General features: G+C 44.4%; 4 protein-coding genes and 1 long non-coding RNA gene across 6 annotated transcripts; all 5 read left to right on the forward strand.

Moving 5' to 3' along the window:
- The first annotated feature begins 1,365 nt into the window (after positions 1–1,365).
- On the forward strand, positions 1,366–2,985 carry LOC123429505. The gene is made up of 2 exons (XM_045113533.1): positions 1,366–1,834; positions 1,932–2,985. The coding sequence occupies exon 2, from the start codon at positions 1,967–1,969 to the stop codon at positions 2,867–2,869; it is 903 nt and encodes a 300-aa protein (XP_044969468.1). The 5' UTR covers positions 1,366–1,834; positions 1,932–1,966; the 3' UTR covers positions 2,870–2,985.
- Positions 2,986–11,540: 8,555 nt separating this feature from the next.
- LOC123424806 lies at positions 11,541–12,821 on the forward strand. Its single transcript, XM_045108501.1, has one exon. It carries the CDS (start codon positions 11,964–11,966, stop codon positions 12,726–12,728), a length of 765 nt encoding a protein of 254 aa, XP_044964436.1. The 5' UTR covers positions 11,541–11,963; the 3' UTR covers positions 12,729–12,821.
- Positions 12,822–13,488: 667 nt separating this feature from the next.
- LOC123424807 lies at positions 13,489–15,001 on the forward strand. Its single transcript, XR_006621738.1, has 3 exons — positions 13,489–13,606; positions 13,878–14,157; positions 14,252–15,001. It is a non-coding gene; the product is annotated as an uncharacterized LOC123424807 (long non-coding RNA).
- A 13,617-nt stretch (positions 15,002–28,618) lies between these two features.
- Positions 28,619–35,492, forward strand: LOC123424808. Its single transcript, XM_045108502.1, has 3 exons — positions 28,619–29,041; positions 29,296–29,602; positions 35,233–35,492. The coding sequence occupies exons 1-2, from the start codon at positions 28,682–28,684 to the stop codon at positions 29,599–29,601; spliced, it is 666 nt and encodes a 221-aa protein (XP_044964437.1). The 5' UTR covers positions 28,619–28,681; the 3' UTR covers position 29,602; positions 35,233–35,492.
- Positions 35,493–38,879: 3,387 nt separating this feature from the next.
- LOC123429506 lies at positions 38,880–41,593 on the forward strand. Of its 2 annotated transcripts, none has more exons than XM_045113535.1 (3): positions 38,880–39,360; positions 39,640–39,946; positions 41,218–41,593. In XM_045113535.1, exons 1-2 carry the CDS (start codon positions 38,977–38,979, stop codon positions 39,943–39,945), a joined length of 690 nt encoding a protein of 229 aa, XP_044969470.1. In that variant the 5' UTR covers positions 38,880–38,976; the 3' UTR covers position 39,946; positions 41,218–41,593. The 2 variants fall into 2 exon arrangements, with proteins under 2 accessions (XP_044969470.1, XP_044969469.1); XM_045113534.1 differs by having other exon boundaries at positions 41,250–41,593.
- The last annotated feature ends 30,496 nt before the right edge of the window (positions 41,594–72,089 follow it).

Below are 72,089 nucleotides of genomic sequence, written 5' to 3' on the forward strand. Positions count from 1 at the left end.
ATATATATGTCGTAACTATATTGTTGTGTCCGCTATTATACATGCAGAATGAAGATTAAGGAATGCAGAGTAAGGAACATCCATGATGTTGGGTTCATTGACCCACACATCGTTAATGGATATGTGTTGGAGCATCACCCCGCCGACATGGAGGCAGACCTGTGGCAGTTTCTTACAAAGCAGAAACTCAAAAGTGATATTCTATTTCCTTACCATTTTGGGTGAGTGTTTCTGTCTTGAGCACATTCTCTTTTGTTTACTCCATGCATGGTATGTGGCCGGCTAATCGATGAGTTATGCATGACGTACTGTGCATGTATCGTGTCCGCAGGTTCCACTGGATTCTGCTAGTAATTAAAGTTGACACCTCAGAATGTCTCGTCCACGACTCTTTGAATATGGATCCAAAGCTTTGGGGCGGCATGAGAAGAATGCTGCAGAAGTAATTATTTTCATTCATTTGCGCTCTATATCGATCGGCCTATTTCGTTCATTTCCTAATATCAAGTAACTAATAACTCTCTTGTTCACTTAATTTTCTTTGCCTCGTAGGGTTTGGAGACGGTTCGTAGATACAAAGGTCGGTGAATTCAAAAAAGAGCTAGAATTCAAAAGGTCAAAGGCTAAGAATGGTGGGGATATTCAGCCAGCGGGGACCAATCTATGTGGATACTATGTCTGTGAGATGATCCGAAGATACACCTCTGAGCGGGTTCCGAGTGATACCAATGCTCAGCGGAATAACCTCCAGGTGATGCTTAGTCCAGAAGCTCGCTTCCGACCACTTCAAGAGGAACTAGCTGGATGGTTCAGGAGGGAAGTCCTCCATCGTAAAGGAGAACACCATTACGAGGACGTAGAACTTTATATGCATTAAATTATGTATGGAAACTTGTTCAAAATTGTATATGGTCATCCGATGATATTGAATATATATTGTATATTCCTCTTGAATTCTTTTTGGTTCTAATTTCAAATTTGTTTGAAATTGTACATTCATATGCATGTATGTAGTACCGTAGAATATGTGAAACTCCTTCAAAATTAAAATAAAGCACAAAAGAAATAAAACAATACAAATTAAACAGAAAACAGGTTTAGGGGGGGGGGGGCTAAACCCTGTGGCGGCCTTTAGTCGCGGTTGGCCAGAAGAACCGCGACTAAAGGTCCTCCGCCCCGACGGCCGCCTGGCGCCCACGTGGACGGGCCTTTAGTTGCGGTTCTTAAGCAACCGCGACTAAAGGGGGGGGCCTTTAGTCGCGCCTATTTGGTCGCGGTTGCGCAACCGCGACTAATGGCAGTTGCGAACCGCGACCAAAGGCCCTTTTTCCACCAGTGGGTAGACCTAAATTTTTGAAGGGCTGGGTTGTGGGGTATCTCTTATTTAATTGCACTATCTTGTTATTTATCTGCCTGTTTATCTGTTACATATAAATTTGTTGTCTTATTTTATCTGCCTGTTTATCTGTTTCATATAAATTTATTGTCTTATTTTAGTCAGTCAAGATAGCAAATAGAAATTTAATTGGGTTATTCCAGTAAACTATGATGGTATTATTATAGAACAGATCTTCATTTAGTTCACTGCTAATATATACTTGCATGTGGTGTTGTGCCATCGCAATTTTATCGAAGTGCATAGACACATGTTGGAGTAAAAGGCGCTGGCGGTCTGAGAACTTGTGTTGCGGGTGCACTTAAGTCCCACTACTTGCAAACCGAAAAAATTCGTCACAGAACTTGCGTTTCGGGCTTATCTAGGTCACAACCGCCAGTTGGACCGGTCTTCTTCCCGGTTTTCTTCGTTCGCGGTCACGCGAGGCTCACGTGTGAGGTGATTTTTGCACAGAAGACCCTGGTGATTAACGATGAGGGGCGTATTGCACATTTTTCATATGATAAATTGTTTTTCCCCTTCCTCTGTTTGCTAGCTCCTCCTTCCAGATCCGAACTCGTGGTCGGCGAAATGGGAGGCGGCGTGGGTGGCAGTGATGTGGCCTTTGTTGGAGGTGCAGGCGGCGCGGCAACTGTAGGGAGTTCGTCCACGTCTCGCATCCCGGACTCGCGGATCTTCCCACAAGAGGTGTGGCAGCGCGGTGAGCCGGAGATGTGGCCCGAACGCGGCCGCGTTCTCATCGCTCGCCCTTCTGGCATGGCGGCGCTCGAGCGGGCGTTCCTGGGGCATACATTGTATGCCGTCATCATCGGGCAGCCACGAAGGAAGGTGACGCCGGAGGCACTCGCCGCGGCGGTAAAGTTTGAGTGTGGCATCCTGCCGTCGGAGATGACAGTGGAGGTAACCGGCCCACCATTCCACTTCTTTTTGCGGTTCCATTCAGTGGAGGATTGCACTCGTGTGGTGTACGCATCGGAACAGCTGCGCTGCGGCGGAAGCAGAATTGGTTTTCAGAGGTTGTCAAGCTGGTCGCGTGGCAAGCCGTCACAGCTGCCGTACAAGACGACGCTTAGTTTGGAGGGGCTACCGGAAGAGGCGTGGGATGAAGACACTATAAACCTGGTGCTCGCACGTGTCGACGGCGAGCTCATCGACATGCTCCCTTCTACAGACAAGTGGTTGCTGCATTGCACGGCGTTGCCTGCACCTCCTCTGCAACCTTGGAAGCCAGACTCTGATGACGAGAATGCTCATTCACCGCCGCGTCCGCTCTCTCCAACTGATCGTCGATGCATCGATTTTACTGTGATCATGCATGTGAAGGAGGTCATTAACCGTGGGCCATTGCTAACAGAAGGTTTGGCTGATGAATTCCTCCCTCACGAAGGTGTTGATCTAACACGCAAGCACACATTTGCAACCTGGCGAGGCAAGATAGATGGCATTGGCCCTGGAACAAATGGCAAAGCTTAAGAGCACTATAATAGTTATCTTATTTGAGGTTGTGATTGTAATAGCACTGTAATAGCTATCTTATTTGTTTCCTGGCAGACCTTGTTAAATTATGCTAAGAAATGTCTATTTGGACTGGAATTCTATTTGTTCATGATCTACTTGAGATGACAGTTGGACTGGTTTCAGTAAACAACAAACAAATGATCCGCTGCAACAAACAAATGATAGAGAGTACTCAATGACAGATAACTTAGTTCCTTCACCAAAAGTCATAATAGTTCCAGTACTGAATCTACATTTTTATCATACAAATCATCATCTTCATCCACTGCATAATCACTATCATACCATGTTGGATCATGCTCTGAATCACATTCCCATTCCTCTTCTGCATCTGATGATTTGTCTGAACTATCTGCATCTTCAGCACTCTCTGTAGTAGCTGTGTTGCTTTCTTTTTTCATATGCCTCCTTTTCTCTTGCCTCATAGGGCTAAGTATTACTTCAGGCAATTCAGGCCCAACCCTATAAGCAATGTCATCTTCCTCCTCCTCCAATTTTTTAATCTCAGTTGTTTTCACATGCTTCACAAACAAAACAAGCACCTTTGAATTAACAGTAGCTTTTGCCATCTTCAAACAGTCCACTTCAAAATCAATTGCCACCATTTCTGAAATTGTCTTACCAGGTGGGCACCAGAAAATATTGTCCAACTCACCATGTAGATATCTCAGCTGACCCAACATATAGTCAATCATATCATTGCAGAAAGTGTTCCTATCAAGGTTATAAAAGAATGCTACTTTTTCATCCAAATAAGCCAAATTAATTCCTTTTCCCATGAAAAAGCCACCATGATGCATCTCAATACTGAACTTTACTGAATCCGAACCTACATTGCGAAAATCATGGAAAATTAACCCTAGATCGGCCGGTGAGGGGGAGGAGAACTAAACCTACGGGAGGGGAGGGGAAAGAGACAGAGAACTAATCGTAGATCGGCTGGCCAACCTCTTCTGTCCTCAACTTCGGCAGCCTCTCCATCACCTCCATCAGCTCAATACTTGCCGCCGACGAGCTCAACGCACCAGCACCGCGGCCGCCTGTCGCCTCCCTCATCTGTCCTAAGGCAGGGACGTCCCCAAGTGATTAGCAAACCGACCAGGGTCTTCTGTGCAAATATCACCTCACACGTGAGCCTCGCGTGACCGCGAACGAAGAAAACCGGGCAGCGGACCGGTCCAACTGGCGGTTGTGACCTAGATAAGCCCGAAATGCAAGTTCTCTGACGGGTTTTTTCGGTTTGCAAGTAGTGGGACTTAAGTGCACCCGCAACACAAGTTCTCAGACCGCCAGAGCCTTTTACTCCACATGTTGATGTTCTAGTAAGATTTTTGTCTCTCTCTTTTTCCTCAAACTAACTTGTTTCGCAAGTGCAGTCTGTAGCAAATATTTTTGATAGTTTATATGATTATTTGTGAATTACATTGGTGCTTCTTGTGCAATAAAATTGAAGAATACCACTCTCTGGGAGTTGATTCCATAATGATAAATGCCACTAGTTCCATTGTTTATACCATTCTTTTGTCCCCAGTGGAGTGTGGATTATCATGCTTTGTTCTGTCCACCAGTCTTCATAGTCGAATGCATGTGAATATATGGGGTTGGCGATCTCAAGATTGTCTCCATATATGGGATAATTACTGATTAGGCCATCTTTTACCATCGATTGTGTTGAAATTCAGAGTCATTTTGAGCTAGCTACCATGTACATTGTATTTGCACCTTTGAGGTCCACAGCCTTTCCAAATTAGGCTGTTATTCGGAGCAAGAAGAAGTACACTCTATATGTTGAGTTTCAATCGTTGTATTCTCCATCAGGTCTGAGGTTCCACACAGCCCTTCCCAGTCCTCATCTTCAAAATCCCTCTCGCTGGTCTAGTAGTTGCAGTGGCATGGTAGTGACCCTTGACATATTGGCATAATACTACTCTCTACATATATCAATACATACGTGTTCATAATATTGGTTGCTTAACATATTGAGAAACATCTCCATATCCTCATTCAAGTACTTGTATATGCTGCTAATCTCATTGATTTTTTTTTTAATTGACAGACAGAACCCTGAATGGATGGTGTTAAGATGGACAAGACAAATACAAGAGCCGACTCTTTGCAGAAGTTTATGGCCACGGATAAGTACTGGATTTTATTTAGTTAGTTGCATGTATTCATGACTGTAGATTGATCCACTGCTGGTATCGAGTACTCCATGTGCTAGGAGCTCTCGTAATTTGACATTGTGGCGTTGAAGTGTTTACTTGCTGCTGGGAAGCCTGGAATACATGACCAGACTGAGGGGTATACCACCCTCCAAGAGGATAATGCTTTTGTAGGCATGTAGAATTTTCCATGCTGGTAGTGTTATGTTCGATGACTACCATTTCTTCGCAGGCGCCATGTGGCAGTTACTGTAGAATGTTATGTTTGTAGCTATCGCAGATGTTACCGATCTACAGATTTGTGGAGGATAATGCTTTTGTAGGCATGTAGAATTTGCCATGTTGGTAGTGTTATGTTCGATGACTACCATTTCTTCGCAAGCGCCATGTGGCAGTTACTGTAGAACGTTATGTTTGTAGCGATCACAGATGTTGCCGATCTACAGATTTGTGGAGTTTGAGGTTGTTCATCTCTGGCCTAGTGTGGGTAGTGCTCAAACATGGCCTATATGCATTGTTATGTGGTTCTTCCAGGGTTTCTTTTTTCCATACGATGGTAACACGTGAATGTAATTGTCCAATATATGCATGATTGATTGTTTATAACACTTTTTTTTGTATAAATTACGTTGAACTGTAACACTAATGTGAATTTATTCTTGAAATTGCGTTATCCCACCAAGAGGGTAGGTAGATAAGACCCAGAAAAATTTGTAGGGCGCCCTCCAAATGTTCTAAGGAACTCCTAACATAATCTAGTTTTCCAACTAATAACAATAAAATCAACCATAGTTGTCATTTTTCCGCACAACAGTTTCTGCGGCATCATAATAATTCCACCCATCTAAGAAAAATTGATGTCGTTAACTTGAAAACCCTTTTCTCTAATTCTCAACACTATAGACCGATATGCAACAAATACAATCATTTCACCATTGCTTGACTGTGAGCGGTAAGCCTTAAAGTGGTTAGGATAAATTCCAACCGAAATCATTTCTAAGTCCATTTTAATAGCGTGTTGTAAGATATTTCTGACATCTAAACACAATATGATCCAAACCCGAATCCGATTGATAGGATACATTATAGGAAACAATATATTACTAAAAGAAGAAAATTTAGGATAACCCGTTTTCTCTAGCCGGATAATCCGAGTATATGGATGCATAATTCATATGTAAATTTTGAAGTAGTACTAACTAGCTAAATGTGGGTGCTATCTTTGCTTATGAGACAGAGCTTAAGCTTGTTACAAATCTATCCCGCTTATTTTAGTACTTTCTAGTGCTTTTATGTGTGTTTAATGTGTACAAGTATTAATACTTGCCTATTTTTAATGTGCTATAATTTTCTCAGTTTTTTTTGGACACAGCATAATTTTTATTAGAATGAATCCTCATCCCCTTTCATTAGATGAATATGGATATATATACAAGGAGAAGAGATGCAATGAAGAGGCATCTATTCGGGAGAGATGGCAGTTACAAAGGGAGATTATCCCATAATTAACACATGTTAATTAAACTCTAACACTCCCCCTAATCTATCCTTGTCCATCCAGAATCATCATCTTGATTAGAGGCTCCTCCAAAAACCCTGTGGGAAAAATATGAGGAGTATAGTGTTTGATATGTTGCCAAAACTCCTTCAAAACCCAGTGGGAAAAATAAGGAGAAAATGTCGCAACATATATGGTTATTGTCTCCTTTAACTCAATACGAGAAAACTCATAGAATCAAGAGAACAATAAATATGTCGTATATACTTTCCTAAAACCCCGGTGGGGAAAAATGAAAGTATGATATATGAACTTGTGTTTGATATTACCTCGTTAAAAACCTTCATGAGAACCTATATAGTAAACTCATGGAGGGAAAAAGAGTATAATATGATGCATTGAACAGGAATAATTCAGGAAGATACTCCCCCTGATTCTTGCAAATTTCGAAGCCGGTCGTCACATACCAATTCCATGAACATGTTTCTGGAATTTAAAAGTTGGTAGAGATTCTGTGACCAAATCAGTCACATGATTTGATTTGCAAGAAATGCAATATAGCGATATTGCTTATTACGTAACCTGTTTGCATCCGGGCAACACAAGCAACATTATCTTTGAGATAATGGTTAGTGGATGTAGCCATGAGGTCTGTTTTTAAGACTCTTCATGAGAGAGCTACCACACCTAGTATGAACACTAAGCTTGTCTACGATCTGACATAGTGGGGATCTGATCGATGTATCCAATAATATCGGTGCTCACATTTTTGTGAAACTGAAAACCCAGGACAGGATGTTTGATGCCTTGGAGATATCGAAAGATATTCTTGAGTACCAACCAATTGTGTTTGGTGGATCCAATGGCATTATGGAACGTTGAGTCCCAATATCTCATTTCCATCATCTCTTGGTCTATGTCTAGAGAATGAACTACCATGAGAGCTATGGATGGATAATATTTGTCCATAATGAATTTCCCTAATATATTATGGATATAGACAACATAGTATACCAAATGTATGAATGAAGGTGCTCAAGTTGTAGTAACGAGCAGTATTTTGGTTTACCCAAATCCTTCATTTTAAACTCCGTCATTTAGATGATTACATGTGTTGTCATTGTAGACACACAAGCATGGGTAATCATCATTGTAGGAGTAATCCTTGTGTATAAGGAACTCACTACGTCGGTTGTACCATATGTACCGACAACAATAAGTGTATGGTGACTTACTGATTTTTACACAATGTATGTTGCATTTTGCATTTCGACTCAGAAGTGAGATTCCATCGGGAATCAATCATATATGTCTGAATCTAGTGATCGACATGGATATGTGCTCACTACACCTATTAACTGCAGAGATAGATGATTTTGTACTGCCAATGATATAAGTTATCGGAGAGAGATTCCACCTCTGGAGAACAGTCGGGTATCTGCGTGAACCCTTGTGCTACAATACTTGCTCTTTGTTTCACCACCACATTGTTCTCAATTCTATTTCCAGAAGAAAACTGGTGTAGGTATTGCTTATGAATACCTTTCCATTGTTGAGCAAGATTATTTCTACCTAGATTATACCCTTTGCTTGAGTTCAATCCGAGTGTTGTTCACACTTTTCCATGGCCATGGTCTTTGGATCCGAATCATGTGAAAGGTTTTGCAATCTAGTTGAGAAATGTATGTCGACAATTGTAGACTTCTGGTTATATGATTCTCCGGAATCTATATATCAATATATCGTTGATGGAAATATTGTTACCCATGGTGACTACTCGCGATTTCCCAATTGGATTGAGTCAGGTATTCCGATGTCCCGGTCATTGTGTGCACTATGACCTGGGTTTGTGGAGGTTTCCCATCCACTGGGTATATACTACCCATTAGGTGTCTGTCAACGTGAAGTTGACTTGCATTTACTGATTCACAAGCCTTAAGATATCCTTGCTTGCGAGAAGCTGAATCCTGATAATACCATCATCGTACTTCTCCCCCTGTTGCTTTGAACGGGGAGTTGAGTGGTTTTAGTTGGTACCTCCACTCTTTCCAATGTATTTTTGCAGGATTGTAGGATTGCGTGACACCTTTATAGTCAGTAAATGAATCTGGCAGGTTATTTGCAATGTGTTGCAAACCTTCTGAACGCATGGTTCAGTTCTTTGAATACGTGGATTTGAGGCAGAAATGTGTTGAACATTCCACTAATTTCCTGGCATTCTTTATGGTACTTGAATTCTCCCCCTAATGCCTGGAAATATTCCTCATTGAATCAACATACTGGCCTTGAATAACTCCCCATGTGAGGGGCTTGAGGTATTGACGGAAATACAATTATTCCTCACATAGATCCCAACTATATGTTGAGCGGCCAATGATGTATGCCGGATGGTGATAGCGGTATGCAACCGAATTACCGCAGATGGGAAATACTTGGTAGATTTCCACATATTAAAGATACAAGGGATCGAATAATATTATGCAGTTCTGTCATGAGCGTGTAAAACTGCATGACTCCAACGTAAAGTTGGTAAGTTGTAATTCCAAAGTAAAGATGATGCAATGAGCTTAATTCTTTAGATAAAGGATTCTACCAAACCATTTTGAGTCTAGCCATTAGGATAAATTGCTAAACTTCAATCCAAGGGCCATAGAAAAGGCACTCAAGGAGAATTTCACAATGTTATCCATCCGATTTGCTTGAAACCGATGTCAGGATAATGAGCCAATGGTTTCATGTGGATAAATCACACTTGAGACAATCGTATAGATATTGCTTTTAGAACCATGGAATACCTGAATGGTCTAGTCAATGGATGGGAAGAGCCACTTACCTCGACTTGATGCATTCAAGGAGTCTGAGTGGTTCAGCGTAGATTTTAAGGTGCGTGGGCCTTAAAATTAGCTTCCCTGTGTCACTTGTAGTACACATAAAATCCAATATTGTTAGAATTTAGCATCATAATAATCATAAACTATTGAAATTGCCGATAGTTCCGGTTTCAACCCAATATCTTGATGACCAAGGCGAGTATGCCAAGTTTGTCATTTACAAGACATTTTGGGGAACTGTCTTGGGCGCAACATGTGCTACGGGCTGTGTAGTATGTGTAGTACAATCCAGATGATACATAGAGAATGTGCTTGCCATATCCGTTGCATATGGTAAAGAGAAGTCATTTCTCTTTATTGTCATCATAAGTTTCTCTATGGAAACTGTTTTGACGGATATCTCTATAGTTTAGTAGAGTACGAGTTAAACCAAGAAGCAATAAAGCATCCTGACATTACTCGAGTACCCAGAGGGATAGTAAATATGGCTCGAGTTGAGCCAACAAATACCTCATCGCGTCTAGCGATTTTAAAGTATCTCCTTTCTCTCAACGAGAGCGAAAAACATTGGACTTCCCTGAGTATAGAGTTTGTGGTGCATATGTCCACAAGGCACATATCATTTTTCATTGGATTAACGCCCGTAGAAATCTATATATAGACATGAAGATTCTCAATATGAAAATCACAGTCAGATATATATAATACATATAAATGTATTTGTACCAAAGTGCTGATACAATATATTGTGATATACAATATATGATGACAACAATACTTATGTTGTTGATACAACATCATAAATGGACATAAATAAATATTGAGCACTCAAGATATTGAAAGACTACTCATAGTCTCCAAACATGTCAGTTGAGGCATAATCAACCACACGTTCTCCATGCCCATAGGGTCCCGTCATCATTAGTGATGTCAGGTTGAAGGTTGAAGTGAGCTTCAAGCCTTTTTCCTTGAGTTCATTGTATCCTAGGAACTGCTAATACATAATACCCAGATGCTAAGATCTGAATCTAATGCCTTATGATATATAAGACACCATTTTTCTGTTAGCGGTGTGATCCTTACCAGAGGCCTGGATTGCACACTTTATCCTACGAGAGACAAGAGCGATCATGATGTCTATGGCCAGATAGGGCAATGGTGGCCATTGAGGGCGAGTGGCTCAAATTCTATAGCCATATTTTACCGCTATGGGTAAACCAGAGATAATCAATTTACGGTTAGTAAATTAAAGACCATCATGGTTGATGTTGTAATGAATTTAACAAAATCAATGGATATTCCAAGAAATTATCTTGACACCATTAGTGTGAATCTCAAATTGCTAAATATGACACCTTGAAGATAATCTCCAAAGTGGAGTAGATCTCGCAGCAGTGAGAGTATAATCTGATGAAATCATTAGATACTTACTCGTAATGCCTTATGTCATGAATTAGTAAAATGTGTGGGAGATCACTTTGTAAAGCAAACATAATATCGAAACGACAAAATGTAGGCTTTATCAGTAGTGGTGATAATCTGCAAAGTAGTAGATCTACACACTACCTTATGGTCCCATAAAACATCAATTTGAAAAACAACACTTGGGATTTTGCACATCAATTCTTGCTTGTATCAAGCCAAAGGCTCAATGAAGATGAATTGATTCTATTTGCAAGAAATTGAAAATCTCAATTGCAAAAAGACGTATTAATCTCAACATGTGTTTAACATGAAATTAGATACATCATAGAAATATTTCGGAATATCTCGTATTCAACGAAATAATAGTACTGCATAGGTACTCATATTATCTTTGCGAGAGATTAAAATTTCAATTGCAAATGGACATAATTAATCTCGACACGTGATAAACGTGGACATATATTACGTCAACTTGAGATCTGGAATACATTTCAGACAGATATATACTACTATTGCAATGAATAGTAATGATGTTGCAAACTTGATGCTCAAGTGAAAAACTTGAATTGTATAGACCTCAAATTAAATGAGATGATCTTGTAGCAAGTTGCAAGATAATTCAGCGAGGTGAATTAATATTCGCGAGGGAAAATTAATCTCGATCGCAATGAGATTGTTTTGCCAAAGAATAAAATTCTCAATCGCAAATCAGTACTCTAGACGTACTGAATTTATCTTTGCAAGAGATTAAAAATCTCAAACTGCAAATGAACGTAATTAATCTCAACACGTGATAAACGTGGAAATATATCACACCAACTTAAGATCTGGAATACATCGGTATTTAACAGAAAAAATGGTACTGTAATATATGTACCAGATTTAACGGTATATAACAGGAATAAAATCACTGCTAGAATTAACTGCAAAACAAGTTTTGGCCTATTCAATAATAGGTAAAACCACAAGGGTTAGAGTGCAAAACTTGCAAAGAGATAAGATTTTCTATCTCTTTCTCACGAGCAGTTCGTGTGGGGATTTCTCCCGTATTGCACCGCCACGCATTGGCTTGGCTTGCCGGCCTGGGCTGTGCCTGGGGCGCCGTTGCGCGGGGGATCCGGCGGCTATCGCGGATGGGCGGCCACAGGCATGGCGCCGCTGGTGGTCGGCAGGGAGAGGTCGGAAGGCCACGGTCGTCGCGCCGTCAGACGACGGCCGAGCGAGGTCGGGCGAGCGCAGCCGCGGGCAGGCGCGGGCGGGCTCGGGCGAGGGCGGTCGCGGCCAGAAGCGGGCGGGCTCAGGCGAGCGCTGTCGCGGCCAGGCGCGGGCGGGTACGGCCACGGCCCGGCACGGCTGGGCGCGGGGCCGCGGGCACGACCACGGCCTTGCGCAGGGCGTGGCGCGGGTGGCATGTGCGCCTCGCGTTGGGAGTCGACGAAGACGACGCCATAGGCGGACGATACGGGAAGGAGACCGAGGCCGCGTTGGGAAGCCATCGAGGCTGGGGCCGTGCGCCGCCGCTGCAACGGGACGAGCCTCGTGGCGCAGCGCAAGCGGCCTGGCGGACGGGCGCTGGGCACGGGCGGGCGCGGCGCGGTGGACGCGATCTGCAGCGCCGTGGCCAGATCCTGGCGCTGCCGACCACAGCGTCGGCGGGCAAGTGCGAGCGCCGCCATGGCCAGATGCGGGCACGAGCGGGCGGGTCCGGCCACGGCTTGACGGTGTCATCCCCGTGCTCGGCGCTGATGATGCCGGGGGGCAGGAATGGTTGCCACGCCCTGGTCGAAAGAGGTCACGCCGGCAGGAGCGACGTCAATGCAAGGGGCGTCAACCGTGCCAAAGAGCATCGCGGCCTTGTTGTCGTCGTCTCCTATGTGTTGCCGGTTAGAGCGTGCTAATAACGAATTAGAATGAATCCTCATCCCCTTTTATTAGATGAATATGGATATATATACAAGGAGAAAAGATGCAATGAAGAGGCATTTATTCGGGAGAGATGACAGTTACAAGGGAAGATTACCCCATAATTAACACATGTTAATTAAACTCTACTTCCTCCTTAAACTAATATAAGAGCATTTAAAACACTATTTTAGTAATCTAAACGCTCTTATATTAGTTTGTAGAGGGAGTAACAATTTTCTCAGTTGGAGAGAGAGAAAGAAAGAGAGAGAGCGCTAATTATGAGCTGGGGCAGGATAGAATCGGGCACTCACTATTTCCGCATACCCGTTTGGAACCCGAATCCGCTAGCGGAAATGGGTTAGAACAGGACCCGCAAGCGGGACAGCTGGCCGCAAAACCCCCTCCCCTGTTCATCGCCAATCCCCATTTCCCACGACACAAACCCCCCGTCCCCTCGCTCGCTGCGCCAACCCAACCACTCCGGCATTCCGCCCCCGCCGGAGCTTCGAGGAGCTAGGGCCTGCCATCCCGATGGCCGCCGTGAAGCCGTCGCCGCCGCCGGTGCCGGCGCGGATCGTCGTGGTGGTGCTCGCGCTCGTGCGCGTCGTCCTCGCCCCGACGCTCCCGCTCGGCCGCGCCTTCCTCGCCGCGGCCGAAGCGCTCCCCTACCTGGGCTTCGCGGCTCTGTGGGTCATCTCCGCGGCCGCGGCTACCAGGGTCGTGGGGAGCCGCGCCTGGGACGAGGGCTCCGCCCCCGCCGTGTTCCTCCAGGCGCTCGCGGGCGGGGCCCTCAAGGCCAGTTTCCTTGTCCTGCAAGCGCTTGGCGCCGTGCTGCTGTGCGGCCAGTTCCTGCTGTACGTGGTTCCAGAAGGTATGGTCGAAACAAGCACCTGTAACATTTCCTTGGATCGAACCAATTACCGCACTAGATAGGCAACAAGCTAGTGACTGAGCTCTAGATCAATATATACATGAACAAAATTCACATGTCCGCCATTCGAATCAAGTTGTCCTGATGGGAATAGGATGGAACGCTGTGTAGTGTTTCATGTGATGTGAGTTCATCCGCATCGTTCAATTTCCGACCCATTCCATACTCATGTCCCTCGTTGTGGTTTTGCTGAAATTGCTGTCCTCATCAGAGAACCCATGGATCGTTCAACCAGGAGTTGGTTAGGGGGGTTCTTCCCCGAACTGCAGTCCTTGGAGCGTTCGCGACTACGCCCTTCATCCTGCTAATTTTAGCCGGTTCTCTGGTGCAATGCACGATGCCGAAAAAGATTGGTGCTGCGATGGTGGATGTGGGGATATTTGGCTCCAGTGCGATACCTTGCTTTGTGGTCATTCCAGCTGTAGTACTGAGTAACTGGAGGGAGGACCAGATGTCAAAGAAAAACATGATTCACGTCGCAGAATGTTGAGGTATATACCTTTCCCCATATCTAGTAGCCATGTTATTTTCAGCTAATTTGTAGATTTTGTGTACATTATTAGTATACTAATGGCATGAATGCAGTTCCCCATTGTTGTCAATTTGCAATCTTCATTTGTCCTGTGTGGCCAACTGCCGCAATTCGGCATGAATGCAGTTCCCCATTGTTGTCAATTTGCAATCTTCATTTGTCCTGAGTGGCCAACTGCCGCAATTCGGCATGAATGCAGTTCCCCATTGTTGTCAATTTGCAATCTTCATTTGTCCTGAGTGGCCAACTGCCGCAATTCTACTGTATGCCTTTATTGCAAACTGATCATCAAAATGATTAGAGAGGGGCAAAAATAATTGTACGTTGCATTGTTTCTATGATTCTATCTGTGCAGATAGTGAGATTAAAGCAGAAGACGTTTGCTTCTTCTGAACTATTTGCACACACCTTTCTTATAAGCACGAGGTTTCCAGTTTCATGAATCCTGATAAGCCTATTCATTTATGTGTTTCAATCATTTAAAATGTAACTGAGTAAACTCTTAAGGTGTTTATAACTTTATATCAAATCATTATGCCATTGATCCCAGTTAGTCCTACAAGAGAGTTTTCTTTCTCGGTTGTTGATAGATGTTAGATATCTACATTCAATACTAGATCAGATGCCTACTGATCTTCCTTGGTTCAAGTCGTCAGTTGACCAATCAGATGCCTACTGATAGATCACCAGTGAAAACCTAGTATGCGTTGTTCATGTTCACTCATTCCCTTTATATTGTGATCAGGAAGCAACCAATTCATCAAAATCCACCGTAAGTGGTAGGCCTCAGATTTCAAAGGGTTGAGTTGATGGCACTGACCCTGTACGACACGTACGTCTCTCGTAGATGATTACTTTCCGTCGAGAGCACACAAGCAGTCGTCGAGCCAGCCGAGTGCTTTCCGACCGTAGCGTATGTAGACGTACAAAGCTAACCTGCTAAGCAGGCAGGCAGGCAGGCACCTGGATGGATTCTCACGTAGCAGATGTGAGCTAGCTTGCACAACCTCAAGGCTGATCGAACCAGCACCGGTTATGGCAACGGAACACGCACACGAAAACACTGAAGACGCCGAGATGATTGCCAGAGGCTCGTATCGAGCCTTTGATTGTATTGCTTTGATCTTGGTGGTTCAAAATACTACAGGGGTATACGAGTATATAAAGGAGCTAGCCTATGAAGCTAACCTAGCCTAATACGACTCGGATGCGATTGTTCCAGTCCGAGCCGGACATGGACTTACATCGTGGTTAATTCCAACAATCACCCCCTAAACACGATGTCCTCATTTTACAGCTTGGACGCCGATCCTTCTCCGCATCTCTGTAAACTTCTGTCGTCCCAAAGACTTGGTCAGGATATCTGCAAGCTGATCGTCGGTGCAAACGTAGTTGACTTCAATCTTGCCTTCTTCCACGCACTGTCGTATGTAGTGATACCTTATATCTATGTGCTTACTCCTGTCATGATGCACTGGATTCTTACACAGGGCAATCGCAGAGTTGTTGTCAACATTGAGCACCACTCTTTCAGGTTCTTTATCTGTGAGGTCACCGAGTAGCCTTTCTAGCCACACACCTTGACCCGCTGCGGTTGCAGCTGCTATATACTCTGCTTCGCAGGACGATAATGCGACCACCTTCTGCTTTTGTGATAGCCAAGTTACTATGCTCCTGCCCAAGAAATATGCCAGACCCGAAGTACTTTTACGGTCATCCACATCTCCTGCCAGGTCGCTATCACTGTAGCCAAGTAGCTCCACCATCTCCTTCTTTTTCTCTCTCAAATAGACACAACCGAAGTTTGTTGTCCCTTTGATGTACCTGAGTATATGTTTGACAGCTGCCCAATGTTCAGTCGTGGGTGCTTCCATGAAGCGACTCACTATGCCAACGGAATAGGCCAAGTCCGGTCGTGTATTCACAAGATACCTTAGGCTTCCGACCACACTTCTATAATCCGTTGCATCAACCGCAGGGGCTTCACTCCTTTTGCTAAGTTTAAGCCGAGGCTCCATTGGAGCATAAGTTGGTTTGCAATCCTCCATGCTACAACTTTCAAGTATCTTCTTTGCATATGCCTCTTGACATATTGTGATCCCGTTCGGCTTTTGTTGTACCTCGATCCCGAGGTAGTATGTCAAGAGCCCTAGATCACTCATCTTGAATAGCTCCTTCATTTGTAGCTTGAATCTTGCAATCTCCTCTTCGTCTGCTCCAGTTATCAAGAGATCATCAACATAGATGCCCACTAAGAGACGATCCTGGCCTTTACCTCGCTTGTACATAGCATGCTCGAGTGGACTTTTCTCAAAACCAAGAGAAATCAATGTACGGTCAAGCTTGATGTTCCATGCCCGAGGAGCTTGATGTAGCCCGTACAATGCCTTGTGTAGCTTCAACACCTTGTGTTCTTCTCCTTCTTTGATGTACCCCGGTGGTTGCTTCACGTATACTTCTTCTTCCAACTCCCCGTTCAAAAATGCGGATTTTACATCCATGTGATGTAGCCTCCAAGATTCTTGAGCTGCGAGAGCTATAACTAGCCTCACCGATTCCATCCTTATGACTGGAGCGAACACTTCCTCGAAGTCCACACCTTGCTCTTGCACGAATCCTTTAGCTACGAGCCGAGCTTTATGCTTGACCAAGTTTCCTTCAGCATCCTTCTTGACTTTGTACACCCACTTGAGCCCTATGGATTTGTGACCGTTGGGAAGATCAGCGAGCTCCCATACTTTGTTGTCTCGTATTGATCCCAACTCTTCATCCATAGCACGACGCCAACACTCCTCAGTATTTGCTTCTTCAAATTTCGTCGGTTCCTCGACGCTAAGCAAACATTGTCGTCCTCTTCTTATAACTTTGACAGGATTAATAGTACGAAGTGCTTCCTCCGGATATAAATCCATCACTGGTCGAAGACGAACTGGTGTCGGCGGACGTTCCCTTGTCTCCTGTTCTGTCGAAGACGAGGAATTTTCATCTTGTGGAGTTGCCAAACTCCTGTTTTCTGGCGATTCAGGTTCTCTTCCAGGCGCAGCTCCCAGGCTGCTCCCCTGTGGTACGCAGTCACTTGGTCGAGCGCTTCGAGCATTGCTTGGTGTGTTGCACGAGCCATCGCATGCCTTGTCTGCCGCGTCCTGCTGCGTGCCTTCACGCGCCTCTATCCCTGCTTTATCTGGCGCATTCGGCTGCGCTCCGTTGGCCAGAGAATCACTCGGCGTCGTTGTAGTCTCCGGTTGATTATCGGCATGCTCGTATTCGTTGTAAACAACGTGAAAGATTTCATCAGAGATCGGGTATACCGGCTCGGTAGAGTTCCAATTCCATGACCTTGCTTCTTCAAAGACCACGTCACGAGTCACAACCACCTTATTGGTAGAGGGGTTGCACGCACGGTACGCCTTCGAGCCTGCTTCATAGCCAACCAATATCATTGGAGTACTCCGATCCGCCAACTTACTTGTATGCCCGGCCACCGTCTTCACATGCGCCACACACCCGAAAGTACGAAGATGATCAACCGCGGGCTTATGTCCGTACCATGCTTCGTACGGCGTCATCCCAACCACACTCTTGGTTGGAGCCCGGTTCAGCAAATAAACGGCAGTATTGACCGCCTCACCCCAAAACTTGCCCGGGACCCCTTTGCTCTTCATCATGCTTCGTGCCATCGCCACCACGGTTTGATTCCTCCGTTCCACAACACCGTTTTGCTGCGGTGAATATGGCGTCGTAAGATACCGCTTGATCCCATGTTCTTCGCAAAATTCTGTGAATTCACGAGACTTGAACTCACCCCCCCGATCGGTACGGAGGGCCTTCAGCTTGGCTTCGGATTCTACCTCGGCCGCCATCTTTACTTTCCTGAAGGCTTGCAAAGCTTGGTCCTTCGTCTTCAACAACACAATCCACATGTATCTGCTGAAGTCGTCGACGATGAGTAAGAAGTATTTGTTCCCAGCTGGGGTAGCCGGTGTAATGGGTCCGCACAAGTCTCCATGGACCAACTCAAGAGCTTTACTTGCTCTAAAGTTTCCCTCTCTCGGGAACGAGGCCCGCCTTTGTTTCCCAACAAGGCAACCGTCGCACACTTGCTCAACATGATCAATGCACGGTAGGCCACGTACCATCTCCTTTTGTCCAAGTTGCCGAAGAGCTTGGAAATTTAGATGACCGTAGCGCGCGTGCCACTTCCATGCCGAGTCCTCCATGCTTGACAAGAGACATACTGGATCCACACGATCCAAGTTGAGGACGTAGAGTCTGTTTGGCGACCTCTGCACCTTCATGATCAGCATCCTCTGACGGTCATACCCCCATAGATAGCCATCTTCGAGCACAATCTTGCAACCACGCTCCTCGAGCTGGCCAAGACTTATGATGTTGCTCTTTAGCTTGGGAATATAGTATACATCTGTGAGTACCTTGTGACCGCCATTCTTCAACTCAAACAGGACAGTACCTCGCCCTGTGATGTCAACGGTCCGCCCGTCACCGAACCGAACCGTGCCTCCAACCGAGAGATTTAGCTCAGAAAACTGGTCCTTGTCACCGGTCATGTGGTTGCTTGCTCCCGTGTCGAGGTACCACACGTGCCCCGCCGTGTTCACCCTCTTCTTGTCATGAAGGTAAACCTTCTCTTCGTCGAGCGTGACAACCTCGGTAGCCGGTGCCTTCGGAGCTGGACCATCCTCGTCCATAAGCTCGCATACTTCGACCATGAGCATCATGTCGCTATCATCGCCTCCCTTGGCCATGAGAGCTTTTTCCTTCGGTGGACTCTTGCACCTTCATGATCAGCATCCTCTGACGGTCATACCCCCATAGATAGCCATCTTCGAGCACAATCTTGCAACCACGCTCCTCGAGCTGGCCAAGACTTATGATGTTGCTCTTTAGCTTGGGAATATAGTATACATCTGTGAGTACCTTGTGACCGCCATTCTTCAACTCAAACAGGACAGTACCTCGCCCTGTGATGTCAACGGTCCGCCCGTCACCGAACCGAACCGTGCCTCCAACCGAGAGATTTAGCTCAGAAAACTGGTCCTTGTCACCGGTCATGTGGTTGCTTGCTCCCGTGTCGAGGTACCACACGTGCCCCGCCGTGTTCACCCTCTTCTTGTCATGAAGGTAAACCTTCTCTTCGTCGAGCGTGACAACCTCGGTAGCCGGTGCCTTCGGAGCTGGACCATCCTCGTCCATAAGCTCGCATACTTCGACCATGAGCATCATGTCGCTATCATCGCCTCCCTTGGCCATGAGAGCTTTTTCCTTCGGTGGACTCTTGCAATCAGACTTGAAGTGACCGAGGATTCCACAATTGTGACACCTTACTTTTTTTATGTCAAATTTTCTCCTTGGTTTTCTAGCCTTTTCTTCCTGTCCAGCGAGGTCCTTTTTCGCCGGGCTTGGCTTCTCCTTTGCTTTACTACCGCTTGTGGATCCACCTTGCTTTCCTTTCGACAGGGCCATCCATTGCGCCATTGTAAGCATGAGATGCTCACTCTCCTTCGAATCGCCGAAGCTGAGACGAATTCTCTCGTCGTGGGCCTTGAACCTTCCGACGAGATCCTCGACCGTGAGAGTGTTCAGGTCAAGACATTGCTCGATCGATGTGACGATTTGGATGTAGCGTGCCGGCGCGGCGCGCAAAAATCGTCGGACGATCGCAACTTCTTCTAGAGTTGAACCATAGCCGCGTATGCCGTTGACGAGGGTCTTGAGACGGGAGGCAAACTGATCAACCGTCTCGCTTTCCTCCATCTTCAGGCACTCGTAGCTTCTCATGAGGGACTGAAGGTGTGCTTCCTTGACACGGTCATGACCCTGGTGCAGGATCTTGATGGTCTCCCATGCCTCCTTCGCCGTTTTCTTTCCGACGAGGTGTTGCAGCACATCCTTCGGCATGGCGGAGTAGATCGCTGTTAACGCCTGACGATCCGTCCGGTACTTTGCCGCGCCCTTCGCGTACTCGGCGCCGCCGGGATCGACAGCTTCCCAGAATTCCGCTCCCTCCATCGCGACCTCCATGTTCATCGCCCATAGTGCGTAGTCCTCTCGATCCAGCCGGGGGAATTGCGACCCCCCAACCATCGGCATCGGTGCTCTAGCTCCCGCCACAACGATCTCCTTGCCCGGGTTTGACATGATCCTTCGATTGCTTTCCGAAGATCACGTCAATAAACCAAGCTCTGATACCAATTGATGGCACTGACCCTGTACGACACGTACGTCTCTCGTAGATGATTACTTTCCGTCGAGAGCACACAAGCAGTCGTCGAGCCAGCCGAGTGCTTTCCGACCGTAGCGTATGTAGACGTACAAAGCTAACCTGCTAAGCAGGCAGGCAGGCACCTGGATGGATTCTCACGTAGCAGATGTGAGCTAGCTTGCACAACCTCAAGGCTGATCGAACCAGCACCGGTTATGGCAACGGAACACGCACACGAAAACACTGAAGACGCCGAGATGATTGCCAGAGGCTCGTATCGAGCCTTTGATTGTATTGCTTTGATCTTGGTGGTTCAAAATACTACAGGGGTATACGAGTATATAAAGGAGCTAGCCTATGAAGCTAACCTAGCCTAATACGACTCGGATGCGATTGTTCCAGTCCGAGCCGGACATGGACTTACATCGTGGTTAATTCCAACATGAGTTGCCGGGCATCTTCTACTTAATTGAATCATCTTGTTATTTACCCGCCTTGTTTTATCTGTTATGGATCAACTTAGTGCTTTGTTTTAGTGAAAAGATAGCCAACCGAATCATAATTAAATTATTCATGTCAGTAAAACTATGACTGTAGCATGATTGTGATATGTAGAGTAGTCGACTCTCACCTTAACCTGTAGCCACTATCTACTTGCATGTGGTATTGCTCCATGTCATTTATGTAGAAGTGCCTTCGGTGGACACATGTTGATGTTGTAGTGAGATGTAATCCCTTTCATGGGGTTTGGGTGCCCATTTAGATATTCTTCATAAAAAGTGATTCATTTGGCAAAATCAACAAGAAATATTGTCGATAGTTTCATATCTTTAATTCTAATTATATTGGTGCTTCTTGTGCAAAAAATTTGAACAATACTACTGTTGATGAATGCATAATGACAAATATCTCTCATTCAGACAAGCTATAGCCGTCCGAAGCAAGAATCGCGTAGGCACGCCTGTACGGCTGCATACGCACGTTCAAAAGCCAACAGCCATTAGTTCATTGAAATTCTCTTATTCTGCTATTTATCCCTGAAAAGTAGTACTGGTAACTAGTTTCGCTCGCGTACGATTCTTTTATGCCCCGTGGAGTGTGGATTGCCATGCTTTGTTCTATCTAGTGGTCCTCACAGTGTAATTCATGAGAATATATAGGGCTTGTGAGCTCACTATGGTTTCCATATGTGAAATAACTACTGATTAGGCCATCTTTTACCATCGGTGTTCTACAATTCAGTGGCTACTTATGAGCTAGCTACCATTTACATTGAATTTGCACCTTTGAAGCACTCACCCTTTCCAAATTAGGCTGTCATGCGGACCAAGAAGTATTATGTTTTATTTGCTGAGTTGCAATTGTTGTCCGTTCCCACTTTTGATCTAAAAAATACTTCTCCCTGGTCTAGTTGCAGTGGCATTGTAGTGAACCTTGCCATGTCGGTATACTACTACTACTACTGTACATAGATCACTACATACAAGTTTATATTTAGCTAGGGTGCTTAATATCTGTAGACATCTACACAACCCCATTCTAGTTGTAGATTCTGCTGCTAATCTGAACGCTGGTCTTTATTACAGGCTAACCCTGAGTGGAAGGTGAGAAGATGGGCAAGGCAGATTACAAGAGCTGACTCTTTGCTGAAGTTTATGGCCGCTGATGTGATCCGGGTTATAGTTTACCCGTAGTCGTGACTGTAGGTTGTTCCACTGTTAGTATTGTAAGCTCTCGTAATTCGACATTGTAGTGTTCTAGTGTTTACCTGTTGCTGGGAAGCCTGAAAGAGTAACCAGATAGCGAGGGGTATAACACCCTCCCAGATGAGAATGCTTTTCTAGGCGTATAGAATTTGCCATGTTTGCGCTTATGCTGGATGTTAAGTTTGCGGCGATCTCAGATGTGGATGTCAGGGCTTTACTGTTTTGTGGAGTACCTTGTTTGTGTCTTGTGGGTGTGGCTTGGGCCGAGCCCAAATATTAGGTAGCTTAAACTTAAAAGGTAGGCGATGGTGGTATTAAGTCGATGGATTATCTGTGAGAAATGTTTTGATCTTGCCTGTGATTCATGTGGAGTAAAATTTCCCATATTGTTCTTCAGATTGTTGAAACTTGAAGGAGAACATAAATAGGAGGAACTATTCATTGGAAAGAAAGACACTCAAATCTGAGCTATTAACTTGTTCGACGTTTCTGGTTTGTCTATTCTAGAAATTCTGACTACGAGCATCATACGATTGATTGATTGATAATATGCCCTACAATGGATGTCGTGTGGGATGCACGTTTTCAAGTGTGATCTAATGGAGAATGAACTATAGAGGTGATAGCGACTACGGAGATGGAAATTGCGGCGGCTCGGGTTGATGGAGATGGATCAGGATGACTCTGTTTTGGCTTCGTTTGTGGATGTTTTGTTAACATTTTAGAACGCTTTTATAGAACTTGTTCAGGTGGACACTTTAGTTTCCGTGCCAAGCGACCATGCCTTTATAGAACTTGTTCAGGTGGACACTTTGGTTTCTGTGCCAAGCGACCATGCCTTTATGGAACTTGTTCAGGTGGACACTTTGGTTTCTGTGCCAAGCGACCATGCCTTTATGGAACTTGTTCAGGTGGACACTTTGGTTTCCATGTGTCACATGAAAAGTCATCTTTCATGCTGTTTTTTCGGGTACGCTTTTACTTGATTTCTTCTATCTCCTCTTTTACTTCTTTTCATATTCACACTTGATTTCGTTCATATTTAGCCCATTTTCTACAGAAACACAATAAAGAGAGGATTTGTGGAAGGAATCCTTTGCATCCATTATTTATTAATGTCAATATTGAAGCGAATATCTCGGTTTAAATAAAATGTAATGAGTGTAAAAATATCAAATATCACTTATCACTCACGTAACACAAGTGCCTCCATGGACGCTGCTTTGCAACTATGCCGCTCGCATTGAAACTGCCACCGCGCCATAGGAGGCTCTCTTCTGCCGAGCATGCGAACGAGATGAAAGAGGTTGTTTTAAGAGTTTTCTAGAATCTCCACGGGGTGCCTTTTCTTTTGAGTAAAAGGGGTTTCCCCCCGCTCCATTTTTATTATGAAGTAGTCAGCCAGGTCTGGCCCTTATTACAGTCATCCATTGCCTAAGGCAAATGCTACCTAGAAGTTCAGTACAGCCCAGGGAAAATAAAAGCAACCTCCGAACGATCATAGTTCACAAAACAATGACATAGGAAGACCACTGAAACGAAAAGAGGCAGCAGTTAGTGACACTACTCTACAGTAGGAGGCGGAATCATCTCCAGGCTATGCGGAAAAGCTTCCCACGATGCTTGTCCAGCGCGGTGATGAATTGACGGGGCACCGTCGCCCGAGGGGCATCGCAAAGTACCTTCCATTGACGAAAAGAACTTCGGAGCTTCACGAGGAATGCAGCTCAAACTTCTTCATGTACGACCCTGAAAACAGGTACATGTTTTTTCTTGTGATTATGCCACAAAGCACACACATCATTGAAACATGAAATAATGGGCATTTGTAAGAATCCAACAATCATCTCCCAAATGCATTTAGCCACTACACAGTCAAAAAAACGGGTGTTGTACATATTCCATCTCATTATAGAACATGCAAGTAAGATCACGAACATTTCTTCTCTTAGCTGAGTTATCTCTAGTTAAAATCTTGTTATAAACGCCCAACCACAGAAAACCATGAATATTCTGGGGACAAAGGACCTTCCACACACTGTCACCAATGATGGAAATCATACCACCAAAATTAATAGTATTGTAGAATGATTTAACAGAGTAAACCCCTTTGAATTTCAGCATCCAAATTGGAACATCAGGGTTATCAGATGGAGGCACTTTTTTTATATGCTCAAACATATGATACCATATATTTATCCCATTTCTGTCAACACATCTTCTAAACTAGAAGGGTTGGACGCACTTTGCTGTGCTGTTGGTGTTTTGAGATTTTCATATACTCAATCAATCTTAAAATATAAAGTGTATTATTTTTTGAATAATCAAACCTTTTAAAATTTGAGCACATTTTTGTAGAAATATATCAGTATCCATAATATCAAATATTTTTGTAGAAATATATCAGTATCCATAATATCAAATCGGATTCTTAGATTCATCATGATTTTTTTTCAATTTTTATTATTTAGTATTGTGGATGTTGATATTTTTGCCTCTCAACTTGGTCAAAATTTAAAAAGTTGACTTTTTGATAAAGTAATGCACCTTAGATTTTAGAACAGAGTGAGTATTAATTTTGATTAGTGGGGAAGATGATGGAGTGTCTTTTCTTTTCTATCCTTATAATGCAATGTTTTGGTGGGCTTTCGCGGTGTGATTTTGTGATATGCTAATCAAGTCATACTTATGTGAAAAAATATTACTGCGTTGGTGGCTGCATGTATTATATTGATATTACGATATCACATTTTGACGCTATTTTTTCTAAATGATAAGAGGGTGCCTAGGATTGATAAGTATTTATATGCTAGTTGTTTCTAATTGATTTGAAGAATTGTTGACCCAGTCGAAATTCAATGAATATCCCGTGGAATATTTATATGCAAGACGGTAGCCCTTTGTGCGTTGGTCGAGGTAGCCGAGAGCGTAGGGTGGTGTAGCCGTGGTCGAGGTAGCCGTGCGAAGAACGTCGTGGTCGATGTCGAGTCGGGGCAGCCGGTGTCGAGGAAGTCGCCGTGGGGCCGCGGGCGCAAGGAGGCGCCGAGTTAGTCATGGGTACAGTGGTGTCGAAGTAGTGGTGCGCCGGGAAGAAGACATAGTTGAGACGCGTCGCGCCGAGTTTGCCAAGCCCGGGGACACATCATGGACGAAGGCACGCATCGGTATTGTGAGCACCGCGCATCCGTAGACGGACGAAGTTGATGTTGACGATGCGTTGCTCCAGGTTTTCCAGGCCTAGAAACACACCGGGGACGAAGGCACACGTCAGTGTTGCCAACACCGGGCATGCGGAGACGGGGACTGCACACAACCTGTACGCCATGTCGAGGAGGTTAGCAGAGAAGGACTCGACGACGGTTGCGGCGCAAATCGACGGGGGCCGATGTTCCCCGCGGTGGTCGGAGTAGATGAAGCGGTCGGGGAAGACGACGATGACGCTGACGATGGTCTGGTGCTGGATGAAGATGAAGAGGTGGACGGGCGGCGCGACTCGGGTGAGCGAGCTGCAGCAACGCCAAAGAAGAGCGGTGGCGGCGGTTGGTTAGGAGCGCGGCGATGCTCGAAGTAGGCGAGGAAGAGCCCGACAGGATGACGAAGACCGGCGCGGACGATGGCTTTCCCGCGCCGAAGGAGACGATGCGGCGCATACCACAGGAAGTCGACGCGCGGGGAGGGCGGAGGCGATGACAGAAGACCTCAGGGTGGCGGCGTAGACCGCATGCCGCAACGGTACGCCCCGAAGGGGCGACGCAGTGGCGGTGCGCGGGTCGGTGCAGCCACGGGAACGGCCTCAGGCGGCGGGGGGGGGGGGACCGCGTGCCACACTCGCTACGGCCCGATGGGCGATGCAGCGGCAGCGCGAGGGTCAGTGCGGCCACGGGGGCAACCTGCAAAGGACGACCTCGAGGCGGCAGTAGACCACGTGCTGCGACACTGCGGCCCGAAGGAGCGACGCATCGGTAGCGCGCGGATTGGGGCAACCGCGGGGAGAACCACTGGGCGGCGGCGCTGCGACCCGATGGGGCGACCCCGTGGCAACCCGATGCTCGATCGATGGAGGGGCGCGTTGTACTCAGGACAATCTTCATGGGGCCCGCGGAGGCGCGCAACCAACTGGCCAGGTCGGTCGCACGGCATAGATGAGGCGGATCACGGGCGTGCATGTGACATGTGATCAATCCGAGCGCACACGATGTTGTGGACGTCGCTCGGTGGAGGCAGGGTGGCGGCCAGTTCCGGCAGCCGGCATGACGCAGGCGGCCCGAAGCAGTCGGCGTGACGCAGGAGGCGCAATAGTCAGCCCAAGGCGGCCGACGCGAGGCAACCGACGAGGACGGAGCCGGAGGCGGCACTATGCAGCCGGCTTGAGGAAGAAGATGCGGCCGGAGGCGGCACCCACCCCGACGCAGCCGGTGCGCGACCGGACGAGGCGACGGTGAAGATCGACGGGCAGGCGACGCGCGAACGGCAGCTGTGATGGGCCGCCGCATGGCGCAAGGTCGTCGGGTCGGGGCGATGCAGGAGTCCCGATCGGAGCAGGGCGATGACGGCCGGCGGAGATCGATGGGTGTGCCGACGCGCGAACGGTGGCGTTGAGGGCCGCCGGGTTTTTGTGCGAGGCCGCCGGGTCAAAGGAGAAGCTGGGTCACGCCGATGTCGGAGTAGGGGCGCAGTGATCGATGGCGGCGGCGGGCGACGCAATCCGATCTAAGATCGGAAAAACCAAAAAGAAAACGCCGATCAAAGTGACCGACGGAGGAGAGAAACCCTAGATCAAGAGACCGGGAAAAGACTCTCTAGGGCAGCCGGTCAACACGACCGGCGGACGAACCCTAGGTACGGGCGGCGCGGCCCCCGGCGGCGATCATGGAGGCCGACCGCCCCGGGGGCGGCGCGCGGTGCGGAAGCAGCGACGGCTAGGTCAAGGACCTTGCGGCAGATACCATGTTAAACGAAAGAATAGGGATTGGTGGAATAGTTAATTTATTGCTTGAGCCTCGTGCGCATATATATATAGGAGTACATGATCATCTTGGAGTACAAGTAAAGACAGGGACAAATCCTAGTCTATCTATGCTTTCCTAAACAATCACGTTACTCAACAGAAATCGTGAATGAAATTTAATATTTAATTTTTTAATGAATAAGAGAGCATAATGAATTAAAATAATTGAGTGAGGGATTGTTGACCCGGTTAAAATCGATGATTTACTTCTAAATTGATGAATTTAATTGAATGAGAGCCCTAATTTAGTGATACAGTATACGAGAGTTGAATTGTCACCCCATCCCACACACACAGCAAATTGAGCTGATTCGGGCCGCAGTCACTTCCCGAAACCCCCAAAGCGGCCCACGAGCAGATCTGCCAGATGCTTCCTCCAAGAAAACAAAACAGAAGTCAGTTAATTTTGACAATAATTGCTTTTCTTTTTGGCTGGTTCTTCACTAAAAATATACTTACCTGATTGTGCAGCCATCATAGTTTGACCCTAGGCTCAAAATTCAGCTTTGCAATTTTGCAAAACCTTTTTCTCGCAAAGAGGCGATCTTCTCTTCTATGCTCCAGCTTGGAACTTTCAAACCCTAATATAAGGAAACTTTCAAAAGCTGATATAAGGGGACGACTTTTTTTTTTTTCTGGTAATGGTAGCTGGCGAATGTTCGCTATAGGGGGTTGGCAAGCGAACCATCTTTGCTGGCAGTTTAATTTGTAAAACGAGATCAAACGACGACAATTCTTACATGAAAAAAATGCCTTCTCAAGGAGAAACTGCAATGCCGTCTCAAAAAACTGCCACCTTTCCCCTCCCCCTCTCAACTAAAACTGAGAGGCGAACATTCGCACATGCCACCCTCTCTGATGAACGTTCGGCAGTTATAGACATCTTTTTTTTTAAACTTTCATTTGAATCATCCGAAGTCTAACGGCTCTAGTTCATCTTCTACGTCCAACTTAAACCTTACACCCTCCAAATCGGAACCAGCACCCCCCACACCCCTCCCACCCCACGCCCAGATGTGATGCTGCGGCGAGTTGCACTGTCTCCACCTCTCCGATCAGGTTCTCGTGAGCCCTCGCCCACGAAGCCTCTGCCAGCCGCAACATCGCTGTCTTGATCTCGACGGCTATATAATCATAACACCAGTGAGAGCAAACATAAACAAAATCACCCTCATCGTCGAACCCTCTTCAACATATGAGGCCTCGCCAAGATGCCGCCGCTGGCCACGTCGCCGCGCCTCATTGCTCCACTTCATCTCGAGGATTCAACTGAAGGTAAAAAAAATCTCCTGTCAAACGCACTAATACAAAATACTCCAAAGTTCAAGATAAAAATAACTTGAATATTAACATTCAGGCACTCACCATTTCAGCATGCCCGGTTAGAACCCGAATCCACTAGTAGTAGAACCGAACCCGGAAACGGCACAGCTCGCCGGAAACCCCCCCTCCCCGTGCTCGTCGCTAATCCCCATTTCCCACAAACCCCCTCGCTGCGCAGCCCAACCATCAGTAAGCTTCGAGGAGCTAGGGTTTCCCGTACCAATCGATGGCCGTCCCCGACGCTGTGCCGGCATCGCCGCCGCCGGCGGCGCGGATCGTCGTCGTGATGCTGGCGCTCGTGCGCTTCGCCCGCGTCCTCCGCGTCGCGGCGGGGGCCCTCACCTACCTGTGCCTGGCGGTTGCGTGCATCTCCTCCGGGGCCGCGGCTGCGCTGCTCGTCGCGCGCCGCGCCTGGGGCAAGGGCTCCGGCCCCTTCCTGTTCCTCCAGGCGCTCATGTACGGGGGCGTCAAGGTCTGCCTCTACAGCGTCCTTGCGTCGTTCGCGCTTGCCGTCCTGCTGCTGTGCGTCCAGCGCGTGGCCTACTTGATGGCAGTTGCATCTGGATCCACTTCGGTATTCGAGAAGGTACTACCGTGCGAATTAACTCCGTGTGACCTTTATTCCGGTCGATCGAATTGCAGCAGTACATAGGCAAGTGTTATGATTATGAAGTTGCCATATATATTGTGGTCTAATTAGTTTCGTAGTTCAGGTTGTCCTGATGAGTAGTAGTAGTTTAATTTTTTCATGTGTGTTCATCACTTCATTTGCATCCTACCATTTCTGAACCATTCCATATATACTACGTATGGTTTTGTTAAAATTGCTCTCCTCCTCAGAGCGCCTTCGGATCAATCAAGCGGGAGCCGGTTGCAGGGTTGTTTAGGCTTCCGCGCGCCGCGGTGCTTGGATTGGTCGTGGATGCGGCTTTCTTCCTGCTAACAGTCGCTGGTCTTCTGGTAGCGATGATGTCGCCGCACGTGGAGGGTTCAATATTTCAGGGTCAACTGGTCGCTTCCGTGATCATGGAGGTGGGGATATTTGGTATGCTTGCGACAGCTTGCTTTGTTACCATCCCAGCGCTCATTCTTCATTCCTGGAGGCAGGACCAGGCGGAATGGAAAGCACGACCACAGTGCTGTTGAGGTATACCTCCCCCTTTGCTTTGCTCCCCTGTTTCTGTGAGCCATATGATCATTTCAATTATTATCTGCATATTTTGTGTAGCCTCCTAGCATGAAAACAGTCCCCCAGTGTTGTTAATTACTGCCTACTGGTGTTGATATTTGTTAAGATGGAGCATCGTTGTATATAAAACCAACAATGAGGTTTTTGCTATTTCCTCTCGTCATTGCATATTAAATTGCGCAAGTAGCCAACTAATGCAGTTCTACCGGATGATGATAATAAAAATGATCAGTTGCACGTATTAGAAAAAAGGAAATTAATTGCCTACAGTCCATCGTTCACTGTGATCGTTGTATTTTTGCAGCGAGTGAGATATAACAATGTTTGCATGCTTCCAAACTGTTCACAAGCACGTTTCTTGAGTTTTCTTGCCATTGCTAGTTTCTCCATTAAAACCAATTGAAAGACCCAAAGTTGTGAAGTTCTGGCTATGGCATACGAGTCTACTCTTCTTAGCTGCATTTGGCATTTATGATTTTGTACCATGTTCCCTCACTCGTAAAAAGAAGTGGACTGTTTTTTTTTCAGGGGTACACAAATTGTGTACTGTAGCTTTATAGAAGACAGAGGAAAATATACAAGAAATATCCAAGCCACTCACACCACAAGCCGGTGCAAGAGCAAAAAAAAAAAAACTTCAACTCCTAAAACCATACACTACTCTTCACTAAAGTGTTGAACTCCTCTAGCTCCAGCGAGAGCCCACAACTTGAGCTCTTGAAAGATTTTTGAAGCCAATACCCATTCGGATATTGTGTCATGCCTATCAAACACTCGTCCATTCCATTGCTTCCAAATACCCCAACACACAATATAGTGATCATCGAATCAAACCTTTTGCTGTACCTTTTAGGCAATGTTCAAAAAAGCGGAAAGCGTAAGCGAAGCGGAAGGCCACAACTTCGAGCAATGGACGCTTAAGCGCAGCTTAACCGCACTTAAGCGTTTTTTGAAATTGGCTAGAATTTGACAGATTTTGAATAATATATACAGGAAAATAGGAAACATGGCACATGTGTAATCGAATAGCCATCTAAAATACAGTTCACACCATAGCTAATACACATTAAGTTCACATGGGAAGCAAAATAACAACTAAAATGCAGTTCAGTTCAAATGGTCATAGCCTAATAGAGATCATGTGGCCATAATTTTGCGAGCATATGAAGGAAATAGTTCCCAAACAGAGCCTAATAATAAGATAAATGGGATATTGCCATTATTGTGCAAGCAGACAAGCAAAAGTAGTTCAAAAATACTCAAATTCTGGCCAAATTTTTAAAAAGGTTAACCTAGCGCTTAGGGCAAAAGCGAAGCGCTTTGCCATCACTAAGCGCTTAAGCGTCGCTTAAAAACCTTTCTTGAACAGTGCTTTTAGGAATGTTTTTGCAATTAGAGCTCCGCCAAGATTCAAGATGATCCGTCACCGTCGGCAACAGCGCCAAATTAATCCTCGCCCTTCTGAAGCAAAGATACCATACCTGAGTAGACACGTTGCAGAAAAATATGGTTCACACTATCTTCTTCTTGATCGCATAGGAAGCACGATGAGCCCTGATCCTGCAAACCATGCCTCAATCTCAAATCCGAAGTCCACAGTCGATATTGCAGCGCAAGGCACATAAATATCTTACATGACAGGGGAGCCCAACACTGATAAACTGCTGATGCACATTGGAACCTGATGGCACCCTTCCACAGCATGTGATATGTAGAAGCCGAGGTGTACTGCCCCTGAACGTTGCACTTCCATATCGCAACATCTTCCTGATCAGGGGAGATTTGCATGGGCACTAGAATCTCCCAGAGCCTGATGAATTTCACTAGCCCATCGGTAGAGAGCTCTCCGACAATGTCACATGCCCAGCTGTGAAGCATGCCCTCTTTTAACCGATCTGCGATTGATCACCTGGGTAACGTGCGCCATGACAATTGGCGTAATTTCCGCCAGCCTAGCACCATTAACCCAGCGTTCTCTCCAAATTTTTTTTTTTGATCCCCAGCTCCCACCTGCCAATGCACCAAACTGTCAAACGCCTCCTGGACCTGAGGATCAGGGGACATGTTCAATCCCTTCCAGGGTCTAGTATCGTCCGTGCGCTTCAACCATTCCCAACGTTGGCGTAGAGCAATACCTTGCCTCCTGAGACTAATCACTCCCAAGCCTGCAAGGCATTTTGGCCTATAAACATGCCACCACCCCACCTGGCACTTCCCGCCATAGGTTTCTTCTGTCCCAGCCCAAAAGAAGGCCCGCAGCCCTTGTCAACACGATCAAGCGCCCACTTTGGGGCGTCTGCCACAATCAGGTGATGTGTAGGACAGGCTCTGATAATATTGTTCACAAGGATCAGCCGTCCTGGCCTGGTGATCAAACCTCTCTGCCATCCTAGAAGAAATCGCAGCACTGAATCAACTATCGGTTGCCACTCCGACCTCGTGAGCTATTTGATGGAGAGCTGTAGCCTCAAATATTTGCAGGGAAAAACTTCCATCTTCCACAGTATCGCCGCAGCCACCATCTCCTCATCTCACTCTTCCGTACCGATCATAATGGCCAAAGACTTGTTGAAGTTCACTTGAAGACCCGAAGCAGCTCAAAAAATGCGTACAAATTCACAGACACACAGCAAATCAATCGCATAATACCACATCATCCGCTTAAATAAAGAGTCTCTGGAGAGGTGAGCATCCCGGCAATGCACTGAGCACTCCACATTCCTGCGCTCGGGTGACCATGGAGGTCAAGGTGTCCATGGCGATCACAAAAAGGAGGGGCGGGAGCAGATCTCCCTGACAAAGCCCACGTGTGTGCATGAATTTCGCCCCAGCTGAGCCATTTACCACCACTCGAGAGCTAGCTATTGTTAGTAGTAGCAACCCAAGCTCCAGATCTTCGAGAATCCTTTAGCTTGCGGCACCTCAAACAGGAAGGGCCACGAGTCCCTTGGCCTTCCACTTGTGCAGCTTCCTCGTTAACTGCCGGACAAGCATGAAATTATCATGTATATTTCTCCCTTTTATGAACGCCGATTGATTCACCATTACCAGATCTTCCATACGTTGGCTGCGTCTCATCGCAAGCAATTTAGCGCATAGCTTCAGTATACTATGAACCCAGGCTACCTAGCTAATCGGACGATAGTCACCGACTGTGCATGCATCCGGCTTTTTTGGAATCAGCATGATCAGGGCTTGATTTAATCTGCCAAAACCGCGGCCCTTATAGAGAAACAGCTTATGAATTGCTGTCATGACATCTCCTTTAATGATCGCCCACACCTTCTGGTAGGACAAGGCAAAAAAAAAAAAAAACATCGGGCCCAGGTGCACGAGCTGCTGGCAGCTCCTTGATTACCGCTCAGACTTCCTCCTCAGAGAAAATCATGTCTTGATCACTAAGATCCACTTGGGCAATGTTTAGGAAATCCAAATCAAGAGCATGCTCTCTTGCCTGCGCTGTTCCCAGAAGATTCTTGTAAGCAGCACGAAACAACTCCTCTTCTCCGTGTTGATCCGTAATGGTGTTTCCCCCATGGGTAATTGCCGGTATGAATTTGTTTGTTTTCCTCCCATTGGCAAGCATCTCCATCACTCAGACATCTTATACGTGAGCGCTGCCTTGCGATCGTACGCTCAAGCGATGCAAGACCCAGCACTAGCTGCTTCAACGTGGGTCTCAACCACCTCTCCTACGTCGAGAGAGATCTCCAATCCCAAGCACAATCGAGGTGCAAAATCACATAATTTGCGACGGCGATATGCAGCTTCACATTCTCAATGCGCTTTTGTCCCCAAGTCTGAGATAGCGTGCCGTGTTTCTCAACAGCAAATATAAGCGCTTGAATGGGTCAGTAATGACAGTGTCTTAGACCCACGTCTCTTTGACTGCCTCCACAAAACCCTCAAAGTTTCACCGAGTAAATCTCGAATCTGAAGCGGAATATGCCGTGGATAACGCCCGAAGGAAACAGTCTGGATGCTCCAATCCCCAATCCAATGTCAATCTTGGTAAGCGTGGGTGGTTCCCGCTCGTTACTCCACGTAAACCTGTGCCCATGCAAGTACAGCTCTTTGAGGTCATCAAGGAACCGCTTGAATCTTCCCATCACTCTCCAGTTCAGGTTAGCATTATTCTTGTCAGGCCTATAGAATCAGGTTAAAATCCCCTAACACCAACCATAGGTGAGGGCAAAGCTGGCGGTGAGCCGAGAGCTCCTCCAGGAATTGCATCTTTTCCTGATCCTCTTGGGGTCTGTAAAGTACCGAAAGCCACCAAGGCGCACCCTCCGACGGCGAAACACAGCCCGAGACGAAGTTTGTATCATTCACAAAGTTAGAAATCTGTAGCATGGAGGAATTCCAGGCGATAAGGATCCCTCCTTGGTCTCGCATGCAGGAAGGTAAGCGAAACGTCGTAAGATGACCCAAAACATTCCATAATAGTGTACGGATCGATCACCGCCAGTTTAGTCTCCTGGATACAGAAAATTGCAGCATGTAATGAGTCAGCAAACTCCCTAAGCGCCTTCCTTTTTGCTGGACAATCAAGTCCCCCTATCATTGCAGCAAACAATCTCCAGGTTAAGGCCTGACATAATGGAGAGCATCTCTCCATTGCCAGCGTCCAACAGCCTATGCTGACTCTGCCAGTGTCACATTTACTTCCACTCCAGATCGATGGGGATAGCTTTCCCAAAGATTGAAAAGTGAACTGTTTGATCACTTTTGTTACTAAGTGATGATAATAAAACGATCAGTTCCTTTTACATATTAGAAAAAAATATATTAATTGCTTACGCTCCATCGTCCCCTGTGATCATTGTATCTTTGCAGCGAGTGAGATTATAACAATGTTTGCATGCTTCCAACTGTTTGCATGCACCTTTCTTGAGTTTTCTTGTCATTGCTAATTTCTCATTTGAAACCATCAAACCAACATGAAGACCCAAAGTTTTGAAGTTTTGGCTATGGCATACGATTCTACTCTTCTTAGCTACATTTCGCAGTATGACTTTGTACCGTGTCCATCACTCTGGTAAAAAGAAGCAAACTGTTTGATCATGTAAATGAATAACATGATGGTAAAATGGCACATCTCTAGTCCTCTTATCAATTATCAACTTCTATGTGGCGTTATGCCCACTACATTTTGATAAAATTGCCATTGTGCCTTTGTCTGCTGTTCTGTGACTCAGTTTAATGCCTTTATACTTTAGTAAAAAGAAGTGAACTGTTTGATCACGTAAGTAAATAACATGACAATATATGGACACATACGTAGTACTTCAAGGTGGTGCTATGCAACTACATGTTGTTAGGCATACCTTTGAGAACAGTTAATTTCTGGTGTTGCTAGTTCATATAATCAGTTGTGTGTTAGCACTACCAATTGAAAGGATGAGAAAGATTTGGAGTTCTTCAATATCTCACAAGATAAAGTTACTTCATTGCTGGAAAATGAGTTGCATGGGCTTTAAATTTACAGTACTTGAAAGTTGAAAATATACTATTGGATGCTTAAAGTTGATATGACAATGTTCTTTTATGTGGTAATTTGATCAAATCTTGGGCCTGGTTATTGGCAGATGAAACTAAGAAGAGAAGGTGTCCGGAGAATTTGGCAAGGAGCTACATCTCAGCTTCATCTGCATGAGCCGTGAAGTTTGGTGGGTCATTGTGGATCTGGTGATGATGTTCGATGCTACTCCGGGTTACTTGCTTACAAGATTGCGCTGGAGTATTGGTGTATAAATATATGATGGTAGAATTTGTGTCATGTTTGTAATACCCTGTTGGAAGAAAATGCTTCCATTCCATGAGACATTAATCTGGTGATGAATTGGTATGACTGCCGTCGGTTTGCATTCTTATGTTGTATGCATGGTGGCAAGTAGTAACGTTCTGCAAGTGGGCTATGTATGCGTTGCAATTTCGGATATCCTCGTGGTTATGTTTACCGGGGGTGGTTATCTACTACCATCGTGGTCGTTGGGTCATCTTTTAGAATGTTAACTCTACCTGCTGGCATGCTTGTATTGTCGTTTCCATCCTCGTATTTGCTGTTGAACTTGGCCATCATTGTTTGTTCTGTGTCGTTGAAAACTGTCACATACTTCACCCAATTTTCCATTTTTCTTTTGTCGACAGTAACATAGGAAGGCATTTTTTTTACGTAACTGAAGGCACTTCTCAGATATATATATATATATATATATATATATATATATATGCATGATGAACTGTGGTCCATCGCGTCAAATTTTTTACACTGCATTGAACTGCAACTTTTCTTTTTGAAAGGTCAATTTTATTATTTTTAGCTACTTATTGGGTGGGTTTTCCCTTTCAAACCGGTTATTCATCAAAATCTATTTCCAGACAGAAGCATCTATCATACCTTTCAGTTGCTTTTGACAATATTGCCTTTTCCTTTCAAACCGCTTCTTCATGAAAATCTACTTAATTGTGCAATCATAATAGTTTGACACTAGTCTTTGAAGCTTTCAAAATCCAATATGCATACTTCAAAATAAATGAACTTGAAATTTTCAACTTACAATTTGATGATCCATATTGAGAGTTTTTTTAAATTCAAAAACCATAAATGAAAGTGAACTCTTGTTATTTTGTTCGAAAGAAAACTCGGTAATATATTTAAACATTTCGCACAGTGGCTTGAACAAGAAATTAAGTAAGTACTTTACCCCGTAAAAAAAGCAAGTCTTACCGAAAATGAAATTATGTAATTGTGCAGGATCAGACCAGGCACTCACCGTTTCCACGTACCCCGTTAGAACCCGCGTCCGCATCCGCATCCGCTAGTAGAGAGGAAATGGGTTAGAGCAAGTCTAGTAGAACCCTCAAACCCTTAAAACAAAAACCAGTTTTAAGGGTTGAGAATTGCACATTTTTGACACTTTTAAGGGTTGAGAATTGCACATTTTTGACACTTTTAAGGGTTGAAAAACAGGGGCAAAGACTAAAACCCTCAAACCCAACCCTTATAACGGAATATTCCGTTATAAGGGTTGGGTTTGAGGGTTCTAGTCTTTGCCCCAACCCCAAACCTTAAAACTGTCATTTGGCATTGCATAATTTTCACAAGACAAACATAATAAACCTTCAAACAAACACGGAAATAAAGATCATTGATGCATGGTTTAATAGTTTTTACATCACACAATCATCATCTTCTCCCTCTCATCGGCACCATCACCAAAAAGTTGCACTTGGCGCCATTCCTAGATCACTTGCACGTCCATCAAGCACCTCCATTGGAGTCATCCACACCGCCATCGCCACCACCACTCATCGGAGTGTCACCTCGAAAAGTAGAGGACGCACCACGGAATATCCTCTTCCTCTCTGTGATGTCCTCCTTGTAGTCCTTCCACCATTGCAATTGTTCTTCATCCATGTCCTTCTTGGACATCATCATGTGCTCCTTCTCTTCCACCATGAGTTCTTTCCATACCTTTGCCTCTTTCACCTTGATCATCCTCTCCTCCAAGTCGGCCTTGCGCTTTGCTTCTTCACGTTTTGCTTCAACTTGTGCAAGCTTGACCTCTTTCTTCTTCTCGGTGATAAGAATCTTGGTCTCCAATGTCTTCCTAGTCAATTCCTCTCTCGCCTTCATCATTTGCTCCATCTTCTCCCTTAGGCTTGATGCCTCTCCTTCCATCTTCACCCTTTGCTTGCCCTTCTTGGTTCCCTCGGGCTTGCCCAAGTTCCTCTCCTTCTCCTCATCTTCACTATCATCCATCCTAAGCATTGCCGACTCCTTGGGTGCGGTCTCTTGATCCCTCAACTTCCACTTGTCAAAGGTTTGAAGAATTGCCCAAGCATGCTTAAATGGGAATGGCTTGCCGTTGGAAGCGGCCATCTCCTTGTACCTCATGCCGGCAATTGTCTCCTATCAAGCACACATAATCACATAAGAACCCACATAGTACACACACATAATGAAAATAGTGAAGATATATGTACTCACATAGTCACTCTCCACGGTTCCACTAGGTGGTGCATCCCTCACTTGGTCCATGGCCGCACTCCAACGAGCACAAGCGGGCTTCATCAAATCCCACCGGCCTTGAAGCGACCGGTAACTGCGAGAGAGGAACCCACAATTCTTCGGCTTGATCCTACAATAGTTGTCCTCGATCCTGTGCCAATACCTTTTACCGGTTTGATCGGTGCCGGTGGTTGCATCCATCCCCACAGATGCCCAAGCACGAACCAAGAGGATATCTTCCACTTCGGTGTAGTTTGTCGACCGCGCGCGTGGGCGGGAAGCGGCGGTGAATGCCTCCTCCCCTATCTCGGCCACCTCCTCCTCGTCATCCCCTTCATCCTCCTCATCTTCTCCAACCTCCTCACCAAAGGGTTCTAGAGGCGGAGCCCCGAGGTCCACCTCCGCGTCTTGAAGGAGGTCCATGAACGAGGTTGGGTTTGCCATTTCCTCGAACACCTCGTGCGCGGCGGGAGGAGGTTCGGCGACGACGACGACCGGGGGCGCGGGCTTCTTTCGCGCCGTGACCTTCTTCCGCTTCGGGGATGCGCCGGGGGCCTTCGAGGAAGCCCCTCGCGTCCCACGCGAGGAGACCTTCGGCCGGCTCTTCTTCGCGGGGGCGGGCTGGACGGTGGCCGGGGCAGCCGCGGTGGCCGGGGCGGGCGCGGTAGCGGCCGGGGCGGGAGGAGGCGGTGCGAGGCCCACCCGCTGCCGCTTGGCCCCGACGTGGGTCGCCGCCACCACGTAGGCCACGGTGGCCGGGGCGTGTGGGGCGGGGGCGGGGGCAGGCGGGGCTGGCGCGGCGGCAGCCTGGGCGGGCAGGTCTAGTGCGGGGGCGGGCGGGGCGTGCGCGGCGGCGGCCTGGGCGGGCGGGGGATCCATGGCGGCGGGAGGAGCTGGGGACGGGCGGTTTTCCCTCCCGCGCTGGAGAGGAACAGGAGTGCGGGTTGGGATTGGGTTTTCCCTCCCAACCCTCACTTCTACAGGCTGGGATTTGGTTTGCAGGTTCGACCTTTAATTTTTTTTACGGATTTAAGGGTTTAAGGGTTCTAGTCTACGTTGTTTTGTCGACGAAAACTGTAAAAAAGCGGTTATTTTTTTTAATTTAAAGGTTTGAGGGTTTTACTAGACTTGCTCTTAGAACAGAACCGAGGGAAGCGGGGACAGCTGGCCGCAAAACCCCCTCCCCTGTTCGTCGCCAATCCCCATTTCCCACGACACAAACCCCCGTCCCCTCGCTCGCTGCGCCAACCCAGCCCAACCACTCCGCCTACTCCGAGGGCGAGAAGCTTCGAGGAGCTAGGGTTTCCCGCACCGACCGATGGCCGTCGCCGAAGCGGTGCTGCCCTCGTCGCCGCCGCCGCCCCCGCCGTCGCGGATCGTCGTCGTGGTGCTGGCGCTCGTGCACTTGGCCCTCGCCCCGATGCTGGCGCTCGGGCGCGTCCTCTGCGTCGCGGCGGGAGCCCTCCCCTACCTGGGCTTCGCGCTCGCGTGGGTCATCTCCGCGGCCTCGGCTGCACAGGTCGTGGCGATCCGCGCCTGGGGCGAGAGCTCCGCCGCCTTCCTGTTCCTGCAGGCCCTCGTGTACGGGGGGCTCAAGGTCCTCATCTACAGCATCCTTGTGTTCGTCGCGCTTCTCGTCCTCTTGGCGTGCGTGGCCTACGTGATTGCAGTTGTATCTGGATCCACTTCGGAATTCAAGAAGGTATATATCGTGCAAATTGACTCCCTGCCATCTTTGTTCCGGTCGAATTACAGCAGCAGTGCAGTACATACGCTAGTGGACGAGCCCTGTGTTAGCATTATGTTCTAGGCTTCTAGCTAAGTTGCCATATACAGTTCAGGTTGTCCTGATCGGTGGGACTAGTTCTTTTTTTTCCATGTGTGTTCGTGTTCATCACTTCATTTGCATCATTCCATTTCCGAACCATGCCGTACACACTCATGTTCATCCCTGTGGTTTTGTTGAAATTGCTGTACTCAGATCGCCTCAGGAGCATTCACGCGGGAGTCGGTTGCAGACTTGTTTAGGCTTCCGCGCATCGCGGTGCTTGGATACGTTGCAGATGTGGGCTTCTTCCTTCTTACGGTCGCTGGTCTTCTGGTAGCGATGATGTCGCCGCACGTGGAGGGTTCGATGTCTCAGGGTGAAATGGTCGCATCCGTAATCATGGATGTGGCGGCATTTGGTATGCACGCGACAGCTTGCTTTGTTATCATCCCAGCACTCGTTCTTAGTGTCTGGAGGGGGGACCAGGTGGACAGGAAAGCGCCATCGCAGTTATGTTGAGGTATGCTACCCCCCTTTGCTTTGCCCCCTGTATCGGTGAGCCATATGGTCTTTTCAATTATAATCTGCATATTTTGTGTATCCTGAAAACAGTCCTCCAGTGTTGTTGATTACTGCCTACTGCTGTTGATATTTGTTACTCCCTTCGTTCCTAAATATAAGTCTTATTAGAGATTCCACTACGGACTACATATGGAGCAAAATGAATGAATCTACACTAAATTTTGTCTATATACATCCATATGTAGTTTGTAATGGAATCTCTAAAATGACTTATATTTAGGAACGGAGGAAGTAGTTGTTAAGATGGAGCATCGTTGCATATAAAACCAATGAGGTTTTTGCTATTTCGTCTGGTCATTGCATATTAGATTGGGATTGCCATCAATCTTAAATCGTGCAAGTAGCCAACTGATGCAGTTCTACCTTATGCTTTTGTTACGAAGTGATGATAGTAAAAACTATCAGTTCTATATATTAGAAAAAAGCAAATTAATTACTTAAGCTCCATGGTCCACTCTCCACTGTGATCGTTGTATCTTTGCAGTGAGTGAGATTATAACAATGTTTTCATGCTCCCAAACTGTTTACAAGCACCTTTCTTGAGTTTTCTTGTCATTTCTAAGTTCTCCATTGAAACCGATGGGAAGATCCAAAGTTTTGAAGTTTTGGCTATGGCATACGAGTCTACTCTTCTTAGCTGCATTTGGCATTCATAACTTTTATACCATGTTCGGTCACACTTGTAAAAAGAAGTGAACTTTTTGATCATGTAAATAAATAACATGACGGTAAAATGGCACACCTGTAGTCCTTTTAACAATTATTAACATTTATGTGCCACTATGCCTACTACAGTATATTTTAGTAGAATTGCCATTGTGCCTTTGTCCGCTGTTCTGTGACTCAGTTTAGTGCTTCTATACTTTATTAGTAAAATAAAGTAAACTGTTTGATCATGTACATAAATAACATGACCGTAAATGTATGCATATCTTGTACTTTACAGTGGTGCTATGCCACTACATTTTCGTAGACGTCCCTTTGAGAACAGTTAATATCTGATGTCGCAAGTTCATATCCTCCATTGTGCGTTTGTTAGCACTACCAATTGAAAGGACGAGAAATATTCTAATTCTGTAATATCTCACAAGATAGAAGTTACTTCATTGCTGGAAAATGAGTGACATAGCCTTTATTAGATTCACAGTACTTGAAATTGTACTGTTGGATGGTTAATGTTGATATGAGTATGTTTCTTTTATGTGGTAGTCTGATGAAATCTTGGGTGGCACTATTGGCAGACCAAGCTAAGAAGAGAAGGTGTCCGGGGATTATGGCAAGGATCCTAATCGTCATTCTACTGATGGTTGGGAGTGATCCCTACAGATACAAGTTTCCACAGGAAAAAGAGAGTTTCTGCAGACTTGGTTCTTCCATTAGTAGATGCTAATCGTTGTTAACCATGGAAACTGTTTTAGACTTGCTTATTTCTGCTATTATTAGATCGTAATCGTCAATAGCTAGCCATGATGTTTGGTGGGTCATTATTGGTCGGCTGACGATGTTTGATGCTACTCCTCGTTTGCGGTCCCTTTGTGACACACTTTTGGAAGAAAACGCTTCCATGAGACATTAATCTCGTGAATTCACTGCTGTCGATTTGGGTTCTTATATGTTGTATGCACGGTAGTTAACGTTTTGCAAGTGCCAAGTGTGTTATGTACGCTTTGCCATTTCGAATATCTTCTTGTTTATCAGAGGTGGTCATCTACTGCACTAGAGTACATGTTCCATCCTCGTGTTGGCTGCTGATCTTCATCACATTTTTTTAACATTATGATGATCAATGGTACTTACCACTAGAGATACAGATTTGCAACTGTGTCAAATATGTAGTACTCCTTCTGATCCGAATTAAATGATGCAACCTTTATATAATGTTGATTTTATATTGTATAGAGGCCGTGTCACTTAATTTGGATCGCAAAGAGTAAATAACTTTGCATCGAATATATGTACACGTATGTCAGGGAGACGAGTCTGAAGTTTTAGGTTTGATGGTGGTCTTGGCAGCATGTGCAGTAGTCTGCTGAGAGGAAACGGGGCCCTTCCATTGAGCCTCCGCGACGGTGGTTGAAAGACTGATGTCACGTAAGTGTTTGGAGGCAGCGGCGATCTGTGAGCCCTTCTCCTTGTCGGGTGATCGAAATGCAACCCATGTGGCGATAGTCTCGGACAACCTCGATTTAATCAGGAACCTGAACAATCACAACACATTCACGAGCTATGGTGCCATCTTGGAGGAAATAGAGAACAACCAGAAGCAATTGCGTACGGTCAGCTTCGATCATGAACAACGAGAGATGCTCTTGTTTTGGCGAATTTTTCCACCTCAGGCAGATGAAAGGATCGATATGGTTGATTAGAGGGGAGGGGGGGTGAATAGGCAGCGATCATTTTTTAACTAATCTTAGCAAGTTAGGGTTAGCAACCTAAGGGTTCATTAAAATGACAACAAAGAGGTGAACCTATATGATGCTCACAACAAAGATAACTAAGACAAGTAAGAGATACACAACAACATAAGCATACACAATGTAAAGGTTAGAGATAACCACAAGTGGAACCAATGAAGACGAGGATGTGTTACCGAAGTTCCTTCCCTTTCACAGAAAGTACATCTCCATTGGAGCGGTGTGGAGGCACAATGCTCCTCAATAAGCCACTAGGGCCACCGTATTCTCCTCACGCCCTCACACGATGCGAGGTACCGTGATTTCACTATAGGTGCTCTTGAAGGCGGCGACCGAACCTTTACAAACAAGGTTGGGGCAAACTTCACACAAAGCTTGGAGGCTCCGAACAAGACCACGACGCTTCACCACAATGGAATGTGGCTTCGAGGTGACCTCAACCGTCTAGGGTGCTCAAACATCCAAGAGTAACAAGATCTGCAAGGGATTGGTAGTGTGGAGAATGTAATCAAAACTCTGTTTTCCATTGATGAATGAACATATATATACATGGGGAACAGTCGCTTCCAAAGGATGCGACGGTACGAGGAGGCGGTTCCTGGAGGCGTCGCTCCAGGAACGAAGTGTTGGTTCGGTCGTGGAGATGCCCACGTGCAGTTACAAGTAGAGATTAAGTTAACTAATTACATTAACTAATTAAACTCTAACACTCCCCCTAATCTATACTTGTCCTTGAGTATATTCATCATCTTGAAACAGTCTCCTCCCAAAACCCCGTGGGAAAAATATGAGGAGTAGTATAGTATATGCTGCTAAAACTCCTTCAAACCCTGTGGGAAAATAAGGAGAAAATGATACAACATATAATGATTATTGCCTCTGTTGATTTTATATGAAATGTATCCATAAAATTAGAGGACAAAAATACGTCGTATATACTTTTCCTAAAAACCCCGGTGGGGAAAAACGAACAGTATGACATAGTATGACATATGATCTTATGTTGATATTGTCTCATTAAAAACCTTGATGAGAACTATGGAAGTAAACTCATAAAGGGGAAAAGAGTGCAATATAATGTTTGAACGGGTTATTTTTCAGAGAGAAACTCCCCCTGATCTTTGCAAATCCCGAAGTCTTCGCATACCTATCCCATGAACATATTTTTCAAATGTTGAAGCTGGGAGTGATTTTGTAAATAGGTCAGGGAGATTATCGCACGATTTAACTTGCAAAATATTTATTTTCCCTTTCTACTGTAATTGATGGGGAAAAAATAATTTAGGAGAAATATGCTTAGTGATATTGCTCTTTATGTAACCCGTTTGCATTTGAGCAACACAAGCAACATTATCTTCATAGATAATGGTTGGAGATTTGATAAGACCTTTGCCATATGATTTTTGTATGTGGTTTATCATTCTGCGAAACCATACACATTCACGTGATGCTTCATATAATGTGATTATTTCAGAATGATTGGTGGATGTAGCCACTAGGGTCTGCTTGGAAGATTTCCATGATATGACTGTCCCACCATGTAGGAACACGAAACCGGTTTGTGATCTGGCATTATGGGGGTCAGATAAGTAGCCAGCATATGTATACCCAATCAAATCAATGTCCAAATTTCTTTGAAATTGAAAGAATAGGCCAAGATCCTTTGTGCCTTGGAGATATCGAAAAATATTCTTAACTCCGGTCCAATGGCGTTTAGTGGGAGCTGCGCTATGTCTAGCTAATAAATTTACTGCAAATGCAATGTCAGGTCTGGTGCAATTTGCAAGATACATGAGCGCTCCAACGGCACTAAGATATGGGACTTCAGGTCCTAATATCTTTTCTCCATCATCCATTGGTCTAAACTGATCTTTCTCTATGTCTAGAGATCGAACTACCATAGGAATTTTGGATGGATAGGATTTGTCCATATTGAATTTCTCCAATATTTTCTGGATATAGGCGGTTTGATGAACCAAAATACCTGAGGGAAGGTGCTCAAGTTGTAATCCTAAGCAAAATTTAGTTTTACCCAAATCCTTCATTTCAAATTCCGTCTTTAAGTGATTGCGTGCTTCATAAATATCTTCGGTGGTTCCAATGATGTTAAGATCATCAACATACACTGAAATAATGCAAAATCCGGTTGCGGACTTTTTTATGAAAACACATGGGCAATCATCATTATTGGAGTATCCTTTTTTCAAAAAGAACTCACTAAGTCGGTTGTACCACATGCGACCCGACTGTTTTAAGCCGTATAAAGACTTGTTTAGTTTTACACAATATGCATTGCGTTTTGCGTTTGGATTCGGGATTGGAACTCCATCAGGAACCTTCATGTATATGTCCGAATCAAGTGAACCGTAAAGGTAGGCGGTCACTACGTCCATCAACTGCATAGGTAGACGATTTTGTACTACCATAGAATAAGGTATCGGAAAGTAATACCACTCATTACTGGAGAGTATGTTTCATTGAAATTAATGCCTGGTCTCTGCGTGAAACCTTGGGCTACTAGCCTCGCTTTATATCTCACCACCTCGTTGTTCTCGTTTCTTTTACGGACGAAAACCCATTTGAATCCCACAGGGAAAACTCTGGGAGGTGTAGGTATTGCTTCAGTGAATACCTTTCGTTTATTAAGCGAGGCTAACTCTACTTGGATTGCATCCTTCCATTTAGGCCAGTCGGAGCGTTTCTTGCACTCTGCCATGGTCTTTGGATCATGATCATTTAGAAGGTTGTCTGCAACTGTAGTTGATAAATATATGTCGACAATAGTAGACTTACGATTGCAACATTCTCCAGAATCCATATAGTTGGTGGAAATTTCATTTACCCATGTTGACTGGTCGTGATTTCCCAATAGGATTGAGTCAGGGTTTTCCGATGTCCCAGTCATTGAGTGCACAACTGAGCTGGGTTGTGGAGGCCGTTCTTCCACTGGGTGTTCATTACCCATTTGATGATTATCAACGCTAGGTTGATTTACATTTACTGGTTCACAGGGTTTCTTCCTCTGTTTCCTTTGTTGCTTGCGAGAAGCTGAATCCTGTTCTATGGCCGTATTTCTCCCCCTCTTCCTTTGAACAGGGGGTTGAGTGGTTTTTGTTGGTACCTCCACTCTTTCGGGCGCATTTCTGGCAGGATTGTAGGATTTTGTAACACCTTTATAGTCAGTAAATGAATCTGACAGGTTATTTGCAATATGTTGCAAATTAATTATTTTCCGAACTTGAAGTTCAGATTCTTGAGTACGTGGATCAGAGGAGGAAATGTCTTGGGCATTCCAATCGATTTCCGGGCATTCTTTTTGGTACTTGATGTCTCCCCCTAATACCGTGAAATATTCCTCATTAAAGATGCAGTCAGCGTGACGGGATGTGAATAGATCCCCCGTGAGGGGTTCAAGGTACTTGATTATCGACGGTGATTTGTACCCCACATAGATACCCAATTTTCTGTGTGGGCCCATGGATGTACGCTGTGGTGGTGAGATTGGGATATATGTGGCGCATCCAAATTTACGCATATGGGAAATATTTGGTTGATTTCCATGTACTAATTGCAAAGGGGAAGTGTTGTGATATGCAGTTGGTCGCAATTGGATTAAGTCAACAGCGTGTAAAATTGCGTGACCCCAACAAGAAGTTGGTAAATTGCAATTCATTAGTAAGGGTCGTGCAATGAGCTTAATTCTCTTAATTAGGGATTCAGCCAATCCATTTTGAGTGTGGACATATGGGACTGAGTGCTGAACTTCAATGCCTAATGCCATGCAATAATCATTAAAGGCATGCGAGGAGAATTCAGCAGGGTTGTCCAGTCGAATTGATCTAATTCGATTCTCGGGATAATGAGCTTGTAATTAGATAATTTGTCTCATTATTTTGGCAAATGCATGGTTTCGTGTAGAAAGTAAACACACGTGAGACCATCGTGTAGATGCATCTATTAGAACCATGAAGTACCTAAAAGGTCCAGATAATGGTTGGATAGGACCACAAATATCGCCTTGAATTCGTTCAAGGAATTGGAGTGGTTCTCCTTGAATTTTAAGATATGATGGTCTTAAAATGAGTTTCCCAGTAGCACATGCAGTGCACATAAAATCTGAAGATTGTGGGAATTTAGCTTCATTCAAGTCATGACCATTGGAATTGCAGATAATTTTTCTCATCATCCCGATACCGGGATGACCAAGGCGATCATGCCAAGTTTGGAATGCATTGACATTCTGAAAAATTACCTTATACGCAATATGTTCTACGGGTTTTATGTAAGTGTAGTATAATCCTGATGATAAAGAGGGAATTTTCTCAAATATTTGTTTGCCATATCCGTTGTCTTTGGTAAAGAGGAGATATTCCTCTTTATTGTCCTCATAAGTTTCGATGTGGAAACCATTTTTGCGGATATCTCTATAACCTATGAGGGTACGAGTTGAATCAGGATACAATAAAGCATCCTCAATTACAATTTGTGTACCCATAGGGAGGGTAAATATGGCACATCCAGTGCCAATAATTACCGCATCGCGTCCAGCGATTGTTAAAATATTTCCATTCAACTTTGTAAGAGTTTGGAAATACTTTATTTCCCTAAGTATAGAGTTTGTGGTGCCACTGTCCACAAGGCACATTTCCTCCTCCATTGGATTTAACTCCCGTAGAAATATATATATTGAAATATGGAATTTTCAGTTTAATCAAAATACTTTATTGGATATATAGAATACATACAAATTTATTGAGATCAAAGTGCTGATACAATATACATAATATAGAAAAGGACTACTACAACAATAATATTAATAATATGTTCTTATTACAACAATCTAATGGATGTACACCAATAAAATATCTAAATGGTGTCAATTGACTAGTCAAAGTCTCCGAATATGTCGGTGGTGTATTGGGTCATCATATTCTCCGTGTCCATGGAGTCATGCGGTAGATGGAATTCTTTGTTGTTACTTGGTGCTCCTTGAACATCTTGCGAACAACCAGCTTCCTTGTTGTTGTCAGGTTGAAGATTGAAGTGGGATTCATATCTTGCTCCTTGGGCAGGTTTGTTACGTCCCATGGATTGCAGGTAGAGGTTTACCAAATGTCTTGGGGTGCGGCATTTTTTGGTGACATGCTTGTAGCATCCACATTTCTGGCAAAGCTTAGTTTTATCAAACTTATTCTTTGTTATGCCCTTTCCCTTGTCTGAACTTTGTGGCTTGTTCTTCTTGTTGTGGTTATTCTTGCCCTTAAAATTCTTGTTTTGGCCTTTGGGAGAACCATTGAACTTAAAGTTTTTCTAAAAATTTGCATGTACTTCAGGGAGAGGAGCAGCCCCAACTGGGCGTTGATGACTATTCTTTATCAGAAGTTCATCGTGTTTCTCAGCCTGTAGGAGCACATGTATAAGTTCTGAATAAACTGTATAATTCCGGGCACGATATTGTTGCTGTAGGATCCTATCAGCCGGGAGCATAGTTGATAGAGTCTTTTTCTATCTTCTCTGCTTCTGTAGGTTCCTTCTCACAAAACCGCAACTTAAAACAAATTTTATGAACCTCATGATTATAAGCTCCGATAGATTTGAAATCTTGGAGTCTTAAATGAGTCCACTCATGACTAGCTTCAGGTAGTATAACTGCCTTTTGTTGTTCATATCTAGTCTTAAGGGATTGCCACATATTGCTTGGAGATTCCTCCATCAAATATTCAGATTTCAGATCTGGATGGATATGGTGTCTTATTATGTATAAAGCACCATATTGTTGTTGCTCGGTTAATGGTGCAACTCCCTCTTGAGGAGGATCTGCACGAGGTATGAGTGCGGCTGCAATTCCACGGGATGAAAGACTTATTTTAACATCCATAGCCCATGTAGGGTAGTTGTGTCCGTCGAGCGCAAGCTCTTCAAATTCTTTGACGGTCATTTTGTCCTACAAGATTAAGAACCAGATATTTGATCAATTTACTTGTATGTAAATTAAAATCATCATGGTCATGTTGTAATAAAATTTGCAATTGTTGTGAACTCAAGTACAGACTTAAATCATCTATCATACCACTTTGGAGATAATAACCATTTTTATGGAATATATCTCACAGCACTAAGAAGCATAATTTAACCAAAGTCAGTAGATGCATCAATCTTAGTACCTTATGTTATGATGTGATTTAAATATATGAGAGAACACATTCAAGGTAGTCATAATGTCAAATTTGACAAAATGTAGACCTCGCAATAATCGTGGATAATCTGCACATTATGCAGTAGATGCCACATTACCTCATGATCTCATATATAGATTTGAGGTAGTCACTTATAATTTTTTTTGTATATTAATTCTATTCGAATTAAGTCTATTGTATGCTCCATAGGCATTTTATTTGACTTAATTGATGGTGAATTAATATTTGAGTTGTAAAAATAAATAAATGATTTTCAATTGCAAAATGATATTATTATATCATTTGTCATGTTATAGGGATTGCAAATTGCAAACACATTGATCATGTAATTATTTATAGACATAAAATTGTCTAAACTTTAATACACAATAAAAATGAGTAAATATATAATTATACCGAGATACAAGGTCTAAGCCATGACAAGTGCTTAATTACAACACTAGTAGTTGAACCTATCTATAATTTCCCAAATTTACGGGGCTAAAACATGACAAGCACTAAATAGTACTAGTAGTTGGACTTCTTTTTATAAAAGTCGGCCCAGGGAATTTATTTGTATAAAGGAGACTTGTGGCCCAGGCCCACGCGGGCACCGCTCACCGAGCGGATAAGAGGGACGGGAGGTGGTGCGGTTGGGGTCAGTTCCCCCTGTTCCACAGCCACCTCCACAAGATCCCGCAAGAGCCGCCGCCGATGGCGCCTCGTGCCGGCGCACGTTAGGGAGAGGACGGGGCGGAGGCCGCCGCATCGTAGCCAGGGAGGTGGAGGCCAGCGTGGGCCCAGGATCCGAAGCGGAGGCCGGGGCGGTGCCGCTCCAACGCTGCAGCAAATCGGCGAAGGATCCGGCGAGCCACCGCTGGTGGCGTCCGAGGGTGGGCCTGGGGCGAAGGCGGCGGAGATGCGGTGATGGTGGCGCCTGATCCGGTCGCCTCTGTCGGTGCGCTGGCTTCGGCCGCTTCCGTCGGAGCGCAGGCATCGGCCGCCTTCGATGGGGCTCTGGCTTCGACCGTCTCCGTCAGGATCACCTCCCACTCGGCCATGGCCGGAACAGGGCCATAGCCTGGAGGCGCAAAGGGCTCTTCGTCGGCAGGCGTCGGTGCTGGGAGATCCGGGTAAGTGTCCCCTCCGTCGATCTCTGATTCTAGTGGTGGATTGGCCGGGTTTGAAGGGCATGGCCCGTATCTGTGCACAGGACAGAAGATCCCCCCTGTGTATTCCAGTTGCCAATCCATGTGTGGAGCGACAAAGGCCGGCGGGGCGACGAAGTCCGGCATTGGAGGTGCCTGGTAGGCATGGTGGACGGCCGTGGGTGGGTGGCTTGGTCCTCCTGCTGCAGATCCATGGTGGTCGTGGTGACCACGACGCCCATGGCGACCACGGCGACCACGGCGGCCGTTGCCAGAGCCCCAATGGCGATGAACTCCAAGATCCTGGCTTCTTGCAGATCGACGGATTTCTCTTCTAATGAAACGAACGAGGGCGGAGGCGATTCTGTGCAGGTTCATCCCTGCCATCTCACCTTTTCTCTTCGTCTCCGGTGCTCTGTCGGTAGCCTACGTGCTGATAACGTGTGAAGAATGTAATCAAAACTCTGTTTTCCATTGATGAATGAACATATATATACATGGGGAACAGTCGCTTCCAAAGGATGCGACGGTACGAGGAGGCGGTTCCTGGAGGCGTCGCTCCAGGAACGAAGTGTTGGTTCGGTCGTGGAGATGCCCAGGTGCAGTTACAAGTAGAGATTAAGTTAACTAATTACATTAACTAATTAAACTCTAACAGGTAGGGGAATCAATTTTTCTCTTGGTGGAAGTGTAGATCTAGGCCTTCTCAACCAATCCCTAGAGAATCAACAAGTTTGATTGGCTAGGGAGAGAGATCGGGCACTTTTGAGCTTAGGGAGCAACAATGGAGCTTAGGAGGGTCGAAGGTAGGGTTCTAGAGCAAGAAGAACCCCTTATATAGTGGGGGGGGAATCCAACCGTTTTCCCACTCACAGCCCGAGCCTAGCGGTACTACCGCTGGCACTCCAGCGGTACTACCTCTAGGCCCATGGTAGTGCAGATGCACTACCGGGCCAACTACCGCCAAGAAAGTCTTCCCAAAAAGTCCGACGAAGTACAACCGCTAGGAAGGCGGTACTAAGTTCCTGGAGCGGTACTACCGCTGACCAGGGGCGGTACTACCGCCAGCACAGGTACTACCGTCGGCACTAGCGGTACTACCGCTAGGCCCAGCGGTACTACCGCTAGGGATAGCGGTACTACTGCTGAGAGATATTTTTGCTTAGAGGAGATGAACCAGAGGCGGGAACCACTCCAAAGTTGCAAGGAAAGGGAAAGGAGAGAAAGTGTGTGCGTGCAAAATTGATTCCACCCAAACCTTTCCACTACGGGTCCCCTCTTAATAGTACGACGTTCCTATGACTCAAAGAAAGAGAATCGTAGAGGACACAATGCTTCTGTTCCATGGAGGGGGCCGAGTCGTCTTGTGCCATTGACATGTGTTATCTGAAATCTTAATGCACACGATTAGTCCTTTACGGTACTCTCATCAATCACCAAAATTACTTAGGCATAAATATGCCCTAACAATCTCCCCCTTTTTGGTGAATTGATGACAATACCGGATTTGCATAGTATATAGCATGAGAACATAAATATAATGGTAGAGATAATTGAAGAGCATATGACTCACAGCATATGATAGAAATAAGTCTCACACTAGACCAAGTCTCACATCACACAAAGCAAAGATAGCAAATAAGATCAAACCAAGTTCAAGGAAAGCACGACAAAGATAAGAAAATCTAAAGGAAAGCACAAATCCAGCTCCTAGAGTCTCTCCTCCTTTGGCACAAGACACCAAAAAGGGGCACACCTAACGACACAGGTGGTCACTCCGCATCCTCATCAGCCCAGACTCGTCCGTGGCATCCGGATCGTCCTGCTCCTCCTCATTGTCCTCCTCAGACGCCTCCTCCTTTGCATCAGACCCAGTCCACTGATAGCCTTGAGCCCGCATCCAATCAGCCTCTCGAGTGATGTCGTCCTGTAAGCCGCTTGAGATATCAACATCAAGGGTCCTCAAGACACGCTTGTGCCTCTGACGGTTCTCCTTCTGGGCCACATGAGACTGATATTGTCCCTTGGCCTGCATACAAAAGAGAGTCTTCATTTTATCCTTCAGTTTCACTACCCAAGATGGCATAGCAGAAGAGCGGGACTGAGAAGCAGGGCCTCCTCCAGCAGTAGTCTCTATGTCAGTGTCCATGTGCTGAGACGAAGTTGATGGGTTGGCCCATTTGTCTTTGATACGAAGCTTGATAGGATCATGCACAAAGGGATCAACCTGAATAGGGAACTCATCGATCAAATAGACTTCATGCCACCTCTTGCGAATATAGGCAAACAAGTAGGGCCCGTAGATGGGAACCTTGCGGTTCATGATGCAGTTCCAGAGCTCATTGAACATCACGTGGGCAATATCGAGAGGGGCAGATTCCTTAGTCCTAGCATCCTCACAGTGCAGAAGCATCTCAGCTAGATAACCATGCACCTCGTCAAAGTTGCCAATGCGAGGAAAGAGAGTGTTGTAGAAGATCCGATGCATGATATCCAGATGCTTAGGGAGCACACCTTTCTTCACATAGAGTTGTTGCAGCCTGTCCTTGGGGGTGGTAGTAGATGAAGACGGAGCATGAGGACGCATCCCCAGAGGAGTTTCGTCCCCCTGAAAGTCGACTTTGAGAAGCTGCATGAATTCTGACTAGGAACCTGTCATCTTCTGAGTACCGGTCATCCAAGGCATGGTGCGCACGTCATTAGGTGCAAAGTGAACAATGACATATAATTGGGCCACAACATCTGGGTCAAAGTCTTGCGTGAAGGTGATGATCTCTTTAAGGCCAAGCTTATCAATCAAGGAGAGAGCCTCACCAAAGTAATCCGGGTTCCGCTGAAGGTGAGCAAGATCAATCCACTGCACTTGGACAAAAATCTTCTTGAATCGCTTGATGATGTCGCGATAGATCATGCAGTGATCCCGTGACCAAACATGCTCGACGTTCTTGATCTGAGACTTGTCTTCTATATAGTGATTGCGAGTGCGGAACAGCAGAAAATCCTTCGGGGGCATAGTGCGAACGTTGATCCCCTTGTTCTTGTGAGCTGTCTTCTTGAAAGACTTCTTTTTGGGATTTAGACCGGAAGTGGCGGAGCCCTCTGGAGCATCTGGAGTGCGATACTGCTTCGGTTGGTGTCCCATGGGGGATTCGAGCGACGAGCACCACCTATGACACACAAGACACACACCAAAAAAGAGCGACAGGAGGAGTCAAGGCAATGGTCAAAAAGAAGCATAAGAATAAACTCACATTGCCAAACACAACGAAAAATATCCTCCTAGCGGTAGTACCGCTGGGGTCCTAGCGGTAGTACTGCTACCCCTGACGGTAGTACCGCTGGGGTCCTAACGGTAGTACCGCCAGGCTGGCGGTAGTACCGCTAGGGGGTTGACTTTCAGATCCGAATATAGAAAGACCCATAAGAACGGCTAGATTTGATTTACGACGTCCATGGCTACTGCATAAAATCACTACAAGAACCACCATAGCCCTAATCACATGTGGACCTCAAGAACATCTAGATAGAGACATGCCTAGTCAAGAGGATTCAAGTTTTAGATCTAATCCGATGGGAAATAAGAGAAAAAGTACTTGATCTAAAACATGAAGAACTTAGGGCATGTCAAGATAAAAGGAATGAATCATAGAACCTAAACTCCCCTAGGATATCTCCTTCGTTCCATCCAAAAACAAAGTACAAACCATAGCCATGGATCCAAATCACCAAGCTCCTAACCCTATAACAAGAAAGCACCAATCAAGAGAATAAAGGGAGGAGCTTTACCGGTGTCCATGGCACTTGATGGAGGAAGGAGGAGTGAAGCAAACCCTCCAACTCAAGGGAGAGAAGGAGCTCCGCAGATAGAGATCCAAACGGGGGGAGTTCGGGGTAGAGAAAGGAAGAGCCACGAGGAAGAAGAAAGAGGGCATAAAAAAAACGGGCTCCCCCTCCTTTATATAGCCCAAGGGGTACGGGCCAGCGGTCGTACCGCCGGGGTCCTAGCGGTAGTACCGCTGACCTAGCGGTAGTACAGCTGCCCCTAGTGGTAGTACCGCCGGGGTCGTGGTGGTAGTACCGCTCTCCCTGGCGGTAGTACCGCTCCCCCTTGTGACAACCCTAAAAAGCCCTAGTCAAGTCGTGATAGACTGGGGTCCTGGCGGTAGTACCGCTACCCCTGGCGGTAGTACCGCTGGGGTCCTGGCGGTAGTACCGCTACCCCTGGCGGTAGTACCGCTCAAAATGACACAACGAGACATAAGATTTCGTGGAAAAGACGTGGGCAACGACTAGTCAGTGTAAATAAAAAGATAGCACCAGCAAGGTATACTGACTAGTCTTCCATATGAGAGAAAGGTGGGGGCGGTGGCCGAGGCCACCTATGTTTGAGGCAAAGGTATGACACCACGAAGAATTATCCTTGAATTCATGACCAACACTCGTCTTTGAAGCACAAGTGCCATTTAGTAATGGCCAAAGTGAAAGACTTGATCGATTTATGCATAATGGGGGGAGGGAAAGTTCATTGAGAGAACAACACTCCCCCTATGTCCATGCCTACATCTAGAACAAGATCTAATGCATAGTGAGGTGTAAAGTGACTAGTTTCAATCCACATTACTTGAATCAATGATATTTAGCTCATGCCTTAACTCCCGGAACCTTGCTTCATCTAGGGGCTTAGTGAAAATATCTGCAAGTTGCTCTTCAGTGCGGATGAAGTGAACCTCAATATCACCTAGCTTGATATGTTGACGAATGAAGTGATGGCGAATATCAATATGCTTGGTCTTGCTATGTTGCACCGGGTTGAGGGAAATCTTGATAGCACTTTGATTGTCACATAGAAGAGGCACTTTGTCACAAGTGACACCGTAATCCTTTAAAGTTTGCCTCATCCATAGCAACTGTGCACAACAACTTGCAGCTGCCACATACTCAGCTTTGGTAGATGATAGTGAGACACAATTCTGCTTCTTTGAAGACCAACTTACCAGTGAGCGACCAAGGAATTGGCATCCTCCAGAAGTTGACTTCCTCTCACGCAATCTCCTGCCCAATCTGAGTCAGAATAGCCCACTAGGTTGAAGTTCGCTCCTTCGGGATATCATAGACCAAAGTTTGGGGTATGAGCCAAATATCGAAAGATTCGCTTAACAGCCATATAATGATTTTCTTTTAGTGCGGATTGAAACCGTGCACATATCCCTACACTCAACATAATATCTGGTCTAGATGCACAAAGGTAAAGGAGGGATCCAATCATGGAGCGATATACCTTTTGATCCACTGTTTTACCATTGGGATCACTGTCAAGCTTGCATCTTGTTGGCATGGGGAACTTGACCGGCTTGACATCTTCAAGCTCGAACCTTTTGAGCATGTCTTGAGTGTACTTGGCTTGTTTGATGAAGGTCCCTTCTAAGCCTTGTTTAATCTCGAATCCAAGGAAGAACTTCAACTCACCCATCATAGACATCTCAAATTTCTCGGTCATTAGTGCAACAAATTCTTCATTTAAAGAAATGTTAGGAGAACCAAAAATGATATCATCAACATATAGTTGGCATATGAACAAATCCCCTTTAACCCTCTTAGTAAAAAGAGTGGGATCTATCTTCCCAATTTCAAACCCACGATCTTGTAACAACTCAGTAAGATACTCATACCACGCACGTGGGGCTTGTTTAAGGCCATAGAGTGCCTTATTAAGTTTGTACACATGATTGGGGAGCTTGGGATGTTCGAATCCCGGGGGTTGTTTGACATAAACCAACTCATTTAAAGGACCATTAAGAAAAGCACTTTTCACATCCATTTGCTGTAATTGGAAATTATGATGAGAAGAAAATGCAAGCAGCATGCGAATAGATTGTAGACGAGCAACATGGGCAAAGGTTTCACCGTAGTCGATATCCTCGACTTGGGAGTAGCCTTGAGCCACCAGTCTTGCCTTGTTTCGAATCACAATCCCATTGGCATCTTGCTTGTTTTTGAAAATCCATTTGGTCCCGATGACATTATGTTCCTCCTTTGGTCTTGGCACTAAATCCTAGACGTGATTGCGCTCGAAGTTGTTGAGTTCTTCATGCATGGCCATAAGCCAATCCTCATCATCGAGCGCTTCCTGTACCTGTTGAGGTTCGCAATACGAAACAAACGCGTGATGCTCACAATAATTCCAAATCTGTTGACGGGTGGATACTCCCATTTTTAAACTGCCAAGTACATTCTTCATAAGATGTGACTTGACTCTCAGCTTGTTCGCAATCTTGGCTGCTCGACGCTCCAAGATTTCTACATTGGATAACTGGGGAGCATCGACTTGTTTACTTTGCTTGCCCTTGCGTCTTGAACCTGCCTTGGCACCAGCTTTTGGTGCTGCAGAAGGGAATTGCGAGACATTATCCTGATCAACTTGATTTTCTACTTGAGCAGGTTCACTTGTTTGTCCTTGTACTTGTGGTTGCTCTTGATCTTGATCTTGTGCTTCTATTTGGTCTGGATCTTGTAGTTGCACTTGATCTTGATCTTGAGCAGGTTCAGAACCTTGGGTAATTGCTTGTACATCATGGGACACATCACCATCTTTGGGCAATTGATCTTGACCTTGAGCTTGTTCAACTTGTTGAGGGTCTTCTCTTTGTTCATTGGAAGCGTGTGGGGCTTGTGAGGGTGATGGCTCCACTTGAGTAGAGCATTGTCCTTCTCCTTCGGCCACAATGGGTTCCTCAATGGGGAGTATTTGACCAATCCCCATTCTTCTTATGGCTTGGGGAGGAATTTCATCACCTACATCACAAAGACCACTTTGCTCCACTTGGGAGCCATTATTTTCATCAAACTCCACGTTACACGTCTCCTCAATGAGTCCGGTGGACTTGTTGAGGACACGGTAAGCATGAGAGTTTGTAGAATAACCAACAAAGATGCCCTCTTGTGCTCTAGAATCAAATTTAGCTAAACGTGCACCTTTCTTGAGAATGAAACACTTATAACCGAATACCCGGAAGTACTTGATATTGGGTTTGTTTCCGGTGAGAATCTCATATGGAGTCTTGTTCAAGCCTTTGCGGATATAGAGCCGGTTGGACGCGTGACATGCTGTGTTGATGGCATCGGCCCAAAAGTTATATGGAGATTTGAATTCCGCCATCATTGTTCTTGCAGCATCCATCAAAGTCCGGTTCTTCCTTTCCGCCACACCATTTTGTTGAGGGGTATATGGTGCTGAATATTGATGTTTTATTCCCTCATCACCTAGAAACTCATCCAAGGTGTAGTTCTTGAACTCGGTGCCGCTGTCACTTCTAATCATCAAAATCTTTCCTTCATGTTGATGTTGAGCTTCATTAGCAAAGTTGATGACAGTTTGTTGAGTCTCACTCTTCCTCTTGAAGAAATATACCCAAGGTGTATCTTCAGTAGTCATCAACAATCACCAAGAAGTACTTTCTGCCTCCAAGACTATCAAATGATGGAGGACCAAAAAGATCCATATGGAGGAGCTCCAATGGCCTCTTAGTGTAAATGAGAGTCATTGGACGATGAGCAGTTTCATGAATCTTTCCTTCAATGCAGGCACTTCAAGCACGATCTCTAGCAAAACTCACATTTGTTAATCCACGAATATGGTCCCCTTTGAGAAGACTTTGCAAAGATCTCATATTGACATGAGCTAGTCGGCGATGCCAAAGCCAGCCACATCAACTTTAGCCATTAGACAAGTCGCAGTCTTAGTGGGCCGCTTCGAAAAGATCACCACATAGAGACCATTTTTGACATATCCAACATAGGCTACTTTAAGAGTGTTGCTCCACAAGAGGACCACAATATCAAGATTAAAGAATGTGGAAAACCCATAATTGCAAGATGAAGAACCGAAAGTAAATTGTAGGCAAGAGACTCAACAAGCATGACCTTCTCAATAGATAACTCTTGAGAGATGACCACCTTACCAAATCCCAATACCTTTGACGAGGATGCATCGGCGAATTGGACATGGGTGGGCATAGATGGAGAAGGATGCACATCCACCACTAAGTCCTTGCTTCCGGTCATATGATTTGTTGCTCCACTATCGAGCAACCATGACACCCCACCGGAAGCAAACTCCTGCAATAGATCAAGGCTTGGTTTTAGGTACCCATTTTTGAATGGGTCCTTTAATGTTAGAGATAAGGGTCTTAGGAACCCAAATAGCCCATTCAATGGACTCATAGTAAGAAACAAAAAATCTGGCATAAACATGCCCATCACTAGCACGACATAAAACATAGGAAGGATTGAGTTTGCCAGCTGTGTTGGTAGGAATGGTTTGGCCCTTCTTGACGTTACCATCGTCCACCTTGTTCCTGTTCACCTCCTGAGTCCCTTCGCCCTCTTTGACAAAGATGTCCATGAGGGTAGGGGATCGTTTGTTCCTGTTCCTCCTTTTTCTTTTTGACTTGGAGGTAAGTCCAAGTCCCTCCTTTCCTACCACACCCTTTTGATTGCTCAAGAGGTCGTTCAGGCTCTTCTAGCCTTATATGCATGACACAAGGCCATTCTCAAGTCTCTCCTTTAACTTGGCATTTTCCGCCACAAAATGTACATGCTCACAACAAGTGTTAGTTGTACAAGCATTATCAATTAACACATAGGGAGGACAAGTAGAGATTTCCTTGGTAAGCTTTGCTTGGAGACTCTTTCAGAGAGAAATGAACACCTTTCAAGACCTTGTGAGCCTTGTCAAGTGTGTCAGACTCCACTTTGAGTCTATCATGGCCAACCCCAAGAGCATCCTTCTCAGACTTAAGCATACAAGTAAGAACAATAGCACGATCTAGTTTCTTTTGCATTTTAGCGCAGTCATCGTTGCATGACTCCTCAAGAGCCAAACGAAGAGTGCGCCCCTTTTCTAGTGCAATCGATAGTTCAACAATCTCATCGGCATAGTCACGACTATGTCCCTGAAGCTCGGAGATGGACTCCTCATGAGACTCGATGAGGTCATTAGCCTCACCCAGTTGTTCCAAGAGAGCAACAAAGTGCTTGTTGGACTCTCCCTTAATAGTGCACAGAAATTTGTCAAGATCTTTCTCATTAAGTTCCCCAACATCACTATCATCAACACAATTCAACAATGAAGGAGCAGTAGCGATGTTGGTCTTAATGATGGGGGTTACCTGATCGATACCTTTGGCCATGAGGCACTTGGCGATGTGGTTCTCGTTGGGGGCGTTGAAAAGAGACACCTTCTTGGAAGAGGGGGTGGCAATGGCAACAGTTGTAGTTGCCACCATATCATCATCGTCATCATCATCGGAGGGGTACTCTTCAAGGGCCACCATACCCTTTGGGTGGGGTTTCTTCACAAAGTTGTTCTTGTTTGGGAATGACTTGGTTTTGTCTTTGCGAATGAGCTTGCCCCCGTTGTCTTCCCTTTTCTTATAGGGACATTCGGCCACGAAGTGACTCACATTACCACAGTTATAACATGTCCTCACTCGTTACTTGGGTTTGAACCCACTTGAGTTGTTCTTGGTGAAGGTTGGTCTTGAGTTCCTCTTGTTGCCCCATAATTGCCTTGACGCAAGAGCCATGTGCTCATGATAAGCATACTTCGTGTCTTGATGGCAGCTCTCCTCTTCCTCATCCTCTTCTTCTTCTTCAAAAGCCACTTTTGCCTTTAATGTAAGGTTGGGTGAAGCTGTCTTTGAGCGAACTCGAGTAAGTGCATTGTCAGCTGTTTCGTTCATGATTGACATTGCAATGAATTCATCCAACACCTCACTGGAAGACAAGGAGTGGAAATCTGGTCGTTGGCAAATGACAGATGACATGGCTTTATTGAAAGGCATGATGGCCTTGAGAAACTTGCGATTGACCCATGTATCATCCACATCCTTGATCCCATGGTCCTTGAGAGCCACAACAATAGCAGTCACCTTTCGATAGAGATCACGAGGGTCCTCATCTTCCTTCATCACAAACTCATCGGCCTTATCAAGTACCACTTCATAGTTGGACCGTTGAATGCTTGAGCTTCCCTTGTACAACACCATAATATGCTCCCAACAGTCCTTGGCCAAAGTGAAGGGACGCAAGGGAGGAAGATCTTCATGTGGCACTGCGTACTGGAGAATAAACAATGCGGAGTGATTATATTGATTGTGCGCTTCTTCTCTTGGAGTGAAGTTGCTTGGGTCATGGGGATAATAGCCTTGCTCGATGATTCTCCACAAATTTGTTGAGCTGTGATTCAAATGAGACTTAATAGAAAATACCCAGTTAGCAAAATCACCTTTTACAAGCTTAGGAGGAGGACCAACAGGATTAAGACGCGGTGTGGGAACCGGTCCTCCATAGACCATGGGTGGTGGAAGAGATGCATAAGTCCCATTCCCATAATTTTCGAGAGGAGGGGAAGGTTGCATACCTTTAGCCGTTTCCTTGGAGGAATTGGCCTCCGAACCTATGTTGGTGGGTTTAACCACCAACGCCGGTTCGGGAGAACTTTTAATTCCCTCAATTAACTCTTTAAGCATGGTCTTGACCTCGTTCGTCAAGGACGTCTTGAGTGCAGCCATGGCCGTATTCAAGTCGTCCCTTGTGATTGAAGTCAAGTCCATGGCCTCGGTTTGCGCATGGGGAACTCCCTCATCATCTTCCATACTCTTCGGGTGGTGAAACCCTTAATAAAGAGACGTGGCTCTGATACCAATTGAAAGGATCGATATGGTTGACTAGAGGGGGGGTGAATAGGCAACAACCACTTTTTAACTAATCTTAGCAAGTTAGGGTTAGCAACATAAGGGTTCACTAAAATGACAACAAAGAGGTGAACCTATATGATGTTCACAACAAAGGTAACTAAGACAAGTAAGAGATACACAACAACATAAGCATACACAACGTAAAGGTTAGAGATAACCACAAGTGGAACCAATGAAGACGAGGATGTGTTACCGAAGTTCCTTCCCTTTGACAGGAAGTACGTCTCCGTTGGAGCGGTGTGGAGGCACAATGCTCCCCAATAAGCCACTAGGGCCACCGTATTCTCCTCACGCCCTCACACGATGCGAGGTACCGTGATTCCACTATAGGTGCCCTTGAAGGCAGCGACCGAACCTTTACAAACAAGGTTGGGGCAAACTCCACACAAAGCTTGGAGGCTCCGAACAAGACCACGAAGCTTCACCACAATGGAATGTGGCTCCGAGGTGACCTCAACCGTCTAGGGTGCTCAAACACCCAAGAGTAACAAGATCCGCAAGGGATTGGAGGGGGAATCATTTTTTCTCTTGGTGGAAGTGTAGATCTAGGCCTTCTCAACCAATTCCTAGAGAATCAACAAGTTTGATTGGCTAGGGAGAGAGATCGAGCACTTTTGAGCTTAGGGAGCAACAATGGAGCTTAGGAGGGTCGAAGGTAGGGCTCTAGAGCAAGAAGAAACCCTTATATAGTGGGGGGGGGAATCCAACCGTTTTCCCACTCACAACCCGAGCCTAGCGGTAATACCGCTGGCTGCAGCGGTACTACCGCTGGCACTCCAGCGGTACTACCGCTGGGCCCATGGTAGTACAGACGCACTACCGGGCCAACTACCGCCAAGAAAGTCTTCGCAAAAAGTCCGACGAAGTACAACCGCTATTAAGGCGGTACTAAGTTCCTGGAGCGGTACTACCGCTGACCGGGGGCGGTACTACCGCCAGCACAACGGTACTACCGCCAGCACTAGCGGTACTACCGCGAGGGCTAGCGGTACTACCGCCGGCTCTAGCGGTACTACCGCTAGGCCCAGCGGTACTACCGCTAGGGACAGCGGTACTACCGCTGAGAGACCTTTTTGCTTAGAGGAGATAAACCAGAGGCGGGAACCACTCCAAAGTTACAAGGAATGGGAAAGGAGAGAAAGTGTGTGCGTGCAAAATTGATTCCACCCAAACCTTTCCACTACGGGTCCCCTCTTAATAGTACGACGTTCCTATGACTCAAAGAAAGAGAATCGTAGAGGACACCGTGCTTCTGTTCCATGGAGGGGGCCGAGTCGTCTTGTGCCGTTGACATGTGTTATCTGAAATCTTAATGCACACGATTAGTCCTTTACGGTACTGTCATCAATCACCAAAATTACTTAGGCATAAATATGCCCTAACAGCACACGTACATGGTTTTTGAGGATATCGATTCACTAGAAAAGGGGAGAAAGTTGTCCGGTTAACAAAAGAAAAACGAGGCTAAAACCGTAAACAACAACCCAAATAGGGCAACACCGGCCGAGGCCCCGTGGAGCTGCTTGTATCCCTATGAGCATTAACAAGCAAGAAAACTCTCTTGTTTTTCTATAAAAAAGTTATACTATGGAACATAGATCAAGGACCACGATATACACCCGACGTTCGATCCAGGGACCTCCCAAACCGAATGGAAGGTTCTCTGTGGAACGAACAATTTTGTTCGATACGATCACCTTGCAATGCTATCCCCTGACACCAGCGATGCCCTTTCTAGGCCTCTTGGCCCAAAACAATTACCTTTGTACAAAAAAAAACAAAGTTGTCTAAAGAAACAAAAATAAAAATTTGCACATAACTATTATGTGTGCAAAACAAATGACATGTGCAATAAGTATTTCCCATGTAGTGTACAAAATTAATTCCCATTTTATATTTAAAACAATTTGTGAGCGTCTAGGACAATACCAAAATTTTACATTTAAGTTTTGCCACAAGAAACCACTATTCTTTCACAACAGCAATACTACTTCTCCAAGATTGGTAGACCCTGATAAGTTTCAGAAGGAAATTTATAAAGGAGCTATGGGCTACTATCTTTTGCCTAATAGAAACACTGGTTGAAAGAGTTGGAACTTCTTTTTTCTAACTTGCAATTATAGATACAGAACTAATGTTTGTAATTAATTTCTCATTTAAATTTTGAAAATTCTTTCAATACAATGAAAAAAGAACAAAAGTGTGGTTAGTAAAACAAAGTACACGTAGACATGGTAAAATGGCATGAAAAATGCTTGGAGTTTGACATCCAAGAACATGGCAAGTTTTGATAAAAAACAAATTTTCAAAAGATACAAACTCAGAAAACAAATGTTGAAAAATAATTGGCAAATTCATTGACATGTTGAAAAGAGTATGGAAAAAGTAGTTTTGCCATGGCAACAAACTTTCATAAAATGACATGGCAAAAAGCATGATAATTGACATGGTAGGATGATTTTTAAGATTATGGGCATTTTAATTTTATGGCAAATATTTTAAAATGACATGACATTTTTTATACCCAACCCATGGCAAATGTGTTGTAAAATCATAATTGATTTTTTTTAACAAAACACAAATTATCCATGCCAAAATCTACATGCACTATTAGGAAAAAACCTAGCAGTAGCGCAGGTTTTTCCTGTAGCAGTAGCGTGGGTGCCTGCACTACTATTACGACGCTATAACTAACTATTAGCAGGAGCGCCGGTTGCCCGGCGCTACTGGCAAGTGAGTTAGCAGTAGCGTGTTTTATAACACGCGCTATTACTAATCGCGCATTTAGTAGTAGCGAGCTTTTAAAAACCACGCCACTACTAAACACACATATTTCTTTTTATATATATTTATATTATATTTACACATGCATATACATATTTATATACAACATCAATAATAATTGTGAAAGCAACAACAATTAGATTAAAGTGGACAGATGCAAGTGATCAAGTTGAATTAGAGAAAAATACAACTTGATCACTTGCATCTATCCACTTTAATCTAATTATGTCATATAACTTATCATCCTCTTAATCATCTAACAACTCATCATCTTAATTGTACCAAGTTAATATGTCATAAAATAGAAAAACAACATAATAATCATCATCCTAATCGATCACATACCAAGTTAATATATGTCATATAAACCTGAAAAACTTCTTTCTCATAGGACCTAGTCCTCTCTCCTAAATAAAATGTCATAAAACAGGAATGAAGTATTTATATCAAGATTCAGCAATGCAACATTTATATCATAAGCCTCCGCACTAGCGATGGGTGGTATAGGAGTACTAATAAAACCATTGTTATCATTATTTGAGAAGTGAGATAATTTAGTAGTATCTTGAGACATGATAACCGAGAAAGCAAAGTGACAAGCAAGAGAAGCAAACTAGCAAGTGAAGCGAACAAAGAAGTGAAGTAGAAATTAGCGAAGATAAATATTTTTGTATTTTTGATATTTATGGAGCAAGAAAAATATAACAACAAATAAAAAGAAGAACAAGTGAATGATACTTTGTTTGAAGTGGCTTGATAGTAAGTTGATGATACTCTCCGACAATGGAGCTAGAAACCCTTCGTGATGCTTGTGATCTGCGTTGGGTTTTCCGTGAGGTGATGCAACACAATATAGGCAAATATTTATGTTAGTAGAGAACCAAGGTTTATTGTACCAATATGAGTATCAACTAACCACCATCTTCAGCAACCACACACAAAATAAACAAACACTTGCACCCAACGCTGACAAGAGGGTTGTCAATCCTATTGTCTCGTTATTTGCAAGCAAGTAAGTAGTGCGGTTCAAAGTTGCAAAGTGAAAAATAAATAACAAGTAAAAGTAGTCAGCGATGAAATTGTAGCTTTTGTAAATATATAAGTGAGTAGACCCAGTGGCCATAGTGTTTCCTAGTGGCATCTCTCATGATAGTAAGCATAGAGTGGGTAAACAAATTACTGTTGGGCAATCGATACAAAAGCGGATAGTTATGTGATATTCACGGCAACAATGATGTGTATATAGGCATCACGTCCATCAGCAAATACACCGACTCATGCCTGCACCTATTACTATTAGTCTACTTCAAGAGTGCTTCTATCTTGCCTCTCTACATATTAAGTTCATGACAAACATAGTAATGCTTGGAGAACAATGACATGATGTATACAAAAGTACTCAACTAATATGAATTAACCTCATAATTTTACCCTTAGTGGCAACAATACAAATACATATCTTGTCCCCTTCTGTCACTAGGATATAGAAATCCATCAGATTGAACCCACGACACACACATCTCCTACTGAAGAAAGGTAAATGTACTTGGCCAAAGCAAATCAATAGACCAGATAGTTCTACGAAGCTATGATGATCATGCAGATAAGAATCATATTCAGAATTCACAGAATACTCAAATATTTATTATGAATAATCTGAACAAAAACCAAAAATTCTTCGGATCCCAACAAACGCACCGCACAAAATAATTACACCGAATAGATCAATGCGAAGATGCGATGATCATTGTATTGAAGATTAAGAGAGAGAGAGAGAAAGAGAGAGATAGAGATAGAGATAGAGATAGAGAGATAGAGCTATCTAGGTACTAACTACGGACCAGTAGGTATCTGGTGAACTACTTACACACCACCATGGGAGTAGCGAGGTTGATGTAGAGGTCCTTAGCGATCGACCCCCTATGGTATGGCACTGGAAAAAGGCTCCAGATGGCCTCACGACAGGACAGAGACATGCGATGGTGGAAAAGTGTTTCAAGGTTCTCTCTAGGGTTTTGAGGTTAATGTGAATTTGTAGGACGAAGAGGTATGCCAGGAGATACATGAGGGGAGCACGAGGTAAAATGGCGCGGCCACCCCCTGGGCGCACCCTGTTGTGTGGTGCTCCTCTCGTCTGGCCTCTCGCCTCCTCCCAAAGCTTCCAGGTCTTCTTTTCGTCAAAAAAATCAACAATTTTTTGTGTGGCAATAGGACTTCGTTTGGTATTGAAAACCTGAAAATCAAAAAACACAGAAAAACAACAACTAGCACTAGGCACGCGGTCAATAGGTTGGTGCTCCAAAATAATATAAATTGATATATAAATACCCAAGAAGTATTCTAGAATGATAATATAATAGCATGGAACAATAAAAAGTTATAGATACGTTGGAAACATATCAATCATCAATTTTCAAAATATACAATCCTTAAAGAATGTTAATACGTCTCCAACGTATCTATAATTTTTTTATTGTTCAATGTTGTTATATTATCATTCTTGGATGTTTAAGATAATTTTATAGCAACTTTATATCATTTTTTGAGACTAACCTATTGACATAGTGCCTAGTGCTAGTTGCTATTTTTTGTTTTTTTTCCTTCGCAGAAAATCAGGGCGCGCCTATGGCCCCTGGCACGGCCTGGTATCTAGTTGGGCCCTCGGACGTCTCCTCCACCGCCTATGAGCTCTATGAATACCCCAATATTCAAAAACCCTAGAGGAGTCGACGAAAAAGTCGTTTCAGTCGCCACAAGTTCTAGAAGCCACGAAATCCAATCTAGAGCCCGTTCAACACGATCACGGAGGGGTTCACCATCCTCATTGGTGCTCCTTCGATGATGCGTGAGTATTTCATATCAGACTTACAGGTCCGTAGGCAGTAGCTAGATGGCTTTCTCTCTCTCTTTGTATTTCTCAATACAATGGTCTCTTGGAGATCCATATGATGTAACTCTTTCTTTCGCGGTGTGTTTGTTGGGATCCCATGAATTGTGATTTTATGATCAAATCTATGAAAACATATTCATGCTTGATTATGATGTAACTCTTTCTTTCGCGGTGTGTTTGTTGGGATACGATGACGTGTGAGTAGTTCACCACAGACCTATGGGTCAATAGTGAGTACCTAGATGGAAATCTCTCTCTCTCTCTTTGATCTTAAATACAATGACCGTCGCATATCGCTTTGATCCATATGATATAATTGTCTTTGTGCGGTGCGTTTGTTGGGATTTGATGAATTGTGGGTTTATGTTGAGATTATTCATTATAAATATTTGAGTCTCCTATGAATACTTATATGATTCTTATGTGCATAATTATGATAGTTTTGTACTTCTCTCCGGTCTATTGAAATAGTTTGGCCAACTAGATCGATACTTCTTCGATGAGATAGGTGCGTTGTGGTAGGTTCAACTTGGTGAATTTCTATATCCCAGTGACAGAAGGGGACAAGACATGTATTTGTGTTGCTGCTACTAAGGATAAAACGATGAGGTTTACTCATATTGCTTGAGTTTACTTTGTCTACATCACGTCATTGTTCTCCATCCATTACTCTGTTTTATTTAATACTCTAGATGCATGCTGGATAGCGTTCGATGAGTGGAGTAATAGGATTAGGTGCAATAAGGATTCATCCTATTTATTTATGGACATGATGCCTATATACACATGATTATTGCCGTGAATATCGTATAACTATATGCTTTTCTATCAATTGCCCAACAATAAATTGTTTACCCACCATATGCTATTTTTCATGAGAGATACCATTAGGGAAAACTGTGACCCCCGGGTCTATTCAACCTTCAATACCTTGCTTCCATTTACTTATTTTTTATCTTGCTATCTAAAATTATCTACGCCTCACTTGCTTGCAAATAACAAGACAAGAGGATTGACAACCCTCTTGCCCGCATTGGGTGCTAGTTGGTTGTTCTTTTGTGTGTAGCCGCCGCAGACAGTTGTGGTTCATATTCATATTGGTTCGAGAAACCTTGGTTTAATAATTGAGGGAAATACTTACCCACATTATGTAGTGATAACCCGTTCCTCTTCACGGAAAACCCGACGGAGATTACAAGTATGAGGAAGGATGTCTGGCGCCGTTGCGAGGGAATGTCATCACAAACTACCAAGTAACTCCACACAAAATTGCATTCACTTGTTATTATTTTTATTTGCTGGTATTTTTAGTTTATCTCATAAAAAATAAAAATACAAAATTATTTACCTTTGTTTGTTTTGCTTGTCACTAGATTGCATCTTCGCTCTCGAGTTTGCTTGTCTTGCTTGTTACGTTCCTTGCTCGGTCACCATGTCTAAAGATACTACTAAGTTGTGTGACTTCTCAAATACTAATAACAATGATTTTATTAGTACTCCTATACCACCCGCCACTAGCGCGGATGCTTTTGATATTAAATCTGCATTACTAAATCTTGTCATGAAAGAGCAATTTTCGGGAAGTCCTAATGAGGATCCCGCTTCACATCTCAATACCTTTGTTAAACTTTGAGCTTTGCAAAATAAAAAGGATATGGATAATGATATTGTGAAATTTAAATTGTTTCCTTTTTCACTAACAGATAAAGCAAAAGCTTGGTTTTCATATTTACCATGTAATAGTATTAGAACATGGGATAAGTGTAAAGATGCTTTCATTGCCAAGTATTTTCCTTCTTCTAAGCTCACCTCCCTTAGAAATAAAATAATGAATTTTAACAGCAAGGTCATGAAAATGTTGCACAAGCTTGGGAGATGATGAAATTGATTATAAGAAATTTCCCAACGCATGGATTAAACTTGTGGATCATTATCCAAAATTTCTATGCTGGACTAAACTTTGTGTCTAGAAATCTTGTAGATTCTGCCGCTGGTGGTACCTTCATGGAGGTGACCTTAGGGGAGTCCACCAAACTTCTGGACAACATCATGGCCAACTATTCTCAATGGCACACTAATAGAGATCCAACTGGTAAGAAGGTAAATTCTGTTGAGGAAATCGCTACTTTGAGTGAAAAAGTGGATGCTCTTATGAATTTGGTTGCTAATACAAATACTCATGTTGATCCGGATGATATGCCCTTTTCTACCTTGATTGAGAAAAATAATGTTACTATTGATGTGAACTTTGTCTTGCGAAATAATTTCAACAACAATGCTTATAAGGGTAATTTCAATGTTAGGCCATATCCCGATAATAATCCTAATGGTTATGGATATTACTATGGTAATTCTTATGGAAATTCTTCTACAAATTCTAATAGGATACCCTCTTATCTTGAGAACATAGTTAAGGAATTCATTAATTCTCAAAAAGTTTTCAATACTATGGAAGAAGAAAAATTGCATGTTGTTGATACTTTGGCTAAAAACATGGGTATGATTGCTCTTGATGTAGAAAATCTTAATTTTTTTTTGCATCCTAAGCATGATTTTAGTGAGACTAAATCTATCCAAGTTTGTATTAATGAAAGTAAGGATAGGGCCGCTAAGTTGAAAGCTAAGTGGGAATTCCTAGAAAAAGCCCTTCCACCCGTTTTATCGGAATCATGATGAAAATCTTAAAATGATTGGTACTTCTCCTATTGAGTCTTTGTTTACTTCTCTTAATGTTAATGATAAAGGGACTCAATATGAGTCAACTCTAGTAAAGGAGTGTCCCATTTGCTTGGAGGGTGATGATTTTTATGCTAAAACTGAAAAAGTGGGTGTGGAGAGGTCAAAACTTTAAAGTGATGTTCCGACTATCTTGGATTATAAGGACTTTAATTATGATAATTGCTCTTTAGTAGAGTGTATTTTCTTCCTGCAATCCATTATTAGATCACCCAATGCTTACGAACAAAACAAATCTTTTACTCAACCTATAGTGGAAGCTATGGTAAAAGTTTATGATGAGAAACTTGAGCTTGAAGTTTTATTGCTAGAAAGTTGCATGATGAGTGCGAACATACTATAAAAAATAATATAAATAAATATTAATGCAATGTTTTGTGGGAGCTTGGTACTAGTGTTTCAACTATACCTAAAACTTTATGTGATATGCTTGGTCTCACTAATATTGAAGAATGTTCCCTAAACTTGCATCTTGCGGATTCTAACATTAAGAAATCCTTGGGTTGAATAAATGATGTGCTCATAATAGAAAATAAAAATTATGTTCTTATAGATTTCATTGTGCTTGATATTGATTGCAACCCTACTTCTCCAATTATACTTGGAAGACCCTTCCTACGAAATATAGGTGCAATAATTGATATGAAAGAGGGAAATATAAGGATCCAATTTACATTAAACATAGGAATGGAACACTTCACTAGGAAGAGAATTAGACCACCCTATGAATCAATCACGAGAACCACTTATGGGTGGAGTGTCAAAGATGACAACACTTGAAACTATGTAATATGCCTAGCTTGGGGTGTAAAACAATAGCGTTTGTTGGGAGGCAACCCAATATTTATCTTTACTTTTGCTTTATACTTTATGTTAGTTTGTGATAACATGATTATTTCCTCTGTAGTGATTTTGTCTTTATGTTTTAATTAGTGTTTGTGCCAAGTAAAGCCTTTGTGATGATTTGCTTGATAGTTTGTGATAAAATTATGTGCTTGTAGAATTGGTACGGTGCAAAAAAAGAAACTTTGACGCTGAGTGCAGAATTTCTCTGATTTTACTGGAACATATTTTTACATTGTATTTCTATAAAAATTTCTCAGGTCTTTATAATTTTTAAGAATTTTTGGAGTTACAAAAGTATAGGTTCATTACAGATTACTACAGACTTTTCTGTTTTAGTTAGATTCTGTTTTTGCTTGCGTAGTTTGCTTGTTTTGATGATGCTATGGATTGTATCGGGGGGTATGAGGAGTTCGGATAGAGTACCATATTCTAAAATAAAATAATAATCAACTTATAAAAACACCTGAAAGTATTTGATATGTTGCTTATAGTAATGGATCTCATGAAGTTTTGTTGAGTTTTGTGTGATTGAAGTTTTAAAGTTTCGGGTATTATCCTAATGGACAAAGGATTGAGGAGGAGCAATAGCATAAGCTTCGGGATGCCCAAGGCACCCCAAGGTAATATTCTAGGAATACTCAAGCATCTAAGCTTGGGGATGCCCCGGATGCGTACCCTCTTTTCGTTTCAATCCATCGGTATGTCACTTGGAGCTATATTTTTATTCATCACATGATATGAGTTTTGCTTGGAGCGTCGTTTTCTTTTGTTTAGTTTTAGTATCAGTTTGCCACAATCAGTGTTTGCTGGACACACCTATTTAAGAGATACACCACATCATCACAATTTGTTAGAATACTCTATGTGCTCCACTTATATCTTTTGAACTTAACAGTTGCTCTATTACTTCACTTATATCTTTTTGAGCACGGTGTCATGTACATTTTATAGAAATATTATGCTCTTTTTCTTCACTTATATTTGTTTGTGAGCTAGACAAACAGTGATGGTAATTTGCATGGGTCATAAGATTAGATCAAAAATAATGGGAATTCAATGAGTGATAATTAAAACCATCATGTAGCACATATAGAGAAATTCTGGGCTAATGTTATTGATGTGGTGATATGAAAAAGGTGTGAGTGCATTATTAATTCGGAAAGGTGTCGATATTAAAAGATGTTAAACTTCTTGTTCATCTAAAAGATTAAAAGGGCAAGGTGATGATGTGTGGGTATTTCTATTCCTTGTTGAAATCCTAGTGTTGTTTTGAGTCGGAGTCGCGCGATGGTTAATTCCTACCAAGCCTCTCCCTCGGAACATGCAAGTAGTACTTTGATTTGTGACAAACTAATAAAACTTTGTAAAAAGTACATGAGTTCTTCATGTCTAATGTGACACCATGGACATATAAAATCTCACCTCCTCATATTTGCAAGCCTCTTCGGTACCGTGTGATGACCCACAAGTATTGGGAATAAATCGTAGTCCTTTCTATAAGTAAGAATGTAGAACCCAACGAGGAGCAGAAGGAAATGACAAGCGGTTTTCAGCAATATAATTTCTGCAAGCACTGAAATAGTGGTAACAAGTTGTTTGTTAGCAAGATAATTGTAACAAATGACAAGTAGCAATAGTAACAATAGGTGCAGCAAGGTAGGCCATTCCTTTTGTGGCAAAGGACAGGCCGGAACAGTTTCGTATAATAGGCAAGGCATTCTTGAGGGCCGATGTCAGCTGTGCTACTCCAACAAAAGACCTTCCAATGGCGCCAGAAATAGGTGTGTCGACGACACCAGTAATCCTTCTCCTACGGCTACGCCTTAAGGGACTTCCTAGGCAAATATGCAAAGGATTTCCCCCGTGTCCTTGGAGCCTTGCGTTGGTGTTCCCTCGAAGCGGAAAGGGTGATGTAGCACAGAGATGGTAAGTATTTCCCACAGTTTGAGAACCATGGTATCGATCCAGTGAGGGAGTATCACAAGAGCCTGCACAAACACAAAGAACCTGCTCCCAACGCTATGAAGGGGTTGTCAATCCCTTATAGATTGTTCGCCAAGTGAGAACTGAAAGCAACAAAGTAACAAAGCAAAGTAAAAGCGGAGGTGTAAACGATAGATGTGAATAGACCCGGGGGCCGTAGTGTTTACTAGTGGATTCTCTCATGAAAGCAAGTAGACGGTGGGTGAACAAATTACTGTCGAGCAATTGATAGAACCACACAAAGTCGTGGCGATATCTATGGCAATGATTATATCTATAGGCATCACGTCCAAAACAAGTAGACCGATACTTTCTGCATCTACTACTATTACTCCACACGTCGACCG

The sequence above is a fragment of the Hordeum vulgare genome, chromosome 2H (genome assembly GCF_904849725.1).
Source record: "Hordeum vulgare subsp. vulgare chromosome 2H, MorexV3_pseudomolecules_assembly, whole genome shotgun sequence".
NCBI lineage: Eukaryota > Viridiplantae > Streptophyta > Magnoliopsida > Poales > Poaceae > Hordeum > Hordeum vulgare.

Coding starts and splice junctions, on each gene's coding strand:
- LOC123429505 (XM_045113533.1), top strand. CDS start 1,967: ATGGGAGGCGGCGTGGGTGGCAGTGATGTGGCCTTTGTTGGAGGTGCA.
- LOC123424806 (XM_045108501.1), top strand. CDS start 11,964: ATGGGCGGCCACAGGCATGGCGCCGCTGGTGGTCGGCAGGGAGAGGTC.
- LOC123424808 (XM_045108502.1), top strand. CDS start 28,682: ATGGCCGTCCCCGACGCTGTGCCGGCATCGCCGCCGCCGGCGGCGCGG. Junction 29,042..29,295: donor CCACTTCGGTATTCGAGAAG/GTACTACCGTGC, acceptor TCTCCTCCTCAG/AGCGCCTTCGGATCAATCAA.
- LOC123429506 (XM_045113535.1), top strand. CDS start 38,977: ATGGCCGTCGCCGAAGCGGTGCTGCCCTCGTCGCCGCCGCCGCCCCCG. Junction 39,361..39,639: donor CCACTTCGGAATTCAAGAAG/GTATATATCGTG, acceptor TGCTGTACTCAG/ATCGCCTCAGGAGCATTCAC.